At 41.6% G+C, this 60,948-nt stretch overlaps 2 protein-coding genes across 5 annotated transcripts; both read left to right on the forward strand.

Moving 5' to 3' along the window:
- Nucleotides 1-33,566: 33,566 nt before the first annotated feature.
- GABPB1 (GA binding protein transcription factor subunit beta 1) lies at nt 33,567-45,462 on the forward strand. Of its 3 annotated transcripts, none has more exons than XM_053465149.1 (10): nt 33,567-34,401; nt 37,549-37,656; nt 37,837-38,004; nt 38,732-38,926; nt 39,384-39,495; nt 39,878-39,994; nt 42,527-42,712; nt 42,861-42,976; nt 44,315-44,371; nt 44,920-45,462. In XM_053465149.1, the coding sequence occupies exons 2-10, from the start codon at nt 37,549-37,551 to the stop codon at nt 45,070-45,072; spliced, it is 1,212 nt and encodes a 403-aa protein (XP_053321124.1). In that variant the 5' UTR covers nt 33,567-34,401; the 3' UTR covers nt 45,073-45,462. The 3 variants fall into 3 exon arrangements, with proteins under 3 accessions (XP_053321124.1, XP_053321123.1, XP_053321126.1); XM_053465148.1 differs by having other exon boundaries at nt 33,567-34,036; XM_053465151.1 differs by lacking the exon at nt 44,315-44,371 and having other exon boundaries at nt 33,570-34,036.
- Nucleotides 45,463-51,733: 6,271 nt separating this feature from the next.
- HDC (histidine decarboxylase) lies at nt 51,734-59,455 on the forward strand. Of its 2 annotated transcripts, XM_053465138.1 has the most exons (12): nt 51,734-51,925; nt 53,331-53,503; nt 53,776-53,889; nt 54,281-54,403; nt 54,674-54,808; nt 55,631-55,774; nt 56,001-56,067; nt 56,146-56,308; nt 56,563-56,653; nt 57,316-57,414; nt 57,769-57,870; nt 58,604-59,455. In XM_053465138.1, exons 1-12 carry the CDS (start codon nt 51,898-51,900, stop codon nt 59,306-59,308), a joined length of 1,944 nt encoding a protein of 647 aa, XP_053321113.1. In that variant the 5' UTR covers nt 51,734-51,897; the 3' UTR covers nt 59,309-59,455. The 2 variants fall into 2 exon arrangements, with proteins under 2 accessions (XP_053321113.1, XP_053321114.1); XM_053465139.1 differs by lacking the exon at nt 57,316-57,414.
- The last annotated feature ends 1,493 nt before the right edge of the window (nt 59,456-60,948 follow it).

Here is a 60,948-nt window from a genome sequence, read left to right on the forward strand (position 1 = left end):
AAAAAATTCTTAAAATAAATAAATAAATAAATAAATAAAACACAGAAGCGTTGGTGGAAAAAAAGTTCAACAAAGTATTTCTATAGCTAATCTATGGCCAAATGTCTGCTTGGAATGTGTCCTGAAGCCACTAGTGACATATCCTAGATTGGGTGGTGTTCATGGCTTCTTTGTTTAAAGACTCCATATACAAACCCAACATACTAAATGTAAAAAAAAAAAAAAAAAGTTCCAAAAACAGCAATATACACCTTATAAGCCCAATTAAAATGCTCGAAATGCATATACAATCTGGACACCTGAATTGTTGTTGGGGGTATGTTCTGTCAATTTAACTGATTTAGTGAGGGTTTAGATATGAAAATTATGGGGTTTTAGTATTTAGTATAACATTACTCATTCTAAATGTTTAACTATGATGTGTGTGAAGATGTAAGTGACGTCTAAACACGAGACGCACTGATGCAAATTTGTAACCTTTTAAATTCATACATTGTCCTTTTTTGTGCACCTGTGCATTGATGTTTTTTAATAAAGCATGAAATGCCTGACAAAGGGCCCTGAGGAAGCCAGCCCTGCAGCTCTTTAGCGTACACACTGGTTGGGCCCGATCCATTGGTCTGGATAAACTCCATTCATTTTTGTTATTACATATGGTTACAGCTACTTTTAGTCAATAGTATAAAATAAAAACACAACAGAAACTGATGGTCATTTAATTTATTTATTATTAATTACAAAATTAATTAATAGTTCAATTAATTAGGCCGGAAAGCAATGATCATGGTGACAGCTACCTCGAGACTCACGAAGAGTCACCTTTCAGCACGCAGGAGAGGAAAAACCACCCCTAAGGGGGGAAACCTCTGGGGAACCATGGCTTGAAAGATTGTCCTTCCCTCTGGACACTAAGAGGTTAACTGTGTATTTATACCTGTAGAGAAGAAAAGGCAAAACGTAATTGACAACACGGAAGCACAAAGCTTCTGCAGATGATTATGTCTCCACCGCAAGCTCTTTCCCTGTAATAGACTGCCTTAACATCATCAGTTCAATATAAATGGACATAGCATTAAAGAGGGAGATGGCTTTACACATGGACATAGCATTAAACATGGACAGAGCATTTCACAAGAAGATAGCATTAAACATGGATGTAGACCTACTCACGGACATAGCATTAAGCATGGATATAGCATTTGTCACGGAGCCGGCTAGTCCAGATCCTGGCTGTCTGCTGGAGATAATCCCCTCAACCAGTGATGAGATGATACTGCTAGGGGTAACCACAGAAGTCTTTAAAAACCCAGGGCCCATAGTCAATAGGGAGGAGGCTGGCAGTTAGGCCTCTCCGGTGGTCCCAGTGATGGAGGGTTCCGTCACAGCATTACACATAGAGATGACATTAAACATGGACATAGCATTAAACATGGACATAGCATTACAAGTAGATATAACATGGACATATCATTACATAAGGATATAGCTGTCCAGACTCGGGTGATCAGGTCGGGTAGGAGCCCATGCGCAGGGGATACTTGGGGTTCAGTCTGTAACCCACGGTGCATGATTATGCGAACAAAGACACCACAAACAGAAATCCAGGTAATGCAGTATATTTTATGTATAACGGGACCAGCAAATAAGGGTAATACAGGCTAAGCACAAAACCGGACGTATGGCAAAATAAAATACCGGTAATAAGTCTTTTGGCAGGGAGCCCGCTTGGAAGGACACAAAAGGCACACCGCTCACTTGGAAGGACACAAAGCAGGGAACCAGGAACAGTACAGGTGCAGAGCCACAGCAGGAAGATCCATAGACTTCAATACAAAGGCACTGACTGAAAGGCAGGGCAGGTTCATAAAGGCAGGGTAATCCCAGGTAACAAGGCCCAGCTGGATGCATTGGCTAGGGCTCAACCCAGGTAACAAGGCACACCTGAGTTCTGAGTGCTCCAGAGGGCGGCCACTAGTGGTAGCAGATTTAAACAACACAGGTATAAAAAAAAAGCCATGATTCAGGCAACGAAAAAGTGGTTCCTCCCCAAGGAGCGGTCACTGAACGCGAACAGTCTGAACAAAATCTGTACACCTTTAATAAACTGAGCAGAAGGGTGTACTTAACGTGATTTCTTCTTCTTTTTCGGTAAAGCTTGTTCACAGATCTCCAGGTCTTCATTTCTGATTACATTGCTATTAGAGGTAATAACACAATCAAAGGAAAGGTTATCTGTGGTGCAATCATAGGTCAAATTAGGACTGGATGCTGAAGAAGTTGATGAGAAGGTATGATTCAGTGTTTTCTCTTTCCATGTACCAGGGGTCACATAGCTGTCCTGTACCCAGGGCACTACTGGGGACAGGGGAATAGTACCAGAACTGCACTGGTTCAAAACAGGAGAAGCAGACTTGGTATGGGAAGCACTGATGGAAGGCCCCTTCCTCCTCAGAGATGGAATAGGGTCATGTATCTTTGCCATCAGTCCAGAGGAGATATTAGGGGCTATGGTAGTCTCTGGTGTATCACACTTTGCTGAGGTAAGAGTGATAGGACTTGCAATCATGGCTGAACAGAAAGCAATAGGAAGTGCATCCATATGGGAGAAACCCACACTGCCACAGACTGTAGAATCACAGAAGCTGCATTCCATCACAGAACAGTCATCAGCTGGACATCCACTACAGTTTGAGAAGCATTAGGAATCACCAGGGGTGGTATATACTCCATGGGTTCACTGTCCTGGGGAATAAAGCTACTTCCCCTTTTAGGAGAGCTCTGTGCTTGTGACGTAGACTGTTCAATCTGTACAGAGGGTTTGGGAGGTTTCAGAGGACATTGGGTGATCCAGTGTCCCTTTTTGCCACAGTAAAAGCAAGCCTGATCATCACGCCTTTTTTGCAATTTGGTTGTGGTAAGGGGTTCACGTTTCCTAGAAGATTCCTTTTTCATACTGGTAACAGGATTGTTGGATTTCTCAGGTGACGGAACAGGTGTAGGTGAATGGTTTTCATGAGAGTGATTGGAGTCCCAGATTTGCACAGTTCAAGTAAACATTCTCCTATCACTTTGATGACTGAAAGTAACCCCGCGGGCTCCTTATAATGGCCTTTGTATTCTGTCCGGACTCCGGTGATCGGGTCGGGTAGGAGCCCATGCGCAGGGGATACTTGGGGTTCAGTCTGTAACCCACGGTGCATGATTATGCAAACAAAGACACCACAAGCAGAAATCCAGGTAATGCAGTGTATTTTATGTATAACAGGACCAGCAAATAAGGGCAATACAGTCTAAGCAAGAAACCAGACGTATGGCAAAATAAAATACCGGTAATGAGTCTTTTGGCAGGGAGCCCGCTTGGAAGGGCACGAAAGGCACACAGCCCGCTTCGAAGGGTCTGAAAGGCACACTGCCCGCTTGGAAGGGTCTGAAAGGCACACCGCCCGCTTGGAAGGGTCCGAAAGGCACACCGCCCGCTTGGAAGGGTCCGAAAGGCACACCGCCCGCTTGGAAGGGTCCGAAAGGCACACCGCCCGCTTGGAAGGGTCCAAAAGGCACACCGCCCGCTTGGAAGGGTCCAAAAGGCACACCGCCCGCTTGGAAGGACACAAAGCAGGGAGTCTACTTGGAAGGATACAAAGCAGGGAGTCCACTTGATCAGGATACAAAGCAGGGAGTCCACTTGATCAGGATACAAAGCAGGGAGTCCACTTGATCAGGATACAAAGCAGGGAGTCCACTTGATCAGGATACAAAGCAGGGAGTCCACTTGATCAGGATACAAAGCAGGGAGTCCACTTGATCAGGATACAAAGCAGGGAGTCCACTTGATCAGGATACAAAGCAGGGAACCAGGAACAGTACAAGTGCAGAGCCACAGTACTTCAATACAAAGGCCCTGACTGAAAGGCAGGGTAATCCCAGGTAACAAGGCCCAGCTGGATGTATTGGCTAGGGCTCAACCCAGGTAAAAAGGCACACCTGAGTTCTGAGTGCTCCAGAGGGTGGCCACTAGTGGTAGCAGATTTAACCACCACAGGTATAAAAAAAAAACAAGCCATGGTTCAGGCAGCGGAAAAGTGGTTCCTGACAATAGCATTAAACATGGACATAGCATTGCACATAGAGATAACATTAAACATGGAGATAGCATTAAACATTGACACAGCCTTACACATGGATAAAGCATTAAACATGGACATAGCATTTGTGACAGTGTAAACCCCAGGGAGATGCTTAGTGTGGCATTTGGGTACAGGTGCTATCCAGATCGTAAATATGGGTCCCTGGGGTGGAGCAATTGGAGAGCAGAGTGGGCCAATGCTCCGCCTCCGTTTCCCCATGCTGTGGAAATTCCATGCCGGGTTTTCCAGGAGGCAAGAAATCTGCAGGATCCGGTCCGGGATTCCTATGGGGCCGGCATCAGGCACAGGTGCTGGACATTAAAAACCCCTGGAGCTTGATACTCAGAGAGACTGTTGGGGGAAGAGGAAGTTCCCTGTGCTCCCAGGGCAAGGAGAGGCCCTGAAGAAGACAATCCCTGAGCCGAGTGAGGCAATACCTGCCTGGACGTTTTGTGTGTTGTCTGGGGGAGGTTTTCCAGAGCCTGGCGTAGCTGGGTCTGGCTGGGAGGTTGAGGTAGTGGGTGATTAGGCTGGTCAGTCTGGACCAGTATAGTTCAGTTAGAGAGGGCTCCAATTGGGAGCTAGGTTTTCTTTTGCAGGTTTCACAGATATGCAATACTTTTATCCAGCAAAAAGAAACTTCACGTCCGGATCATCAATAATTCGTCACAAACACATCAAGGCCATCCTCCATAAGCATATGTATTTCAGCCAGCAATACACGAGGGTACATACCATGCAACAGTCAAACAGTGTTTTTGGGGGTTTAAGCGGTTAAAATAAAGCGAAATTCTTTTTTTTTCTTTTTTTTTTTGGTTCCTGCTTTCTGCCCACAGACCATAGCAGTGCTTTGCCTGCATTCTCCACCATATGTGACAAACCCTATAGCATGAGGGCCATACATGTCACTTTTAGGGGCCCTAAGCACCTAAGTCCTCTAGGGCAATCAGAGCCAGGAACAGCAGCTTTGAACAAAACAGCGCTTTATTTTTTTTATTATTTTTATTTTTCGGTTCCTGCTTTCAGCCCACAGACCATAGCAGTGCTTTGCCCGCATCCTCCACCATATGTGACAAACCCTATAGCATGAGGGCCATACATGTCACTTTTAGGGGTCCTAAGCACCTAAGTCCTCTAGGGCAATCAGAGCCAGGAACAGCAGCTTTGAACAAAACAGCGCTTTATTTTTTTTTATTATTTTTATTTTTCGGTTCCTGCTTTCAGCCCACAGACCATAGCAGTGCTTTGCCCGCATCCTCCACCATATGTGACAAACCCTATAGCATGAGGGCCATACATGTCACTTTTAGGGGTCCTAAGCACCTAAGTCCTCTAGGGCAATCAGAGCCAGGAACAGCAGCTTTGAACAAAACAGCGCTTTATTTTCTTTTTCTTTTGTTTTTTTTTCCGCTTTATTTTAACCGCTTAAACCCCAAAAACCACTCTTTGACTGTTGCATGGTATGTGCCCTTGTGTATTGCTGGCTGAAATACATACGCTTATGGAGGATGGCCTTGATGTGTTTGTGACGACTTATTGATGATCCGGACGTGAAGTTTCTTTTTGCTGGATAAAAGTATTACGTATCTGTGAAACCTGCAAAAGAAAACCTAGTTCCAATTGGAGCCCTCTCTAACTGAACTATGCTGGTCCAGACCGACCAGCCTAATCACCCACTACCTCAAGCTCCCAGCCAGACCCAGCTACGCCAGGCTCTGGAAAACCTCTCCCAGACAACACACAAAATGTCCAGGCAGGTATTGCCTCACTTTGCTCAGGGATTGTCCTCTTCAGGGCCTCTCCTTGCCCTGGGACCATAGGGAACTTCCTCTTCCCCCAACAGTCTCTCTGAGTATCAGGCTCCAGGGGTTTTTAATGTCCAGCACCTGTGCCTGACGCCGGCCCCATAGGAATCCCGGACCAGATCCTGCAGATTTCTTGCCTCCTGGAAAACCCAGCATGGAATTTCCACAGCATAGGAAAACGGAGCATTGGCCCACCCTGCTCTCCAATTGCTCCACCCCAGGGACCCATATTTACGATCTGGATAGCACCTGTACCCAAATGCCACACTAAGCATCTCCCTGGGGTTTACACTGTCACACATTTCACATAGAGATAACATTAAACATGGCATATAGGGGGGTATAAGGCATATCAGGAGACAAAGTGGCATATCAGTGGCATATAGGGGGCTATAAGGCATATCAGGGGGGCACAGTGGCATATAAGGGGCTATAAGGCATATCAGAGAGGACACAGTGGCATATAGGGGCTATAAGGCATATCAGGGGGTCACAGTGGCATATAGGGGGTATAAGGCATATCGGGGTAAAAGGCATATCAGGGGACAGAGTAGCATATAGGAGGTGTAAGGGATATCAGGGAGGCAGAGTGGCATATAGGAGGGTATAAGGCATTTCTGGCAAGTGGCAAGCTGGGGGTGAGATGTGCATATCTGGGGGCAGGTTGGCAAATAAAAGAAAATATAAACAAGAGGCATTTTTCTCAGACATAGTTTTTATTAAATATGAAAATATAGTTTACATGAATGAATATTTACTAGTAAAACTTTTTTTGGTATTTTGGTAAAACTTTGTTTGAGAAAAAATGTGTTTTGGGTTCCTGTACCTTTAGAATATAGCTTTCATTATTATATCAGTAAAATAAGAAGGCAAATAGAGAAATGCCATTGTGATAAAGAGAAAAAAAAGTGTTAATGACACATCTTAAAGTAAATTATACGTTTTTATTTTAAATACATGAAAAATTTGCATATTGATTTTTTTTATCTGATTAATCAATTAATCGAAAAAATAATCAGCCAACTAATCGATTATGAAAATAATCATTAGTTGCAGCCCTAATGGTGATAGCATTACACATAGAGATAACATTAAACATGGACATAGCATTACACATAGAGATAACATTAAACATGGACATAGCATTAAACATGGACATAACACTACTCATTGAGATAGCATTAAACATGGAGATAACATGCAACACATCGGAAGGATTTCATTTTGGAATGTATCGACCAGTTTTACCGTCATCTTTGTGGGACAGCCATGGGTGCCAGGTTCGTGCCGAGTTACGCCAACCTTTTCGTAGCTGAATGGGAAGCAGAACAGATATGGTACAACAATCCATTTGAAGCAGACCTGGTGCTGTGGAAGAGATATATTGATGATAGTCCAGAGGAGATATTAGGGGCTATGGTAGTCTCTGGTGTATCACACTTTGCTGAGGTAAGAGTGATAGGACTTGCAATCATGGCTGAACAGAAAGCAATAGGAAGTTCATCCATATGGGAGAAACCCACACTGCCACAGACTGTAGAATCACAGAAGCTGCATTCCATCACAGAACAGTCATCAGCTGGACATCCACTACAGTTTGAGAAGCATTAGGAATCACCAGGGGTGGTATATACTCCATGGGTTCACTGTCCTGGGGAATAAAGCTACTTCCCCTTTTAGGAGAGCTCTGTGCTTGTGACGTAGACTGTTCAGTCTGTACAGAGGGTTTGGGAGGTTTCAGAGGACATTGGGTGATCCAGTGTCCCTTTTTGCCACAGTAAAAGCAAGCCTGATCATCACGCCTTTGTTGCAATTTGGTTGTGGTAAGGGGTTCACGTTTCCTAGAAGATTCCTTTTTCATACTGGTAACAGGATTGTTGGATTTCTCAGGTGACGGAACAGGTGTAGGTGAATGGTCTTCATGAGAGTGATTGGAGTCCCAGATTTGCACAGTTCAAGTAAACATTCTCCTATCACTTTGATGACTGAAAGTAACCCCGCGGGCTCCTTGTAATGGCCTTTGTATTCTGTCCGGACTCCGAAGATCGGGTCGGGTAGGAGCCCATGCGCAGGGGATACTTGGGGTTCAGTCTGTAACCCACGGTGCATGATTATGCAAACAAAGACACCACAAGCAGAAATCCAGGTAATGCAGTGTATTTTATGTATAACAGGACCAGCAAATAAGGGCAATACAGTCTAAGCAAGAAACCAGACGTATGGCAAAATAAAATACCGGTAATGAGTCTTTTGGCAGGGAGCCCGCTTGGAAGGGCACGAAAGGCACACAGCCCGCTTGGAAGGGTCTGAAAGGCACACCGCCCGCTTGGAAGGGTCCGAAAGGCACACCGCCCGCTTGGAAGGGTCCGAAAGGCACACCGCCCGTTTGGAAGGGTCCGAAAGGCACACCGCCCGCTTGGAAGGGTCCGAAAGGCACACCGCCCGCTTGGAAGGGTCCGAAAGGCACACCGCCCGCTTGGAAGGGTCCGAAAGGCACACCGCCCGCTTGAAAGGGTCTGAAAGGCACACCGCCCGCTTGGAAGGGTCCAAAAGGCACACCGCCCGCTTGGAAGGGTCCGAAAGGCACACCGCCCGCTTGGAAGGGTCCAAAAGGCACACCGCCCGCTTGGAAGGGTCCAAAAGGCACACCGCCCGCTTGGAAGGGTCCAAAAGGCAGGGAGTCCACTTGGAAGGACACAAAGCAGGGAATCCACTTGATCAGGATACAAAGCAAGGAATCCACTTGATCAGGATACAAAGCAGGGAGTCCACTTGATCAGGATACAAAGCAGGGAGTCCACTTGATCAGGATACAAAGCAGGGAGTCCACTTGATCAGGATACAAAGCAGGGAGTCCACTTGATCAGGATACAAAGCAGGGAGTCCACTTGATCAGGATACAAAAGCAGGGAACCAGGAACAGTACAAGTGCAGAGCCACAGTAGGAAGATCCATAGACTTCAATAAAAAGGCCCTGACTGAAAGGCAGGGTAATCCCAGGTAACAAGGCCCAGCTGGATGTATTGGCTAGGGCTCAACCCAGGTAAAAAGGCACACCTGAGTTCTGAGTGCTCCAGAGGGTGGCCACTAGTGGTAGCAGATTTAACCACCACAGGTATAAAAAAAAAACAAGCCATGGTTCAGGCAGCGGAAAAGTGGTTCCTGACAATAGCATTAAACATGGACATAGCATTGCACATAGAGATAACATTAAACATGGAGATAGCATTAAACATTGACACAGCCTTACACATGGATAAAGCATTAAACATGGACATAGCATTTGTGACAGTGTAAACCCCAGGGAGATGCTTAGTGTGGCATTTGGGTACAGGTGCTATCCAGATCGTAAATATGGGTCCCTGGGGTGGAGCAATTGGAGAGCAGAGTGGGCCAATGCTCCGCCTCCGTTTCCCCATGCTGTGGAAATTCCATGCATTGTTTTCCAGGAGGCAAGAAATCTGCAGGATCCGGTCCGGGATTCCTATGGGGCCGGCATCAGGCACAGGTGCTGGACATTAAAAACCCCTGGAGCTTGATACTCAGAGAGACTGTTGGGGGAAGAGGAAGTTCCCTGTGCTCCCAGGGCAAGGAGAGGCCCTGAAGAAGACAATCCCTGAGCCAAGTGAGGCAATACAATCCAACCAGGTGCGCTCGTGTTAACCGATGGAATAAAATGATATAGAGAAAAAAAATAATAGTGTAGACGTATAGTCAGTCAATTAAACGGATAAAAATACTGTATGCACTCACAAGTGTACGTGATGCTTCAAAGTGAAAAAATCCTCTATGGACCCGTCTGTCCACTTGAATATGCGGACAAAACACAATATCAAACAAACATGGGATGGTATCTTTCAGGAAGGGAGTCCCATAAGGTGGTGGATGCACTTACTCTTATGTAGAGAGTGTCCAGCGTTGGATTCTCCAGAGGGTAGTTCCTGATTAATTCCTCCTTTGCGTATGTCTGCAGTCTCGTGTTGGTCCCAGAGAATATGGTGTTGGTATCAGGATTTACCGTAAGTAGGTGGCCAACCAAGTAGTTAATTAACGAAAAAATTTATTTGAGGGCAAAGCCTTATACAGATAAGTACCAAATGGACTACAAGTACATGATTTAAAAATAAATAAATAAATATCGCCACAATAAATAGATAAATATTAAAAATCAGTCCGTTGAGTCCAAAGATAAAAAATAAATAAAAGTTAAAAACCAGTAATCAGGAATGGTGAAAATACTGGAATAAAAAAGTCCTCTCTCTACGCGTTTCGCCTTCTGGGGCTTCCTCAGGAGTGATGTTTCTGTATCTTTCGTCGTCTTTTTATTCATGGTTGGCGCCATCTTTTTTGTGTTCCTCCTCCTCCGGTGGCGACCCCTCCTCCGTGCGTCATGACGTCCGACGGTATTCTTCTCCCACGTGTGTATCGTTGCGTATGTCGTCGCTGGAACCTGCATCTTTTCTTTCCATAGCAACGGAGTTGCGTTCCGGTACCGATTCTCCGATCTTCCAACACTCGTTTAGGATATGGTTTTGATATAAATAAAGAGAATTGACAATGTATAAAAAATGCTTCGTTTGTAGTTTACTCTGTGGGGAACGGATAGCGGTCGCCCTGGATAGAATACAGAGGGGGTGAACTTTACTTACGGATATAGGCACATATCTCTTAATAAAAGTACATAGATGTACATGTGTAGCTATGTGCCTATATCCGTAAGTAAAGTTCACCCCCTCTGTATTCTATCCAGGGCGACCGCTATCCGTTCCCCACAGAGTAAACTACAAACGAAGCATTTTTTATACATTGTCAATTCTCTTTATTTATATCAAAACCATATCCTAAACGAGTGTTGGAAGATCGGAGAATCGGTACCGGAACGCAACTCCGTTGCTATGGAAAGAAAAGATGCAGGTTCCAGCGACGACATACGCAACGATACACACGTGGGAGAAGAATACCGTCGGACGTCATGACGCACGGAGGAGGGGTCGCCACCGGAGGAGGAGGAACACAAAAAAGATGGCGCCAACCATGAATAAAAAGACGACGAAAGATACAGAAACATCACTCCTGAGGAAGCCCCAGAAGGCGAAACGCGTAGAGAGAGGACTTTTTTATTCCAGTATTTTCACCATTCCTGATTACTGGTTTTTAACTTTTATTTATTTTTTATCTTTGGACTCAACGGACTGATTTTTAATATTTATCTATTTATTGTGGCGATATTTATTTATTTATTTTTAAATCATGTACTTGTAGTCCATTTGGTACTTATCTGTATAAGGCTTTGCCCTCAAATAAATTTTTTCGTTAATTAACTACTTGGTTGGCCACCTACTTACGGTAAATCCTGATACCAACACCATATTCTCTGGGACCAACACGAGACTGCAGACATACGCAAAGGAGGAATTAATCAGGAACTACCCTCTGGAGAATCCAACGCTGGACACTCTCTACATAAGAGTAAGTGCATCCACCACCTTATGGGACTCCCTTCCTGAAAGATACCATCCCATGTTTGTTTGATATTGTGTTTTGTCCGCATATTCAAGTGGACAGACGGGTCCATAGAGGATTTTTTCACTTTGAAGCATCACGTACACTTGTGAGTGCCTACAGTATTTTTATCCGTTTAATTGACTGACTATACGTCTACACTATTATTTTTTCTCTATATCATTTTATTCCATCGGTTAACACGAGCGCACCTGGTTGGATTGTTTTGCGAATTTTCTGCACCTGGAGAGTGTGTTACAAGGTCGCAGCTGTGTAATCGGTCCAGACACTAAGGGCAGTATCCCCCTTGATTTATCTATTTATTCATTCTTAAGCACTTAATATACGGTCCGAGACTGGTTTTTCACAACCTTTCACCAAGTGAGGCAATACCTGCCTGGACGTTTTGTGTGTTGTCTGGGGGAGGTTTTCCAGAGCCTGGCGTAGCTGGGTCTGGCTGGGAGGTTGAGGTAGTGGGTGATTAGGCTGGTCAGTCTGGACCAGTATAGTTCAGTTAGAGAGGGCTCCAATTGGGAGCTAGGTTTTCTTTTGCAGGTTTCACAGATATGCAATACTTTTATCCAGCAAAAAGAAACTTCACGTCCGGATCATCAATAATTCGTCACAAACACATCAAGGTCATCCTCCATAAGCATATGTATTTCAGCCAGCAATACACAAGGGTACATACCATGCAACAGTCAAACAGTGTTTTTGGGGGGTTTAAGCGGTTAAAATAAAGCGAAATTCTTTTTTTTTTTTTGGTTCCTGCTTTCGTTCCACAGACCATAGCAGTGCTTTGCCTGAATTCTCCACCATATGTGACAAACCCTATAGCATGAGGGCCATACATGTCACTTTTAGGGGTCCTAAGCACCTAAGTCCTCTAGGGCAATCAGAGCCAGGAACAGCAGCTTTGAACAAAACAGCGCTTTATTTTTTTTTATTATTTTTATTTTTCGGTTCCTGCTTTCAGCCCACAGACCATAGCAGTGCTTTGCCCGCATCCTCCACCATATGTGACAAACCCTATAGCATGAGGGCCATACATGTCACTTTTAGGGGTCCTAAGCACCTAAGTCCTCTAGGGCAATCAGAGCCAGGAACAGCAGCTTTGAACAAAACAGCGCTTTATTTTCTTTTTTTTCGTTTTTTTTTCCGCTTTATTTTAACCGCTTAAACCCCAAAAACCACTCTTTGACTCTTGCATGGTATGTGCCCTTGTGTATTGCTGGCTGAAATACATACGCTTATGGAGGATGGCCTTGATGTGTTTGTGACGACTTATTGATGACCCGGACGTGAAGTTTCTTTTTGCTGGATAAAAGTATTACGTATCTGTGAAACCTGCAAAAGAAAACCTAGTTCCAATTGGAGCCCTCTCTAACTGAACTATGCTGGTCCAGACCGACCAGCCTAATCACCCACTACCTCAAGCTCCCAGCCAGACCCAGCTACGCCAGGCTCTGGAAAACCTCCCCCAGACAACACACAAAATGTCCAGGCAGGTATTGCCTCACTTTGCTCAGGGATTGTCCTCTTCAGGGCCTCTCCTTTCCCTGGGACCATAGGGAACTTCCTCTTCCCCCAACAGTCTCTCTGAGTATCAGGCTCCAGGGGTTTTTAATGTCCAGCACCTGTGCCTGACGCCGGCCCCATAGGAATCCCGGACCAGATCCTGCAGATTTCTTGCCTCCTGGAAAACCCAGCATGGAATTTCCACAGCATAGGAAAACGGAGCATTGGCCCACCCTGCTCTCCAATTGCTCCACCCCAGGGACCCATATTTACGATCTGGATAGCACCTGTACCCAAATGCCACACTAAGCATCTCCCTGGGGTTTACACTGTCACACATTTCACATAGAGATAACATTAAACATGGCATATAGGGGGGGTATAAGGCATATCAGGAGACAAAGTGGCATATCAGTGGCATATAGGGGGCTATAAGGCATATCAGGGGGGCACAGTGGCATATAAGGGGCTATAAGGCATATCAGAGAGGACACAGTGGCATATAGGGGCTATAAGGCATATCAGGGGGTCACAGTGGCATATAGGGGGTATAAGGCATATCGGGGTAAAAGGCATATCAGGGGACAGAGTAGCATATAGGAGGTGTAAGGGATATCAGGGAGGCAGAGTGGCATATAGGAGGGTATAAGGCATTTCTGGCAAGTGGCAAGCTGGGGGTGAGATGTGCATATCTGGGGGCAGGTTGGCAAATAAAAGAAAATATAAACAAGAGGCATTTTTCTCAGACATAGTTTTTATTAAATATGAAAATATAGTTTACATGAATGAATATTTACTAGTAAAACTTTTTTTGGTATTTTGGTAAAACTTTGTTTGAGAAAAAATGTGTTTTGGGTTCCTGTACCTTTAGAATATAGCTTTCATTATTATATCAGTAAAATAAGAAGGCAAATAGAGAAATGCCATTGTGATAAAGAGAAAAAAAAGTGTTAATGACACATCTTAAAGTAAATTATACGTTTTTATTTTAAATACATGAAAAATTTGCATATTGATTTTTTTTATCCGATTAATCAATTAATCGAAAAAATAATCAGCCAACTAATCGATTATGAAAATAATCATTAGTTGCAGCCCTAATGGTGATATCATTACACATAGAGATAACATTAAACATGGACATAGCATTACACATAGAGATAACATTAAACATGGACATAGCATTAAACATGGACATAACACTACTCATTGAGATAGCATTAAACATGGAGATAACATGCAACACATCGGAAGGATTTCATTTTGGAATGTATCGACCAGTTTTACCGTCATCTTTGTGGGACAGCCATGGGTGCCAGGTTCGTGCCGAGTTACGCCAACCTTTTCGTAGCTGAATGGGAAGCAGAACAGATATGGTACAACAATCCATTTGAAGCAGACCTGGTGCTGTGGAAGAGATATATTGATGATAGTCCAGAGGAGATATTAGGGGCTATGGTAGTCTCTGGTGTATCACACTTTGCTGAGGTAAGAGTGATAGGACTTGCAATCATGGCTGAACAGAAAGCAATAGGAAGTTCATCCATATGGGAGAAACCCACACTGCCACAGACTGTAGAATCACAGAAGCTGCATTCCATCACAGAACAGTCATCAGCTGGACATCCACTACAGTTTGAGAAGCATTAGGAATCACCAGGGGTGGTATATACTCCATGGGTTCACTGTCCTGGGGAATAAAGCTACTTCCCCTTTTAGGAGAGCTCTGTGCTTGTGACGTAGACTGTTCAGTCTGTACAGAGGGTTTGGGAGGTTTCAGAGGACATCGGGTGATCCAGTGTCCCTTTTTGGGACACTGGATGGGGGTATAGGGTGTGTGTGTGTGTTAAATGGGGGCATAGGGCATTTCTGGAGTGGCGTTAAGGGGGCATTTAATAGAGCACTCTGCCTCCTGAAATGCCTTATACCTCCTTATATGCCACTCTGCCTCATAATATGCCTTTTAACCCCCTAAATGCCAGAGTGACATATAGGGGTATAAGGCATTTCTGGAGGCAGAGTGCTCTGTACAATGCCTTTTAACTCCCTAAATGCCACTCTGCCTCCTGAAATGCCTTATACCTCCCTATATGCCACTCTGCCCCATAATATGCATTTTAACCCCCTAAATGCCAGAATGGGATATAGGGGTATAAGGCATTTCTGGAGGCAGAGTGGCACATAGGGGGTCAAAAGGCATACCATGGGGCACAGTGGCATATAGAGGGTTTAAAGGCATATCATGGGCCACAGTGCCATATTGGAGTGGCAAGCCTGGGGGCAGATGTGCGTAACTGGGGGACAGGTTGGAAAATACAAGAAATAAAAACAAAAAAAATATTTTTCTCAATCATAGCTTTTATTAAAAAAAATAGTTTACATGAATTAACATTTACTGGTAAAACTTTTTTCCTTTGGGGTCGTCTTATATTCAGGCTTTTTCTTTTTTTCCTAAGTTAATATTCAGATTTTGGGGGGTCGTCTTATAATCAGGGTCGTCTTATAATCGAGCAAATACGGTAATACTAAGGCTCACCACATTAAAAAGATATTGCGGAAACACTGGCATGTCCTGAAGAGCGATGACATTTTAGGTCCCCTCTTACTGGAAAAACCTCAAATCATATACAAAAAAAAACAAATAATTTGAAAAACATTTTCCTCCCAACAAAGAAAACACAAATTAATTTTAATACCTTTCTGGGCAAGAAACCCATTGGTTTTTTCCCATGCGGTAGGTGCAAGATGTGCACCTACCTACCAAGGAAAACAAACAGTTTTATCAGTAATAGGACAGGGACTACATATGAAATTAAGAAATTCATCACCTGCACCACCAAATCTGTAATTTATTTATTACAATGTCCATGTGGTGCACAGTATAGGGGAAGAACAATCAGACCACTTAAAGGAAGAATTTAGGAACATCTTGGGAACATTATGAATTCAAGCATTAAACACGGTGTCCCGCGATACTGTAATTCATGTCCTGTTTTCTCAATTAATCAATTTTGAATCATGGGAATAGACATTGTACCCCCAAATTGGAGAGGAGGGAATAGTGCAGAAAACATTTCAAGAAAGGAAACTAAGTGGATCTTTAAATTAGGAACATATAAAAAGGAGGCTTGAACATAAACTTGGATATTCAAGCTTTCACCTAAGGGATCCTTCCACCTATTTGAAATAAATAGACACAGACTACTTATTCATTCATGGGTTCTTCAATATTACTTTTTACTATACACAATTCCAATATTTCGTATTTTGTATTATTGTTTGGCACTTTTCCACCCTTATTGCTCTCTTTTCCGTGGATTCATATAGACATTTATGTATAAACAAAACCCATAGTATGTTTAGTTATAGTTCATATATCCACATTTAATGTTTTCTCATTCATGCAATCACATCCTTAAACGTTTACATCGTATAGCGTTTATACTACCTTCATGTTAATCCGTCTTCAAATGTCATTGCTTAACATCTGCACTTCAAAGCACAGCAGGACACTAGGAGCCGATGCAACACCAAGAAAAGAGACAGCCGTACAGAGGAGAAGCCGTTTCTATGGGGACGCGTATAAACAGAATGACGGCAGTACGCACATCCAGCCTCCAATACGTCCTCACGTATTGTGGAATGACGTAACAGCGCCACCTAGTGTTCATGTGCGTACAACACGTCCTCATGTTCTGGGAAGCAACGTTACACCGCCATCTAGCGTATATGGAAGAAAATACAACGAATTAACACACATAAAAAGAGTGGAAGAAGCGATCAAATACTTTTTTCCTGAGGAAGTCATTAAAGCCGAAACACGTTGAGGAAAGACTTTTTATTTCACTTAATCGTTTGACTTTTACAGATTTATATTTTATATATCTTAAAGTACTTTTTTTAAAATTTAAATAATTTTATTTTAAAGGCATATTCCCATAATAATATTTTTAAATATAAGCAGCAGTTGTTTATTCTCTGGGGGTGGTTTTCCCGCTCCCTGGCTGGAAGAAGTTGCCACACTGTATCACAGCGTTCGGGGGATTGGACCTGAAATTCCATGACATTTGGAAAAGAGATCCTGGACACCGTGGGCTTCCTTTTACCCCCCTCCCTGAGCGCACCTTGCACATAATTTTATGTGCATTGGATCCCGTGAGTGCAACCATTTACTACCTTTTTCACAAGCTGCTATGAGAGGGGAATGAGAAACAGACACAAATCTTCAGCACTATTGTGAGTGACCTTTTGTTGGTCTTTCTTTTATACTATTGGTGTGTCATGCAGACATGTTACTAAAACAGACTTACTAAGTGGATTTGCTAATTACTAAATTACCGCTCTAGTCATGGGTACACATGACATGTAGACAATCAATACATTTAATATACACATTTTTCAAATGACACGTTAATATCTTCGCTAGAAGATATTACATGAGATGAAAAAATAGGGAAAGCATTTTTTTTTAAATCAACCTTAGGTACTGTTGTAGTCTTTTTAGCAACGGACCATCAATTGAAAATTGTGACTGCCAGTAATATGCACATGCATATGGTGCCCTACTACTTAAATAGTTGAGGTGTGCGCTTCCCTATCATGCCATTAAAGTTGTTTCTGCTGGGCTACCCTATACCATAAGTGACCGTACTGTTGATTTTCTGTTAAAAATGATGCCTCTCTTAAATTAACATTTTTAGTAGAGCGTCAGTTTTTTTTTACTTTTATACTTTACCGAAAGGGTGGTGCATGCATTTAACAGCCTCCCATCAGAAGTGGTAGAGGCTAATACAGTGAGGGCATTTAAACATGCATTGGGTAGACATAAAGCTAAGGCATGGCCAAGGAGTGATTAATGTGTAAGTCCTTGCATCAGGAAAAAATAAGCAGACTAGATGGGCTGAATGGTTCTTATTTGCTGTTAGATTCTATGTTTCTTTGTTACACCTTGTCCAAGCTGCAGGTATTATGTTTGCTTTGTATGACTTATATGTAAATTATATTTTAAAATGTGCAGTTTATTTTCCCCATTTATTTTGATGTATCCAACTCAATTGTCACATGTATCTGAATAACTACAAAAAACGGCCAGTACCAACACATTTGCTTTCAAAGAAGATCTCAGGAGCCAGCTGCTTTGAGGACATGACTTTTCACATGCTGTATATGTATTGGGCGATCGCGGGCAACACTGCGGCAAATAACAAAATATTGACACTCCAGCTAGATAACCATCTAGAAAAACAAAATGGTTAAAACATTTTGCAAGTGCGCATTTTTCGGTGCACAAGTTTATAGCAAGATGCATAAAACATTTCATAAAAGTCAAAATACACCTACATTTCCATTCCGACATGTCATGTTTGGGACAGTCTATTTTAGTAGTATTAATTTTAATTCCAACTATGTACCACATGAGAGATACAAAAATAAAATACCTGTATTAACACCAATATAGGCTATGCAATGTTATACTTCAAGTGTAATATACAATAAAAAAGGAACTATTATTTATTAACTCTAGTTACCTGGGGAAAGAAATATATTTTTGCGAGCAGTTGATAGGAAAGCTACAGGTTGCAGGTGCAACTTATAACCGTTACAAAAATAAAAATGCCCCGGTCCCCAAACCTTAATAGAACTTAAGATACTGGAAACGGCATGTGATGTAATTCTCTGCACTAAGGGAAATGTAAGTTTAAATTGGTCCAAAGAAAAAGGTCTATTCTATTGCACAAGAGATTATTTGATATGTTGCATTCTTTTACATAATATCTTAGAATTGAAATTTCACTTATACAATTAAAAGGGTTCCAGAATATACCATCACAGAGGAACAAATTGCATGTTAGCTTTAATGTTTTGCTGTACTAAATACTCCAATATCGTTAGAATTTGTGAGGCTTATAGTTTACAATGTCTTAGTTATATTTTTCGATAAGGTCTGTTAAAGTGTTCATACATCAGAATCCCAAAACAAACGTTAGTTCATGTAAATGATTGGGCGTACATCGTCACAGGATTGTACAAAAGATACTGCCATTGGTGTGACAGCGTCCTTCCACTCTTGCTGCAATTCTGGTTGTCACTGTTGCCACCCTTTGGCTGCTTTGGGTGCTGGATACCCCTCTTGTACATCCTTCAATGTATGGCCTGACAGGAGGATTTTCTAATTTCTAAGTTACATCAGATCTGCCAAAAAAAAGGTTCACTTTATAAACACTTGCTCATGATCAATTAATCAAGGACATTTGATTAGCATCACATTTGCTACTTAGCATCTAGCATTTAGTTTTTCACACATTGCTTCTCCATTTTGGCTTTATTTTTGAATAAATCATGACACAATGTAATATTATTGTGTTGTTGTTCATTTGAGGTTGCGTTTACCTCTAAGTAAGAGATTACTGTCATTATGCCCTGATATCTAAAACCATAGAATTAAAGAGGACATATTTTTGTTTTCACATGACTGTAGCTAAATAGGTGTTGGTCTAATCCCTCACTTGTACTGCAGGGAATTGTTTAAGTATTTAAATATAATCATCCCCCTCCTTTTGTTTGAACTACCAGTATTCTTCCTTCAGAATTTAAGCTTACAAGAGGGGCCCTCATAAGCCTAGGAACTTTTTGAACCTGCCATACGGTGTGGTTGCAAGCTCACAGATGTATGTGTTTTTTATGTGCCACCCCATATTTAAATTATACAGTCTTACTTTCACTTAAAGGTCAGTAGCTTGTTATTCTGTACAATACAGTCTTCATTGCTGGAAACTTGTTGCAAGATGTTTTTCCCAATTTTCCTTGAAAAACAATATTTTCCTGTACAAGTCCTTTGGCTTGGTCAAGAAGTGCAATGCCATAATCATTTATTGACTGAATCCTGTTTCTGGTAACCTAGTAGACATTTGGAAATTAACGCTGGTTCAGTGAGCCTAAAGCTTTTGGTTTCTGAAGAAAAGCAACAATAATGCATTATAATATTTAAGGGAAGATGTTTCCCCCAAAGTTCCTTTTTAGGATTTCGATTTCTTCAAATACTTTAGTAGGTGTAGTTAATTCTTTTTGCCCATGATGTCAATTTTGTCAGATTTTTTTTTTTTTAACATGGACAGAGCATTAAACATGGACATAGCCTTCCACATGGACAGAGCATTAAACATGGACATAGCATTAAAAATGGATATAGCATTACACATGGACGTGGCGTTAAACATGGAGATAATAATACACATGGACAAAGCATTACACATAAAGATAACATTAAACATGGACATCGCATTACACAATGACATATCATTAAACATGGACATAGCATTAAGCATGGATATAGCATTAAACATGGACATAGCATTTGTCACGGAGCTGGCTAGTCTGACCGACTACCTCCGCTGTCTATTGCTCCCTTAGCCTGGGACAACACACTTTCCCCGGTTCCCCAGTCACTAGCCGAGACTCAGTGTAGGGTAAAACCAAACGAAGACTGATTTATTTTGGACACACAGGGCTGGATATATCCATCAAAACAGACATTTACATAAAATAAGATATTGGGACACAACCCCCCCCCCCCTTAATCTGCCTCCCAGAGGCAACAGGGGCAGTAACGAGATTAACAATACAATGGGGGGGGGAACTGATTTATACAACATTAAACTGAAACAATGGCAGTCACTACCTGGTTGCAGATCCTGGCTGTCTGCTGGTGATAATCCCCTCAGCCAGTGATGAGATGATACTGCTGGGGGTAGCCACAAAAGTCTTTACAAACCCAGGGCGCATAGTCAATAGAGAGGAGGCTGGCAGTTAGGCCTCTCCAGTGGTCCCAGTGATGGAGGGTTCCGTCACAGCATTAAACATAGAGATAACATTAAACATGGACATAGCATTAATCATGGACATAGCATTAAACATAGAGATGACATTAAACATGGACATAGCATTAATCATGGACATAGCATTAAACATAGAGATGACATTAAACATGGACATAGTATTAAACGTGGACATATCATTATGATATGTCAGAGGGTTTTCTCTAAAAAAAAAAAAAAAAAAGTTGAATTTTTCTCCCATTATATCCTATGGGCATTCACGCAAAACTGTCATTCACCTGTCATTCCATAGAAAACAGCTATAATCCCACATACCGTATTTGCTTGATTATAAGACGAGGTTTTTTTCAGAGCAAATGCTCTGAAAAATACCCCTCGTCTTATAATCGAGTTCGTCTTGTAATCAGACCTCGATTAGGTTGCCAGGCTGCTTACCGGTGCTTTGGTCGCGAGCAGCGTCTCTTCTTCTAGCAGCAGGAGAACAGGAAGCTAGTAGAGTGTCACATAACTCTGCCTCCCCCCTCCTTCCTCTGGGGGCGGGGCCAGAGAAGTTGCTCGCACAGCCGGGCCCCTGCAGAAGTCTGCGAGTGAGAGATCTGCAGTTCAGGTAAGGGGGTGGGGGAGGGTTTTTGAGCAAGTATGTGTGAATAATGGAATAAATGAGTATTTAAATGTTTGTGAATGAGTGTGTGTGTGTGATAGCATGGATGTGTAAGGTGGGTGGTGGTGGTAGCATGGCATAGGGAGCCTGTACTCACACTCCTATCATCCCCAGGTTCCAGTATGTACTGGCTGCCTTGGCTTGATAGGAGTGTGATTGCTGTTAGCAGATATATATATATATATATATATATACACCTCCAGAAATGCCTTTTAACCCCCTATATGCCACTCTGCCCCATGATATGCCTTTTAACCCCCTATATGCCACTTTGGCATATAGAGGGTTAAAAGGCACATCATGGGGCAGAGTGGCAAATAGGGGGTATAAGGCATTTCTGGGGGCAGATGTGCATAACTGGGGGGGGCAGGTTGGCAAATAAAAGGAAATAAAAAAATATATATTTTTCTCAATCATAGCTTTTATTAGATATGAAAAAATTGTTTACATGCATTAATATTTACTAGTAAAACTTTTTTTTCTATAGGGTAGTCTTATATTCAGGCTTTTTGTTTTTTTTCCTAAATTAATATTTAGATTTTGGGGGGTTGTCTTATAATCGGGCAAATACGGTAATATGAGTTTTAGATCCCGTGTGTGTACTAGGGGAGTATATGTGCCAACGTTCTATATGATATTTAAGGTGGTTTTCTCTATAAAACAAGTTAAATTTTTCTCCCATTATATCCTATGGGCATTTACTCAAAACTGTCATTCACTATAGCTGTTTTTTATGGAATGACAGGTGAATGTCATTAGATCCTGTGTGTGTACTAGGGGAGTATGTGTGCCAAAGATCTATATGATATGTCAGAGGGTTTTCTCTAAAAAACAAGTTTAATTTTTCTCCCATTATATCCTATGGGCATTCACTCAAAACTGTCATTCACCTGTTATTCCATAGAAAACAGCTATAATCCCACCTAATCTGTGTTTTAGATCCTGTTTCTGTGCTAGGGGAGAATGTGTGCCAAAGATCTAAATGATATGTGTTTTAATTTAAACTTTTATTTCAAAATCAATTATTCTTTTCCCTTCCATTAAAGTCTATGGGCATTCCTCCCCATTAAAGTCTATGGGCATTCCATGTTGTCATTCGTTTTAGTATGTCCCGCCAAATCTGCTGTCAACTTCTATGTTTCGGGTTAACCTTATGCCTATCCCATGCATGTGGAAAAACCTGCACCAAAAGCCATGCACTTTACAGCAGGGTGACAAGTTCTATTTAGCTTTGGAAAACGTGCACTATGGTTCTGCATTGAAATCGTTATTTTATATGTGCCTTCAGTGAAAAGCGACATTTGATCACCATACCATGGGGGTAAGGTGACACCAAGTAGGAAGTTCCTTGATAATGCCACACAAAAAAACTACGGAAAAGAGATTCTAAAGTGGTCTATGTAATTCAGAACAGATTTGCCTTGTGCTGCTTCTTAAGAGGGGGAATGAGAAAGAAGATGAAGTACTGCTTGGGTGAGGATGACTTGATTTCAATGAGTCTGATGTCCGTGGTGTGGAGATCTTGAAGGTGTGGAGAACAGATTTCTTTAAGGATGCAGGTTGTGGGTTTAGGAGAATAGATTGCTACTACTGATATAGACCCACTTGTTGACTACCACAGGTGAAATTACAAATTTTAAGTCACTTTATACTGTTTTTGAATTAGTAACAAATCTATAAGCAATCTATGTATAGATTGCCGCAGAATGTTTTATCTTACCAATGCTCCTATAAGTAAATGTGACATTTTCTATGACAGTAGATGGTTTATAGGTAGGGTGCTAGTGCTGACATACTAAAACATACTGATCAATTATCAATGAGTTATAGGAAGATGACCCTAATTTAACGGCATCATCTAGATGTGGTACAATTAAACTTGGGGAAATGATATACTTTATTAAGGAATTTAGTTAATAAATAGCTGTTATATATCTATTAAATGTAAGTACTTTAATATGCATTATTTTACCTGTATGGGGAACAAAGCCATTTACCCTTAGGAGAAGCAGTAGAATCAGAACTGGATCACACTGCACCCTCAATGGTCTGGTTTTCAAGGAACTGGGGGTGAGGAAACCTGAATGCCTCCATGCATTTGCAAGGAGGACCCCATGAATATTTAACAGGACCACTCTGCTATAATATTCATTAAAGTGCATATGATGGCTACAGCGTCCCTTTAATATATAAAGCAGTAAAACAGCAAAGCCATACATTGTTTTGTAGCCACAAGAAGTGACAGAAGTGAATCCCGCCAGCCAGCCGATGTAGGCATTCTTTAGCTATTAGAGTTAGAAAATAACCCAGGAATTGGAGGCAGGAAACAGACTTCCTGCGCATGCTCAGCAGTACTCCTATTGAACTCAATGGAAGCTGAACTCCTCTTTAAATTACCGTAATTAGTGAGGGTGGCAGCAGCCAAACATGGGATCGCATAGAATGTGTGTGATTGGCTCTTGCTACTCACCATTGATTCCAGATGGAGTGCTGCTGGGCACGTGCAAGAAGTATACGCAAGTGGAAGCAGCTAACGGGGTTAAATGAGACATAAGTCTAACTTTCTAGCACCAATAAGCGACTGTTGCACGCTGTAAAATCGACTCCATTAAATTGCATTGAACAAGAATACAGGGCTGGAGTGCTTTACAATGTTTGCTTTACCAATGCCTTTGGTATTTCAAATGAAATAAGTGATCCACTTAGAAAAAAAATTTCTTTTTGACTACAAAGTTGGCTATTGCTAGATGCTGGAAAACAGCCTCATATCTATAAAGGAGGTCTCAATCTTAGCGCATCATAGGCAAATGGAACGTCACACATGCGCTAAAGAACATGGCGTCCATGGATGTATGTCTGTGTAATTTGGTCTAATTAACGTTGTTTTGTAAATGCCAGATGTAACGAATGGTGAAACACCATTTTATGAAGATTATTGGGACTGCAATGTTACATTGTCTTGCAAGGGTTAAGTTGCAGCATTTTGTATTTTCACCCTCTTGTGTATTAAGAATGACTAATCATCTAGTCTAAGTGTTACTTCTCTAATCCCTTTGCCTCTGCTGTGTATTTGTTATGTTGGATGTGTGGTGAGATTAGTCTGGTGCTGATGTTGTCTGTCTTATCCCTTGCCATTGTGTTTTGTGTTAATACTGTTAATCCTTTCTTGATTCCTGTGTATGTGAATTACCCCTCCCCTTGGCTATACAAACCATGTCCAGACCAAATAACGTGGGTTCTCTTGCATCCTGACTGGTGGTACGGTTCTTTGGGAGACCCTTTCCCCGAGAGCAGCACATTTGCGCTGAGAACGGAGCAGCTGCCCAACCCGCGGCCAGCCTTCACAGCGGAGAAGGAGGCAACAACTGGCAGACCCCCCCGGTTCCTGTTACACTGGTGGCAGCAATGGGATCTTATTCTTGGGTATACTATATACTAAGGGTTGACATTGCTTTATTGGCATTGTTTCTTAACCAGACCAGAGGTGCCCACGCCTTCCTCCATTTTTTTCTTCTTTCTTTTTTTCAATTAATTCAGATAAAAAACTAGGAACATACAGTGTTTAATATCATATTTATTGGAGAGTATTTTGATCTTGAATGTTATTAATATTTTAGTAGTGTTAAAAATGCTACTTTCTGGGGGCGTGGCTAGCCGCGGACCAAGATGGCTGCTTAGGCTCTTTGCTCTACGGCCCCTCTCCGTGTTTCTGCTTAAATAGCGTGTATTTCTCCAGCCATGGGCAAGACCAACAGAGCCCCCGGCACCCCGAAACCCTCGGGGCATAAAGAGAAGTCCTCACTTACCTCGGTCCGGTCCTTTTTTCACGGCACCCACGATCATGATTCCGGCGACTCCTTCACCAAAATGGCGCCTTCTCCCGCCGGCTCGTGCAGCGACGGTCCAGAGGACTCTGGCGCCGACTCCAGGGACTACTCTACCCTCCGGGATACTCTCCGGCGTCTCCCTACGAAAGAGGACATGGTACCGCTTATTGAAAAAGCCACCCAGGGCATCCGGGACGCCCTGACTGAGCTGAAGGCAGATGTGCAACAACTTGGCGACCGCGTGGCGACGGTGGAGACTGACGCAGCACAGCTCGCTGATTCCGTGGACACTCTCTCCTCACAAGTCTCCGAACACTCCCACATGTTGCGAGCTATGGCTCGCAAACTCGAGGACCTCGATAATCGCGGCCGGCGTGACAACTTGCGGGTACGCGGGATCCCGGAGGACATCGTCCACTCTGACCTCGCCTCGACCCTGCAGGCCATCTTTAATGGCGTTCTGCAACGCCCTACGGACACTCCGATTGAGTTCGACCGGGCTCATAGGGCCCTCAAGCCGCGGGGTGATGCTGGTGCCCCCCCCCGAGATGTCGTTTGCCGCTTACATTACTATTCTGTGAAGGAGAATATCCTCCGTGCCTGTCGGGCAGGGGGTGACCCTACGTGGAACGGCCATGTCATCTCCGTTTACCCGGATCTCTCCCCCTCCACCCTCCAGACGAGACGCATCCTGAAACCGATTACCACGGCTTTGCGAGCGGCCTCAATCCCCTACCAGTGGGGTTTCCCGTTCGCGCTGATTGCCCGGAAGGATGCCGACACGTTTGTTCTTCGCCAGGCCTCGGATGTTCCGTCCTTTCTGGAGAGCTTGGGGCTGCCTTCTATCCCCGTTCCGGATTGGGAGTCGGCCCTTTCTGCTCCTGCCCGCCTGCGGAACCCCGCTCAGGATTGGCTTCCCAAGCCTCGCAGGACCAAGCGACAGAAGCTCCCGACTTCCTGACTTTGCCGCTGCGTTGTTGGCCTACGCCGTTGAAAGCTACTCACCGTGGGGCTGTGACGCCCTTCCCGACACGTCGTTTTTCTGGCTCCTGCACCGTGTTGTCGAGGTGATGTTCTCTCGCTGGCTCCGGTCAGCTTCCCGTGGCCATGGACACTTTTATGGACGCGCTGCTGTCTTGCATGGCCCCGGGCCCATCTATGGACGACACACGGTACAAGGTTCCTGTTTTGTTTTGGATATGTTTTATTTTCTTTCGGGTTGATTACTTTATTTTGGCTCTGTGCCCCCCCCTTCGTCCTTAGGTCCTCGATACACCGGTATCTCCGGCCCCTTCTATTGCATATGGGTGGCCTCGCTGCACCCCATGCCACATCGCACACGCACAGACACGCACACCTCCCAGCTCTGCTCAGTTAGTTTCTCCGTTCGGGGCTGGCCTCTCTGGTCCCCACTCCGGGATACTTGGTTCTACGCCCGGGCTGGCCGACCTCCCGTGTACCGTGGGATTGGTCCTCCTTCCCCGTTAGCCTCCTGGCCCCATGGCCGATTTGTTCTTCCCCTACACACGCACACACGCTATTTTCTTTTATTTTAATATGTTTACACTGACATTTTGACACGGAGGGGGTGCCTACGCATCCAGCCTCTTTGCCGCTTATCTACTACACTACACGATGTTCTTTTCTGTTTTGTTTATCTACCGTCCGTTTTGCTATTTCGCTTCCCCCGCCAGAGCCTGCCTACCTTGCCCTTTGGGCTTGGACACTAGGTCATTGACCACTGGTCTGGTCACTCGGCTCATAATTCGATGTGGTTGCATCGGGCTTATAATTGCCCAGTTCGTTTTTGTTTTTTTGGTTTTATCGCACGTGACATTTTGTGTGTTTCTCGCTATATTGTATTCCATTGGGTGGTGTGGTGCGTCGCTAACTAGGGTTTCTTTTCTCTGTGTCCCTCATGGCTGCCGCTCACTTTAACTGTACGTCCCTGAATGTCAGGGGCCTGAATAAACCCCAGCAACGGTCCAAATTACTTTGCCTCCTCCGCTCTTACAAAACACGTATTGCCTTCCTTCAGGAGACCCACTTTGTGGCCGCGAAGGAGCCCAGGCTCACGTCCAACCACTTCCCCCTAGCCTATTTTTCCAGCTCCCCCTCCAATAAGACCAAGGGGGTGGCTGTTCTGCTGCATAAGAGTCTCCCCTTTCAGCTTCTTGATGTGTGGAGGGACACGGAGGGCAGGGGTTTGATTGTTAAGGGGTTTTTGGGCATGCACAAGATTACGCTTGCCACGGTGTATGCTCCTAACAAGGATCAGATCCCTTTCCTAGTCCGCTTCCTCTCTAAGCTGGCGGATTATCAAGAGGGGGTGACGGTGTTCGGGGGGGACCTCAACATGGTCCTGGATCCGAGACTTGACTGCTCGACGGGTACATACCATCTTCCCTACGCGAAAATAAAGAAAGTTAAACGATTGCTCCTCCTCAATCAATTGGTTGACGTTTGGCGGGCCTGCAACCCCGCTACCCGTGACTACACTTTTTACTCCCCCCCCCACGACCGTTATACCCGCATTGACGCTATATTTTTGTCCCACCATCATTTGTCCTATCTTCATACTGCTTCTATTGGGCCCCAGGTTCTTAGTGATCATGCCCCGGTTCACGTCGCTCTCCGTTTTCCTTTGCATCCTCCCAGGGTGTGGTGCTGGCGCCTTAATGCCAACCTGGTTAATGACCCCACGTTCCTCCCGGAGCTTGAGGAGCACCTCAAGAATTACTTTGATGACAACTCCTCCCGTGGTACCCCGATCCCGACTGTTTGGGAGGCCCATAAGGCGGTAATGAGAGGCCACTTAATCCAACTGGGGGCCAAGCTTAAGCGTTTGGACCACCTGTCCCTCATCTCCCTGACGCGTCAGATAGCGGAGCTGGAACTTCGGCATAAATTTACTCTGTCCCATGAAATCTTTGAACAGCTCCAAGCCCTTCGTACCCGCCTTTCTGCCCTCCTAGACTCTAGGGTCAAGCGGAATTTTCTCCTCACCAGGAGACACTTTTACGAGTTGGGGGACAGGCCTGGGAAGCTCCTTGCTAGGGCCCTCCGGGCTAAGAGAGTAGCCACATTTATCCCCAGGGTCAGGGATGCGTCGGGTACCCTGCACCACCACACAAGGGATATTGCCCGCTGTTTTTCCGCATACTACTCTAAGCTTTACAGTCTTGATGGGGGTAAAGCCCCTGATGACGCTAAGCTTGCCCGCATGTCAGCCTATCTGGATAAGCACCTTAGGCTCAGACTCTCTGCTGCCGACAGGGCTGGCCTTGACTCACCTATCACCCTGGAGGAGGTTGAGAGGGCGGTTAAGTCCTTGCCGAAGGGCAAGAGTCCGGGCCCGGACGGTTTCACCCCACTCTATTATAGCAAATTTTTACGCCCTCTCGGTCCCCACATGGTGTCCCTATTTAATGCCCTAGCCTCTGGGACTCCCCTTGATCCTCAGACCAATACCGCCCACATCACGGTCATCCCAAAGCCGGGCAAGGACCCTGAGATCTGTAGCAACTACCGCCCAATTTCCCTTATCAATGTGGACCTCAAAATCCTCGCCAAAATCCTCTCCTTTAGGCTTAATCCCCTCCTTCCCCGGCTTATTCATAGCGACCAGTCTGGTTTTGTCCCTGGCCGTGAGCCCAGGGATAACACCTTCAAGGTGCTGAACTTGATGGCGCTGGCCCGTTCGCGTCGTACTCCATTTCTGCTGGTGTCAATGGACGCTGAGAAGGCCTTCGACAGGGTCTCGTGGGCCTTCTTGTTTCGGGTCCTTGAGAAGCTTGCCGTTGGCCCCACTTTCATTCAACTTATTCGCTCCCTGTACTGCTCCCCCTCTGCCTATGTTCGGGTTAATGGTATCCTTTCGGAGAAAATTACCTTGGCTAATGGCACCAGGCAGGGTTGCCCCCTCTCTCCCCTGCTCTTTCTCCTCTCTTTAGAACCCCTGGCCAATGCCATCCGGGCCAACCCTTCCATTACTGGCTTATCTGTGGAGGGAGTGGATTATAAATTGTCTATCTACGCCGACGACATGTTATGTTTTGTTACCAATCCTCTTTCCTCTCTCCCGCATCTCACCTCTGAATTACGCCTGTTCCATGACCTCTCCCAATACAAAATAAACCTTCAAAAATCGGAAATTCTGGGTGTCCACGTCGCTCCCTCGGTTAAATCGCAGATTCAGTCTGATTACCCTTTCCGGTGGACCGATTCGTATCTCACTTACCTGGGGGTTCGTATCCCGGAAGACCTGTCCACGCTGGTGGAGGTGAATTTCACCCCCCTCCTATCCTCAGTCACCAAGGATCTTAAGAAATGGTCCTTTACTCACATCTCCTGGTTCGGGAGGGTAGGAGTCCTTAAGATGAATATCCTCCCGCGCCTCCTATATCTCCTCCAGACCCTTCCTGTTTATCTGCCGCAATCGTGCCTTAAGAAATGGACTAGGACTTTCACGGGCTACGTTTGGTCCAATCGCTCCCCTAGGTTGGCCTTCACTTACCTGACTGGTCCTAAGGAACAGGCCGGTCTGGGCCTCCCGGACGTCGAGGGCTATTGGGTCGCTTCCCACCTTCGGAGGGTGGCGGAGTGGACGTCTTGCACCCGCAAACAATGGGTGCACATTGAAAACTCCCTTTTCCCCTTGGAGATCGCTGCCGTCCCATGGCTGCCCCGTCGCCATGGCCGGCCCGCTGTCCCTAATCACCCGACCGTTACCCCGGCGCTCCGTGTCCTTTGGAGGGCCCTCGCTAAGTATCCCCTCGCGACTTGTCCTGGCCCCTTGTCCCCAGTTTCCTCTAATCCCGACTTTCCTCCGGGCCTTTGCCAGGCGGACATACGGTTTCTCCTGCCGGCACGGGAGCGGGTACTTCGTGTTTCGCACCTCTTTACCGGGGACTCGGTCCGCCCCATCTCGGACTTTATACCTGATGCCCCGGTCCCCTTTAGGGCCACTTTCCTCTATCACCAAATTAGGCACTTTCTGTCCTCCCTGTCCCCTCCCTCCGACTTGACTAGACCACTGACGCCGTTTGAGCTGCTCTGTTCGGACCCCTCTAGGCATTCCCACCTACTCTCTACGCTATACAAACTCCTACTGGCTCACCGTACCCCTAGGAAGCCGTACTTTCTCAGCTTGTGGGAAAGGGATCTGAACCTGTCGTTTGAACCCGTGGACTGGGATAGGATGATATTACTCGCCCTTAGAGGGGTCACTAGTAGTAGGTTGCAGGAGTCGGCATATAAGCTCCTCACCAGGTGGTATCGGGTACCCGCTGAGCTCCATCGCTTCCTTCCACAGGTTTCCCCCCTGTGTTGGAGGTGTGGATCTGCTGAGGGGTCCTACATGCACTTATGGTGGTCTTGCCCCCTGGTGCAACCCCTGTGGGCGGCTGTGGCCGCGGTGATACGGGCTGTTGATGACCCTTCCTTCCAGGCCTCCCCGGAGGCAATGCTTCTACACCACGGCTCCTCTAGCCTGGGCTCCTACAAGAGGTCGCTCACGATTCACTTCATTACCGCCGCCAGGGCTACCATCCCCTGTTTTTGGCGTCGGGCTGTGCCCCCGCCTGTCTCGGTGTGGCTGAGGAAGGTTAATTTCATATGCCAGATGGAGGATCTGGTCATGACCTCCAGGGGCTTCGGGTATAGAAATGGTTTGAAGTGGTTGCCGTGGCGGGAGTTCTTGGCCTCCCCCTCCTTTCAGACCGTCCTGGGTAGTTTTGTTGCAGCCCCCCCTGCCCTAGATTGAGATTGCCTGTGGTTTTATATACTTGCGCTTTGTCTTTGCTCCTGACGCTCAGCGCTATTGCGGCACCATTATCTCTGTATGCTCCTGGAGACGGCACCTCACCCACCCACCCATCCATTTATTCGCGTGCGGTACTGTTATGTTATTGTTATTATTTTCTTTTGTTACTTTCTGCTTTTTCGCCGTTTATCTCACCAACTTTCCGCTGCGAGATCGTCTGCTGTCAATCCCTGTGATATTGTATCTCTGATATTTTGCACATTGTATCTCTATACACGGTATTTTGTTCTCTGTCACCTCTGCCGTTTTTTTGCCATCTTGTGTACCTTTGAGAACTGGCATTCCCCAGTGTGACACTTGCCCGATGTGTACGATTTTGTACGATTTTGTCTTGCCGCCTGCTGTACTGTGTTCACAGTGATGTCTTGCTGCCTGATGTACTATGTTTCTTACTTTGTGCACTGTTACCTTTTTTCAATAAACGGTGAATTGAAAAAAAAATGCTACTTTCTCACTTTATACATGGCTGCTGTCCAGCTCCAAGCAGGAAGACCAGGCCTAAGGCACTGGGAGCCTGATGCCACCCATGCATTCTTCCCTAGCAGCAGCTTTCAGGACCTGTCTTTGGGACTGCATGATAACCTAAAGCTAACACGCCACTGCACCGAAAAAGGTGGCACCATGCAGCTATGTGGGGCTTCATACACCAACAAGGCATACAATGGTTGAAATAAATGAACACTAATCCAACTAAATTAATGTTGGTTTTACTTATTAGAGAAGAAACTTTACTGTTTCTTTAAAAGAAGTATGTCCAGAGTTGGGGCGCAATGACATAAAGGGAAAGAAAAATCAAAATAGTGTAATAAAGTAAAACGTACAGCTGCAAGTGTAAAAAGTGTAAGTCCCACTCACACTTTAAATAGAAATGTCAAGCCCATCTTTGTGACACTAACTTTTATCCTGAGGAAGCCAAAGGGACAAAAAAACAACACCCTTTTTCTCAGTTTTATTTTAAAAATATTTTCCTCGTTTACAAAAGCTAATGAAAAACCTGCTAAATAGACTCTACCCAGATACCCAGTGTTTTTATGCAAGTTTTTTTCCAAATCTGGTCGTTCTGCCTCATTCTGCAATTTCGGGTATCTTTGAAGCCGGTCAATTATATTACCCCATCAAACCATATATTTTTTAAAACTAGACACCCCAAGGTATTTGAAATGCTGGTATTTTAACCCTTTCTGTGAACGAATTCTATCACCAGCCTTTGAGCAAGTTTGTGGCAGTAATTTTTTGTGGTTTTTTCACACACGTCAGGTATGAATTTATAGCTCCTGGTGAATGTCAAACAACACCCTGATCTGTGTTGAGCAACATCTCCCAAGTACAGTGATACCCCCATGCATGGGTTTGTTGGAGAGACCTTCTTGAGATTTTGTTTATTTTTTAAAGGTCATCTTGCGAGAGGCAAAATCTCTCACAGTGGTGCTTGTGAGCCCTCTCCAGGGCGGTCACGGTGGGCCCAGGGGTGGATTTTCAGTGTTATTGAGGCATTTCAGCGACACTGTTCAAGCTTAGGAGGCAATTTTTATGTCCTGCTTATCCTTTGTACAGTGCTGCAGAATCTATACCAACAAGCTACAGTTTGTATATACCTAAAATCCACGCAACTCCCAGTCTAATTCCCAAAATACACCAAAAGTTTAAGATTTTATGATTACTTAATTGTATTCAACCAGATATCCATAAAACCTAAACAATTTGGGACAAATACAATAGACTGTTTGACAACTAAATTGTGAGTTGTAGGCGAGGCCAAAACAGAGAACTTGAAGGAAGATAAGATCCATTCAGCCCATCTAATCAGTCCTTGTCTGAAGAGTCAGGATAGCTTTATGCAAGCTTCAATAACCAAACTGCATTAGCCTAGACCACTTCTGCTGGGACGCTGTACCATTTATCTACCACCCTATCAGTAAAGAATTGCATCGGACTCTCTAGGCTTAGACTACGATGTCTTCTTCTAACATTAAACCTCCTTCGGGTACTTTGTTAAACTCATTTATGTATTTAAATATTTCTTTTACTTCTCCCCTCTCCTTTCCTCCAAGGGCCATCATGTTACTTTATGCAATGTTAATAAACCAATGCGAGAAATGTGGTTGGCATTTAACATAACATTTATACAAAAATAAAATAAAGGAAATATTCATATACGTTATGTTATTCTGTTCCTATTTATCTACCATGGAACACACATAAAAGTAGCTTCCAACGCAAATGTATACACAAGGAAACAAAAGCTTAGGCCCAGACTGACAAGAAAAACAGTAAATATAAAAAGTTATACATTCATTTAACAAAAAAAAAGTTCTTTAACTTTATGTCAATAAAAAAAAATATCTAATTCTGAAAATATGGGCAATGTCTTAACAGGTTTATGAATGACGGAATTGTAAAGGTTGATTTGCATAATTCAGTCACACGACTATGTCAGCGTATCGTCCAATGAACTGTAACCTTTCACTTCGGGAATCTACATTGTACTGCATACTATAGCTCAGGGCTAAGCCGACTACTACATACTGCGCATGCTCACTACTAAACCCCATCACCGCCTTACTATCTATATCCATCCGCCGCCCCCCCCTCTCCCGTAACCAAGAAAATTGTTGCAGCCATAACTAAACTAACTATGAAAACTGCACTGTTCTCAGTTGCGATGAGTTGACACTAAGTATCAGTACGGCCCAATAATCAACAATAAAAGGTCGAGGCTAATATTCGCGGACAACAGCCAGTCCACAACGTGTGCGGCAGTAATACGTCCATTTCCAAAAAGTAGTGCACATCCGCGCGAAAACGAGGGACTATTGTGCGGGGATTTTCGGCGCCCATGAGACGGCATTCGAAGTAAATCGTCTCGTTTGTGCAGCGTGGTCCTCAGCTAGGAACAGAACAGCCAAGGCGGGGATTGGCTGTATAAACACGACGGACACGGTAAGCAGCCTCACTGGGTTTCTACCAGGTTACCGAATCTTTTCCAGGTCAGTGTTGGGTGTCGGGCCCTACCGGATGTGGAAGTTGATCTCTTCTGTGGTAAAAAATAATTCAACTTCCCCCGGAACCCAGATCATCCGAACGATTTCCTGTTTATTGCGTTAAAGTCGGCGAGTTTCCGGGGATCCGGGGCTGTGCAAGGCCTCTCCCGGGGTTGTACGGGCACGGGCAGCTCGGAGGGCGGGAATGGCTTGATGGGTGCCCGCCTTACGGAGACATGGAGGCCTAGGCTTCGCTCGCCGGCTCCTACTGGATGGGCCGCTCCCATCGGGCGGGAAAATAAAAACCCGGGATTATATTAATTTGTGCGTGCTATTATTGAGTCTTTTCTCTAATTTTACATCTTAATATTGTTCTAGAACATGGTACAACCTTTTCCAGTGTGCCTCTTTTCTACATATTGGTGATATATATATACATAATGCTATGTGTACGTGTGTTGTTATTGTTTCTGGTTATATTGGCTTAGTTTGCCATCTAATGTAATAACGCTTGTTTTAGCCTGTGTAAGGGCATAAGGAAAGTGTGTGCTCGTGGAGGACATCAATAAAGGAACAAGTCCTAGTGGAGGAGGCATATTGTCCTGAAATAAGTCAATGCATCACGTGATGCGCAAATATATTATAAAGGTACAATATGTAGCCTACAATACAGCTGTTAAAGTCTGATAATATAGGAAGGGACTGACATTTGGGGGGGGGGTGCATCAATAAGTAGTTTAATACATTACAGCACCCTAATGGGTATGTTTGGTCACTACTAGTGGATAGAATAGTTGTCGTAATACTTGCCTGATTAATTGGCACGTATTTCTCTTTTCTGAATATAATGCATAGCAGACTGTGGGTCTTTAGTGTGCCATTGGAATGAATGTACCCTTGTAATGTTTCACACAGAAATGTCACACTGGAATTAGTATGGCTTCAGAGTTAAACCAAGTCAGATGAGTGGAAATCTTGGAATCGGGGAATAAACATAATAGGCGCTCCCATAACTCCCAATTCCTCCCCAGCCTCCAGATCCATTCTTTCTTGGCACCGGGAGCAGATAACTGTATCTCTCCGGTGCCGATGCTCTCTGATCCTCATCCCCAAGCAGCAGCCTTCTGCACAATGCATCTGTGTGATGGAGCAACTCGTACTCCGCCACTCACCAAAATAACTAAAGTGAGGATGGAATATTCTGTGTACAGCATTTAAAAGATGCAAGAATTGTATTGTTCTTGTTAATGTTTAGGTGTAAGCGTTACCTTTTATGGGGACAACATAAAACACAAAATACACAAAAGGGCAGTACAGCCTAAAAAGAATTAAAGGCCTACAGATTCAGGTTCTGGGGTTGCTGCTACAATAATAATAATGAAAAATATACACCAACACAAAGCAAGAATTCAGTGTCAAAAACACCTATCTAAGGCATAAGTATCTTTCTGAAAACTCTCCAACCCATGTGTAATAAATGTATCGTATATATGTGGTTTTACATACAAATAGATTTATGCAGTAGACGGTACACAATAAATTGTAGGGTAGATGCACAGGAGAAGGGATTTATCATTATTCCATGTATAAAGTGCCATCATATCACAAGAGGCCACACAATAGGTAAGCAAGACATAACAAGTCGCAAGCAAACCATCTTACAGTTATGCCAAAGAAGACGACATTAAATACATACCTCCAGTTTGCACTTCTCATCCACACCTGCCTTTTGTGGCTTATTTATCAATGAGGCCGAGTTCATCTCCTGTAAGGCATTTGGTTGAGGGGGGATGCATCTATTATATGCATTAATGTGTACATGATATCTAGAAAAGTCTCTTTAGTCCTCTGTGACCGGGATATATGAGCTACACCCTGCAATACTGTAGTATCAATTGATCGGCTTCCTTTTCATCGCCATTCTGGGTTCAAGGCGTTCATTTTTTAGCTACAATTATGATTCCACTCTGGGACCTGCTCTGCTCCTTTTAATAAATTCTTGGATCTGTGGAAATAACTAACTTCAGGTGATTAAAGACACCAGGGTGGGGACAAACAATAGTGTTTCACTTTTATACAGGAAGGGGTAATAAGTGTTTCCACTTAGCAGATCATTTTATTTCTCATTATTTTAATCTGGAGTTTAATGCCATCATCATCAGTGAGCCAGAAAGCAGACAAACAAGTGGGCTATAACCTATATAACACACATTTTATGTCTGGAAGGACACTTGGGCAATCGGGAATGACCCACTGTGTAAACTTATTATGTTTGAACTAGAGATGGATGGCAACGTGGCAACTATCAGTGATAGTGGTTACTGCGGCAGTGCATACTGCCAATGTATAGGGTGCTGCGCATGCTACCAATGCTGGAGTTTTTGTTAAGATTGGTCTGTGTGGATAGAGTATAAATTTATGCTGATTTGTCCAGCTCTGAAATATAACAATAGTTGAATTATTATCCAGTTTGTTCCCGTTAAACATGGCAGCATGTAGAGCATTCAATATAAACCTTCAGTATCCAGAAACCCTCTCTGATAGAAACAAAACCCGAGTTGACTCGCTGCCGCGTCTCCCAGCGGGGGGTGACGCTTTGTTATCAACTGCAGGACGGGGAAGATAATTTCTAAATACTGCAAATGCTACACTATTAACGGATTCATTATATACTAAGTCAAATATTTGTTATATACTACTACTCATTGTACAGCGCTGTGGAATATGATGGCGCTATATAAAACAATAAATAATCACATTACAAACAAATTGTACATATATATAAAACACAATTACAAATGTGTTATGATTAAACTCACTTTGTACTTTTGATGAGATGTAATTGTAAGTGTGAAGAGCTGAAAGGAGTGTTCTACTAACCATACCCCCCAAGACAAGTAGATTTGAACTGAGAAGAGTCCACACAGATTTAGTTGGAAGCAAGTTTAGCTCTCTCTCTATGCCTCAATGATAGAATCAATTAGGAAACAAAGTTGTAATGCATTTTAGAGTGTTAATATGCAGAAGCATATATACCGTATATATATATATATATATATATATATATATATATATATATATATGAGGCAGCACAAAACTTCCCTGGACACTCTGTTTTTATATTAGGAGATTCTGACTTTATGTGTATGATCCAAAAATAGCTCCTGTGTAGGTTATATCAATTTGCAATATTTTAAACTGATATAATTCTAAATGAACAGAATTATAGGTTCGTTTGATTCAACCAAACACATCTTGTACAAGCCAAGGAGCCTGGGTGTGGGTATACTGTTCAAAAGCATAGGAGATTCTGACAAATCCCCCATGCATCCTCTCTAGGGGAAAACCTAAATTTACAGATTACCTTTATCTGTCATATTCATTAAAGCGCATAAATAAGAATGTCCACTTTAACTGTTCAACCACTGGATTGGCTGGCTGAAAATCATTGTTTTGCTTTCTTTGCTTTAGATGTCCTTGGTAGACTTGGGAAAGAAGCTTTTGGAGGCAGCTCGGGCAGGTCAAGACGATGAAGTCCGGATACTAATGGCAAATGGAGCCCCATTCACTACGGACTGGGTAACTAATCTGATGCACATTTTGAATACATGTATAAAACCACCATGAGTATAGTTAGTTTGCAGTGTTTATGTGTTTGTACACAGAGGCATTTATGAAAAGCAGTAACATTCTTGCTAATTCCAAATTGGATAATATTTCTGAAGAGTTAACCAGTGTCTGCCGCTTGTTATTTTGCAGCTTGGAACTTCCCCGCTCCATTTAGCAGCACAGTATGGTCACTACTCCACGACTGAAGTGTTGCTTCGGGCAGGAGTGAGTAGGGATGCACGGACAAAGGTAGATCGGACTCCATTGCACATGGCTGCTTCAGAGGGACATGGAAACATCGTAGAAGTCTTAATTAAGGTCAGAACTGGTATCCGTTACATCTTTTCTAGTGCTGAATTCAAAAAGACCTGGTTCTCACAAGTGACAGTACAGAATCCTGAGGACCCCTGCACTGACTGTCATAATTGTGCAAGGTTTACCTACCAAACTTCACACTAATTCTATCAGATCTTGTCATGGTTTCAGGACAGAGAGTCTAGGACCAGACAAGCTCAATTTAGCCATTTTGTATTCGCTCTAAGGCTGAGAGGCCATAATGGTTTGTAGCCCTCGCTTTACAGGTGGGGTTCAAATAATCATTCAGCTCTTTATCTTATGCTGTCACCAGCAGCTGACTGATATAAGTTGTATCAAACGTTCATTCAGGGAGAGTTTCTGTCGATGTGGTTCTACTGTTGTAACCTTGTAAAGCAACAAGACGGGTTTTGATGATTATGTTTAACTGCTTTCTATATACAACTTTCTGCAAGAGAACAAACCATATATAATAATGGATTACTCTGGTAAAATACGCACGTTTTTATTTTAAACTGCTGCATGAATGTTTTTGATGAAGTAAGCACAAATTCTATGAGTTTGATGTTTTGCCTCTAATGATAAATCTAAATCATTTGTTTCAAGTGCACTATTTGTTTTTGGTATTAGTCAAACAGAGACAATTTGCCTCGTGAATGCATAAGAATATGTCAAATTCTGCATTTCATCATCACAAACCTTGTTTGCCTGTCATTTTGCAAATCTGTAGCATGGTGCAGACATCAATGCCAAAGACATGCTGAAGATGACTGCTCTGCACTGGGCCACTGAACACAATCACCAGGACGTAGTGGAGCTTCTGATTAAGTACGGGGCTGATGTACATAGCCAGAGTAAATTCTGCAAAACTGCATTTGATATATCGATGGATAATGGAAATGAGGACCTTGCGGAGATCTTACAGGTAGATGTCCAAAAACAAAAGGGGGCACTGATCAAAAACATTTATTATGCTCTTTAATATTTAAATAGAAACAAATGTTTTATATCGTGTTGCATGTTAACAAATTGTGATGAGCTTTTTGTCTGTTTCACTCTTAAGAAAACTAATTTACCTATTACGATTATTATATTGACCAATACAAAACATAAATGCCATGTCAGTAATCACCATAGATACGCGAGTCCCCTGTTGATATATTAACTTCTCTGTAACATTTTACACGACTAGAGCAGACATTGAGAAATCTATTTTATATATATATGTATATATATATACACACTTTGAGACAGGCCATATATTATCGTCTAATATCTGGCTTTTCATACAGTGGAAGTAAAAGAAACACATGCAGCCTATTAAGAATTTTTTTCATGTCTTGTGTCTGCTTACTGAAATTGATTGGTCTTAAACTTTTCAGATTGCAATGCAGAACCAAATTAATACAAATCCAGAAAGTCCAGACACTGTGACCATACATACAGCTACTCCACAGTTCTTTATTGGTCCTGGAGGGGTAGTAAACCTGACAGGTAAGAAACCAATTTCCATGGACAATGAAAGGTATTTATGAAGTGATTTCATAGTATAAAACACATAACGGCATCATTTATAACGGCATTTATTTAGGTCTAGGTTACTTAGCTTGTTTGTTTTCTTTTTAACTTTAATATTGCAGAGACTTGGCTAAAACAAAATAAATGAAACATTGCAGCAGCAATAGTAGGAGCATTTGCCATTTGTTAAGATTTTAAGTGTTTTTCTGCTTGTTTGGTGCAAAAATGAATATTTTCAGTGTAGGTAATATCTTTTTTTTGTGAGCAAGTTTAACATCTTCTTCACAATTAATTTCCAAAATGTAGCTGTTTTCTTTAATACATGAATTCACCTATACATATTTTTTTTTTTTACCAGATGACAATGGTGTTTCATCTACAGTGCAGTTTGGCAACTCTTCGACGTCTGTTTTAGCCACGTTAGCGGCATTAGCTGAAGCTTCTGCCCCTCTGTCCAATTCTTCAGAAACCCCAGGTGTGTATGCTAATTTACAAGACAGATGAGTGTCATTAGGCAAGTTAGTATAAGAACATCAACATTTTAAGCAAAAAAAGTCCTGCAGACGATGGGACTATAGATTTAGATTCATTAAGCTTCTAAGATTTATATAACAGCTATTCGTCCTTTGCAGATATAACGTATTCATCCACAGGGAATCTAGTAGATGTGCAGTAGTGTGTTGTAGCTTGATGCATTTCATTGTCCATTGATAATTAAGAAACGTATTCTACCACTTGTTTGTGTTTACCCCTTGAGCATTTTTAATATGCATTCTTCTAAAAAAAAAAAAATGTAGGTGCCACTGTTGAACAGTGACCAAAATTTATGTTCGGCTGGTTACAGACATACCTCACATACATATTTTTTTATGTTCTAGAGGGCCATATCCATCCCTTAGGATAGAATATGATATAGTATCCCAAAGGGTAGTAATTTAAATAGGTATGGCTTAATGGGTTTGAGGGTAGTGAACAGGGGGGGTATATTTGTAAAGCAATGGGATGTAAGTTCTTTCATTATTTTTTTATTTTCTTCCACTTGTAGAAAGAGGGAGAAACATTATTTCTCAATCTCTTCCCAGCAACCCCCTGTACTGATCACGCTGCAATCACCAATCAAGTCTCCATAGACTTGTATTGGGGATTGCAATGCACAGGATCAGCCAGTAGGGGGACAGACCCCCCCCCCAGGGGATAGCTTGTAGGACAGCCTGCTCTCTCATGCAGTAGCAGGGGGATGTCCCTGCCGCTGCAAGAGAGTCAAGATGCACATGTATGTCATACAGGGCTTTATTGAATGCCTTTTTAGGATGTACCTGTACCACCATAGGGGTTAAAGGGACCATGGAGCCATCATATTTATTAACTTTTTAAATTAGGTGTAATCAAAGTGAAATGACTTAAATGAAGTGTCCATATGTAGATCATGAATATTATTCTTTTGATTTAAAAAAAAAACTCACCTAGACAACATTTACTAACTGACTAAAGAACATAGAAAATGATGCGCATGTTGTGCTAAGCCCCATTGTTTTGATCTACACCACAATCACTTGCAAGACAATGTATAGATCAAAACATAATGGCGTGTTTAATTTCCATATGTTGCCAGATCCTGCTATATACACTATCCTTTATATTTTGTTTCCCGTGTTGCTTATTTATCTTTTATTACTTATTGTCTCTGTATTAGACGTAGGTACGCATATGCTGTATTTTTTTTATTAATTTGCCTTATTTTCTATAAAGCTGGTTCGAGGAGCTTGTGATTCATGAATGAATGCCTGCCATGGAAGTTGCTAATAGTGTTTGATAAAGGATAGTCTTATTAATGATTTTTTATTTTATGCAACCATTACTTTATTTCAGGCTTTAGAATGGGAGACTGGCTTTAATTTTTAGTATAATATCATAATTAATTATAAAGATGAAAGCTTGCAGCAGGGATATTTCTGATCTAAGATTCTAGTCATGACGCAGAGGCAGTTGTTTTAGACTCGCTATGTAGCTAAAGCTTCCAACATACAGCCAAAATTACAAAAATCAAAGAACACATAATAGTGACAAGGACCGAGAAGCTAGTCTTTGTAGCTGCAAATTGCAGCACAAATTGACTTCTGGCTTTTTCTTGTATTTAAAGGAGGCTATTTCATTCTGAAGTGATTTTCACTCTTTGATATAGCAACTAACAATTATTTTTATCCCAGTCTGAATGTTACCTTTTCACTGTGCAGATGTTTGCGTATTTTCATTGTATGTGCCGGGTCCTGTTTTTTATTATTTCTATTGTCAAAAATAAAGAAAGCTTCGACGTTTAATGTTTTCTGATAGAATGCCCTGGTATATCAGAAATGAAACTCGTACACCAAAAAGATTTTAATTAACCCTTTTAAACCGGTTTAAGATGCTGTAGTAGCACATATTTTACATAATTTTAAATGTTTCTTTAAAACGTGCATAACATAGGCACAAGTGCGAAGCTATGACGTGTCTTTTCTTTATTGGCCGGCTAGATGCCTTATCCCATGAGCAATGAGAAAACCAATCTGCTAAGGCCTATAGATCATTAAAGATGTTTCCTAAAAGGGGGATAAAGTCCCATTTCTTGGACTGAGAAAGACAAGCTATAATATATCTATACATCTATATCTCTCTCTCTCTCTCTCTCTATATATATATATATATATATATATATATATATATATATAAATATATAATCTCCAATTACTCTGATTAGCCCGAAAGACTGTGTTCTGAATGTAATGCTATAAGACTATTATTGAGTGGGTTAAGAACATTCTATACTTTAAAGAGTTTGTTGCCATACCTTTTATCAACCATATTAGTCGTTTCCGCACAAAATCATTTTTATTAATGCACCTTTTCAATATTCTGTATAACCAAACCATTCACCGTGTTACGTGCTAGTGACTTTTACGCTGTGTTTTCTGTATTGTGATCCCTACTCCCATCTTCCACACCAGTATTCACTCTATTTTTCTTTTAGTTGTGGCAACTGAAGAGGTGGTGACTGCCGAGTCCGTAGATGGTGCGATACAGCAAGTCGTTAGTTCCGGTGGGCAGCAGGTCATCACAATAGTGACAGATGGCCTACATCTTGGGAATCTCCAGTCTATCCCAACCAGTGGTATAGGTCAACCGATCATAGTCACAATGCCGGATGGTCAGCAAGGTGAGTGCTTATTTCTATAAGCTTATGATGATGTGGCTGTGTTACTTAATATTTATAGTATCAATGACCCGACTGCAAGGCTGGAAGATTTTTTTTTTTTTCTTCGATTTTAATGTTTTTTTTTATTATTTTCTCTCCTTTTAATCAGTACTGACAGTACCAGCAACGGACATTGCTGAAGAAACTGTGATTAGTGAAGAACCTCCGTCCAAAAGACAGTGTATTGAGATTATTGAAAATCGTGTTGAGTCTGGAGAAATTGAGGTAATTTCTATTTAAATGAGCCAAGCTGTGTTAATATACCGTATATTATGAATATTTGCAATCTGCTTAGTACATTGAATGTAAAAGGTATTCAGCAAATGTTTAAATCTTTATAACATGGTCAATAATATATTTGCTTATTTCCAAAAGGAAAACTAATATTTGTGTAACATTTATTATTCGTTTGATCATCACCAACTACCATTAGCCTGTCAGTTTCTTTAACTCCATAGCAAATGTTCTGAGTGATGATCAGATTAGTTTAAACATTAGTCTGTTCACTATGCGCATCAGATTAGGGGTGGATAGCTGTATGTTCAATGTAAGAGCTAGAAAGAGAAGTCCGGGAACATTAAAATGAAGTAGGACAAGAACAATAAGTCATTTATATTGTGCAAGGAGTAAATATGTGGTGCCTTGGGATTTTTTTTTAACACTGCTTTAGAGTGTTAATCTTAACAGAATAAATAAATTCCCGTTGTCACGTGATAATTTGTTCCTCTTTATTGTGCAGTATGTGGAAGGAAGATACCTTATGAATATACAATATCTATGATTCGCATCATCTCAGATTTTTTTCCTTTACATGATGTGAAATCAAGTGCCTTCAGCTCTCACAGGTGTGCGGCTCAAAATTTTCAGCACTTTTGGGTGATCCTTTTCAGTTTTGCACCAACTTTTTTTTTTTTTTTTTACGGAATGATCTGTCACACCTGTCCAAAAAGATAAAACCGCGTGATAACACGTTACTTGGAGAACTTTATTAGGTAAAAGGTTTTTTAAAAAAAAGACACTGGTTTCACTTTTTAGGGCTCGGTATGTCACCTGTACATTAGGTACCTCTCAAATGTTTATGTGTTTGTGTGTGTGTGTGTGTATGTAAAGCTATGTAATAATATATATAATTTGTATGCGCGCCATTTGCTAATGGTTTACTTATGTGTGATTGGACTTTTGTGGATGACGCTTCACTTGGGTGGCTAAAAAGAATTCCAGTTCTATAAATTCAGCCCCACCGTTCGGTGCTTAATTTGTTTTATTCCTGGCTTGTTTGTGTAACATTACCAATAATGCATTGCTTTTGTTCAAGCGTACTGCACAAATGGTGCTTTCTATTACAAAGTTTTACATACATACAAGGATTATATAAGGATTAGCGTGTAGCGCTGCAATAACGTTTAAAACATGTCTGAAAAAACAAGGATGTTTTAGAGCTGGCACCACAACACCGTTACAAGTAGTTATCTATTGGCATTGCTGTTGTATTATCTAGTTTTTTTGGGGGGGTTTTATACAAAAAAAACATCTTTATTTTTTAACTCTTGTTTGATCTACTAGATTCCAGAAACTTCTGGGTCAGAAATCTATATTGTGAATACTCAAGAGTTCTCTCAGGTACCCATATATGTACATTATCAGGGCGTTTTTTTTTTCTTTTTTACTTTTACATTTCTGAGAGAATCTCAAGACACAACCACCTGTCCCAGATGGCGTTTTTAGTGAATGATGTGTTTTTGTGAGTTTATTTTGATGTTTTCAGACCAAGTGATCACATTACATTTTTTTTTAATTTGCATGCTGTTCTTTGCCCGTTTCATAGGCATGCCAGTTTTTTTCTTTTGAGACTCCATGTACTCCATAAACTAGGTGGCATGCTGTTTGTGCTGTGTCTGAATGAAGTAGTGTTTTGTTGTGGGTATATCTGTCATCAGGCCTGTACAAAAGTCAATTTGTGATAATTGACCAGGCCAGTTAATCATTCTACACTTAAAAGAGTATCATCTGCATTTAGATGGCTTGGGTAGTGGTGGTTGGCAATCCCGATACAAACAAAGTAACTTGAATTAATTGCTACCTACCCATTCTGCTGTTGATCACAGTGGAATAGAACTACATAACTTAGCTCATTATTTTTAATTCTATGACTTTACATTTCTTCGTAGGAAAGAGAATCCCTTCAGAAGCAGCTTGATGAAGCCAACAGAGAAGCACAGAAATATCGACAACAGCTTTTTAAAAAAGAACAAGAAGCAGAGGCCTATAGGCAGAAGCTAGAAGCTATGACCCGACTGCAGACTAACAAAGAAGTTGTTTAAGTACTTAACTGGAGTAGACTTATAATTTTCATATTCTCATTGATGAAGAGGCAGACCTGTTCTATGCACTGTATGGCTACACGTGCAGCGTTTTGAACCTGTTATGGTTCAGCCACAAAGCAGAATCTTCACCAAGAAAGCCCCAACTTCATTGTGACCTGCATTATACATAAAGTGCTGGTATTACAAAGGTCAATCTTTGTGAAGAATATTTAAAATGAAATACTGTATATAGTTTTTTTTCAGTTAGCAGATTCGTTGATGCTGGTTTGTTTGGGAAAGATGCAGATATACAACTATCAATAAATATATAGATATAACAAAAAACATTTTAAAGCTAAATACAGCATTGAAAAGTAAAGTTCTCCACACTTAATTTGACAAAAAAAACTTCTGCTATTCTTCCTTTAAACAGATCAACGATGCCTTTGAGGTTAACATTTCCTAGTGGAAATTTTTGTACAGCTTTTCATTTTGTTTCTGGTATTTTTTTGTTTCTTTTCTAATGCGCAAAATCTTTTATATTGGTTTAACTTCTGAAACATCCAGGTAGATTGACTTGTATATGAAGCTAATATTTTTTAAAAAGATACTTTTGTATATACGCTGCATGCTTTTGTATATCCCTTCTGCACATATCAGGCTAGGTTACCTATTGGCAACAGATGATGTAATTGTCTACAAGATAGATCATCTAGCATTTAAGACATCAAGGTTTTGCTATTAACGTTGCATTCTTCCATACCCAGCTATAAACTAGGTGCTCCTATATAATTCCAAGGACGGAAAGGAGTCTTGGCCACAGATGATTTGCATTATGTTTTTCTTTTACCTCTTTCAATTTTCATTATGGCTTGAAGCACATCTCTTCTATGCATATGTTTAAATCTAGATCTAATTTTTCATGGCTCCACATACTTGAGTTTGTCGTCCAAGAAATTTGAGTATAAATGATGACAGTTATTATTACTGCTATTACATAAAATCTGTAAAATAATAAGTGTTCAACTTTTCCAATATGCAATCTTTTCCTTACATGAGATCCAATTATTTTTTTATACTTTTTTCCCATTAGATTTATGGAAACAACAATGTGATTCATTAGAATATCACAAAATGTAAACTCTGTTTTGTAAAAGCAATGATTTTTAATTGCAGCTGCTTAGAATGTGAAAGATAAGAGCAATTTTAATTCTCACAGGGAAAAACAACCCTTTATCACAGAGCATGAAGTGTTATCGTTGTGGGGTGCTCTTTCAGGTTTTGCACACCCAACCCTCATAATGTCATTAGTTTCTGTTGTTTGAAGTTACCTCCCATCATTTAAACTCTTTCAGGGGCAGGACCAGACCAAAAAATAATAAATGAGAAATATAATACCCCTCAGGAATTTGAGATGTGCCACTATTTTGCTTAAATCAAGCTGTCTTTTATTTTGTATATATATATATCAAATGTTACCCATATACGCTGTTACTGTTAGATCTGTTGTCATTATGTCTGGAATTAAGAGCTTTTGTATATGGGAGTTGATGGCATTGGAAGCTTTGTCCCTGTGTATCCAATTTTTTTTCACTTTATTAAATAACTTTACAATTGTTATTATTGTCTGCCTCACTGTTCAAAATAGCTGCCAGATAATGTGAGATTGGCTAATGAATGTTAAAAAAATATTTACGAGATTTTTGTAAGACACAACTGGAGGTCTCAAGCATTGCTTGTCGTGCAGTGGTCTCTCGAAGATGGTACTAAAGCATTTGCTGGTAACGATTTACACAATGTAAGTATAACCAGAGATTGGGAACATCTCAAATGTCTAGTGTTTTTTTTTTATTTTTCTTTTTTTATTTTATTTTTTTTCTATCCCTGTGATTTACAAGCAAATGTTCAGGGAGGCATGCATCATGTTTTGCAAACGGCAATTTGATCACTTAATGATCTGTGTCATCGGCTGCATGGAGCATCACACAAGATCCTTGAGGCAGAATGGGTTTTTGGCAACTAAGCCAAATGAACGACCCAGTTCAAGTTTGTGATGTCCTCCAACCGTTACACCAAAACTCCAACAGTTCAAAGGCCAAAACTGTTCCGGTCTTCCAATGAGCACTGTGTCCAACCCAAGCTTGCAAGAGACATCAGTGATGTCATGCCTGCTTGGTTACATGAAAGCCCACAATGCTGAGTTGCAGCTTTCTGTCTAGAGAAAAAGAAAAAATGTTGATGATGACATGATACTAAAGGGGGGGCACTGTGTGACATAAGTATACAAGGTAGTAGGGGAACAATACACAAGAGCGGGCTGGCTGGGGTGTCACATAAGTGGTGGCTAGGGGTATAAATACAAATTGTGGGGCTGGCTGGTGGGCACAAATATGCGTAGGGGCTGGTGGCATCAATACACAAGGGGGGACAGCTGGGGCCATCTCATCTCATAAGTTAATACTGAATGGAGGGGCAGGCTGGGGTATAAATACACAGTGTTAGCTGTGTAGAAATTGGGTGTCGGTGTGGCAGAGCCCATCCTGGTGTGTGTGTGTGTGTGTGTGTGTGTGTGTGTTTGGTCATCTGGTTTTACTTATGCAGAGATAAAACACTCTCCTGGGTTTGTGTTAACACAATGTCAAGGAGGAAAGACATCAGCAATGATCATAGATAAGCAATTGTAGCTGCACATCAAGGTGAGAGATTATTCAAAATTGGGAAGCATACAAGACAATTGCCACTCTTGCCAGGAGTAGACGTCCCAGCAAGTTCAACCCAAGGTTAGACCATGCGATACCTCCGTAAGCATGTTCAATGTTAAGTTCATGACAGTACAGTTAGAACAAGTATGGTTTGTTTGGAAGGGTTGCCAGGAGAAAGCCTCTTCTGTCTAAAAAGAACATGGCTTAGGTTTGCAAGTATCAACTTGAAAATATGGCTGTATAAAGAAGAGTTTCTTTTTCCTCATAGTTTCGACAATTATGTATCTCAACAGCATAATGTAGGGTTACCAGATGTCTCTGTTAACCCTTTAACCTAGTTACTGTGGCGTTTAGCAGAAGTTGTTAAGAGACACGCACTGGAGACACAGTGCTGACCTAGCGTATCCAACCCTACCTTCCACTTATTTTAATGTTAACACATAGCGTATTATTGTGTATATGTTTGATCTGATTATGTTCACAGCCGTTCATATCCACCTGGATTTTTCCCATGGGTATTGTCACAGATTCATACGCAAAACCTGATTATCCATTTACACAGTATTAAATAAACAAAGTACGCAAGCGATTTGGTTATTAAATGTTATTCTGCCTGGTTCAGACTGAATTCATGCTCCCATTTACATGTTGATAAGCATTGTGAGCTAATATGACTAGTGGCTTAGTGCAAATGACAACAAACTTGGCCAGCAAAATACATGCTATTTTAATGGTCTAGTCATAGGTTTTATTCTATTGTTTATTTCATGTCAAAAGACTATAGTTCCTCTGGTTTTCAAATTTTGGCTTTTACAGTAATCATTAAAGGATTTGTTCAAGGAAGAGTTGGCAGGAGACTTTCGGTTTCAACGCGTCGACTTCATGGATTGTAAAGGACTAACCAGGAATTTATTGTATTTAGCTCTACCCTAGGCCTGACCCAGGGCTCCCAGCTGCCCTATCCACAGCTGCTATCCCTATCATTGAGGAGTGTGATGCCATATCCTAGTAAAATATCTATTAAGAACAAGTGGCGTCTGGAAACAAAATGTCATAGAGGCTGTGCTGTCCTCCATAATGTAAGTAGGCCATATTTTAACACAGCAAGCAGGCCTGGACTGGCCATCGGGCACACCGGTGGGGCGGGCCGCGGCAGAGCCGGATTGACTTAGGGGCTGATGGAGCTGCAGCTCCAGGCCCCTACCTTAAAATAGGCTCAGTAAGGACCGGACTGACTGGGCCTATGCGGCCTCACTAACGCAGGGCACAAGGGGCCCCCACCAGGGCCGGCCTTACGGGTGTGCGGCCGCAGACCCCTAAGGCCGGCCCTGGTGGGGGCTTCCCGGCCCCTTAGAGTGGCGGACCCGGTCGCAGTTGCGGCGGGCTTAAGGGGCCCTGAGTTAATGAGGCCGCATAGGCCCAGTCCTGACTGGGGCTATTTTAAGGTAGGGGCCTGGAGCTGCAGCTCCATCAGCCCCTAAGTCAATCCGACCCTGCCGCGGACCCGGTCGCAGTTGCTGCTTGCTCCGGCAACAAGGTAAGTAGGGTGAGGTAGGGGGGTGCAGTGAGAAGGGGCAGAGGGGGGTTAGATAGTGACAAATGGGGAGAGGGGATAGATAGTGAGAGGGGGTACATACTGAAAAGGGGGAATATAGTGAGAAGGGGCAGATAAGATGGGGAGAGGGGGTAGTGTGAATGCCTATTAGAATGAATCAATAAATGTGTGGATGAATTGTGTGAATGCGTATGACAATTAATGAATTCATGTGTGGATGAATTGCTTGAATGATTTGTGAGACTGCATTAATGAATGTGTTAATGATTTGTGTGAATGAGTGAGTAAATGCAAAGATGGTACATGAAGGGTGGGCTTTAACAATAAATAAATAAATACAAATGGGCTGCTTAGGCTTAAATGCCTATTTTTTGTCCCAGTCCGGGCCTGACAGCAAGTTTGATTAAAGATGAAACTTGTAAAATAGGTCAACTCCCAGTTCACATTTTTTAAGGGTGCGGAATTGGCCTTTGTGCACAGTAAGCTCACCTTGGTCCTTTCTTTGTCAAACAATGATGAGTTTCATTGAAATGAGTGGAACATTTCTGCAAGTACACAACTTGCTCAAGCATGTGGCAACACAGAGAGACAAGGTCCCCACAAGTTTCCTTTGCGAGTTCAGCCCCCGTTGGTAAGTTTGCACCCTGGCTCCCATGAGTTATACCCAGGTTTAGATGCTGCTGGTCTTTGAGACTTTGTGAATTCCCATGTTGTTCCACCCCACAGGTTGATGGGTCCAACAGCCTGTGTGTTTTTCCATACTTTTTTACTCTGGCCAATCAGCATTTACAAGGGGAAAGGACAAGTGTTGGATTGAGCTGAGATTGAAGTTCATCTATCTACCATACTACAAATACTGGGGTTCGGCGGAGAAGCTGTACTGCTATAGTTCATTTTATTGAGTTACTGGGGCTGCAGCAGAAGGTTTCTTCCCACGTGTTATGTAATAGTTGATTTATTTATTTATTTAGGAGCTAATTCTTTAAATATTTTTCCTATTTAATATTAAGTTGCGCTACCAGCAAAACCTTTTTTTTTTTGCAAAGCACAAAATATGAAATCCGTAAATATCTGTGCCAAAATTGGGCATTGGACAGTGCATGCCGTGCATACTGTTCCTGAATTGACTTTAAGTTGCACATTTACACTACCAGCAAAACCTCTTAATTTTTGACAACACAAAATAAATTTGTGCTATTTATGAATAGCTCAGTTAGACTGGCCAAAACAGGGGGTTATGCGCATCCAAGTGGTCCTTCATCAGTATTCCTGTCTACCAGTCACCAGAGTAGCCAGTCTTGTATTGTTACATTTAGATTTTTTTTCCATTTTACAATCGATTTGGAAACGTCTGTGAGAGTGATTCCAGTTTTCGTATGTTGAGCACAGGCAGCAGACATCTACAATAAAGTAGTCAGTTGACCCCTGGTATACCAGTCCCAAGTAGGCTAAAGCCCTCTTGCCTGGAGTCAGAAATACAAACATGCAGCATCACTAGTACTAGTGAACACTATAGTACTGGTAGTAGTGGTAGTAAGTGTTAAAATAATCTCCACCCCACCTACCAAAGTGAGGCCCAATTTAAGTCACTACCAAGGAGTCACAAAGTGGTCATGTTCTTGTGTCTTGGTGATATCAAAAGGGGGGATTCAGTCCTGTACTGCTGGACATGTCTATATGTCAGTGCTTTATCACCTTCATTACTTTGAGAGATCAATTCATCGAAATGGTCCAATTTCATTCCCATAGCATACTGGTGCAGTGATGCTGTTACTGGTGGTCCCGCAGTGCAAACTCGAGTCTGGATCTCTTCCTAAATCTTGAGATGATGCTGCTGTAAAACCCCTCCAAATTTAATTTCCAAACCAAAAGGGCGCTCCGAACATTGTCCCCACTGAACTGAACTGGACTGGCTGAAAAACTAAATTCGTTGTTCAAAAATGAACGTGACAAGAATGAAAATGTCATCCAAATTGATTTTGCTTGCTATGCACAAGTCTAGAACATAGTTTCCAAATAAATACATTATGGCCAAATCATCCCTTGGACTTTAATTTCCAAGATACTTGTTTTTAGTATGTGCAAAGGAAAACCGTTGTAGGACAGTGGCCCATTGTGCCATAAATGCATATGGTCCGTACATCTTCTCTTGGCACCAACAGCCAAAACCCATGGTTCCTTGACTGATGGTTGCCTGGTTATGGATTCAGCAATTGTATTAGCCTTGTATCTTTCACTGGAAAGAGCAACTGGCAATGTATGTTCCCAGCAGTGAATGGGTCATAATTGGCACTCAGAAGATCTAGTCAAATGAATATGAATTACAAGGACTGTGTAGATACAGCTGAGGACATCAAAGATAGCAGCAAAGCAAATAGGGCTTGAGAGTTTCTTTTATTTTGAATCAACATGATGGGGTAGGATCGGAAATGGAATAAGATAAACTATTTACGTAGAAAGAAAATGTAAATTACCTAAATCTGAAAGATAACAGGGGTATAAAAGCTGAGAGGTGAGAAGGAAGGTCAGATACAGGTAGGCTGGAGTCCCACATCAATCATTACTGGAGACTGGATACAGACAGCAATGGAATCAGAAGAGTACAGGAGGAGAGGTAAGTTATGCGCCACTCACCAAATTATTTTATTCACCAATAGCTGTTTCAACAAATAGATTTTAAATCACTTTTCTAGTAATGCATTTTATACATACAAGTTGCATTTGCTTTTGGGACCTTAAAGGTCTCGTATGCAGAAGGAATCAAGATATCAACCAAAAATATAAAAACATTTGCAATTTGATTTTTTACATAAATATCATCGTATCTAATTCATTTGATTGGCATTTTGTTATCGGGGGCTTCTGCTGATGTTCGTACCATCTTATGTCTACTGGTTAATTTGACCAAAAAAGATATATGATATCATAAGTTGTGTTTCTGGATGATGATATTGGATAATTCATTATTGGACAAGACACGTATTTGATCTATAGCCAGGAAATCCTAAACATGCATTCTTTTTCCTGACATTTTCATGGTTTCCTTTTTTCTGTAAATTGTGTAGATTAGCCTGTGAGCGATGTTACTGTGCTTTGATGCTTAATATATTGCCATGAACCTATCGTTACATAATATGAATGGGTGCACTTAAGGAAGTAACTTATTATTTTGTTATATGTCAGGGATTTCAATAAAGAACAGGAAGAAGACAGATTAATCTGTATTTTTTCCTCAACAGATGGACAGTACAGAAACAAGATACCTTACACAATAAGACAGAATAGAACACCATAGCCTGATCAGAGCTTATTATATTCACTGCCGGTTTTAGTACAGGGGTGTTTTTATTAGGAAAGAGTAGTGGTGTATTCTTCCTAGGTCCAAAGTGATAACTAGGTGCAGATCGCTGGATCCCTCTGTTGTCCCCATTTTCTTGGAACTTAGAATGTTTCAAATTATGTACCAAAGTGCTCTAAGACCACAAGAGATACAATAATGTCTTACATAAAATAGCAAGGAAAACAGACAATGTGTTTATAAATTAAATGATGTTAATATTTGTGCAAAAATATAATGTAACTTAAAATGTGGAAGCCGTAGAGTATTTTTTATCAGGGATGCTATTTGGTTAAGGACCAGCCCTGACTGTATTCAAGCCAATGACTGTTTCAAAGACATTTTAAATCTACAAGACCGCCACATTTTTGGTTAAGAGCAGAAATGTCAATTTTTCCCCTTCATAAGAGAATACATTGCCAGATATAGTATTTTCCGCTAATCCAAGGAGAACTCCCAAGATCTGACCCTGATCTTTGTATCGATGGTCATCGGAGTCCTCTACATCTGTAAAACACTGCATTAGCACTTTACAATTGTCACACAATCTGAGAGCTTGTAAGTGGCCCTCCATACACCCAAGCAAATCACTTTGATATTTTATTCAACCACCTTCATATATATATATATATCTTTAGTTTTTGTTATGTAAATGTATTCACTGAATCTTGCCTCTATCCAGGGAAAGAATTAGTGGATTATATCTGCCAGTATCTCACCACAGTGAGAGAGAGACGGGTGAACCCAGATGTTCAGCCTGGCTACATGAGAGCTCTTCTACCCGACTGTGCTCCAATGGAGTCTGAAAGCTGGGACAGTATTTTCAGAGACATTGAGGACATCATCATGCCGGGGGTAACGTCAACATTTCTTCACTGGTCTTTCTCACCAAAATGGGACATGTTTAACTATGATATGGACCAAAGATTAGTCCAAATAAGCATTGGTTTAAATGCTATGTATGACTGATCTATAAAATTGTAGCATGTGTATGACACATATATGGCTACTATGCACAATAACCATGTTTTTTTTAATGTAATAGTTGCTGATGTATCAATATCGAGTGCATACATCCTATTCCACACCTTGTTTTAAAAAGACCTTTTGTGAATTTTTGGCTGTAGGTGGTCCATTGGCAGAGTCCTCATATGCATGCCTACTTCCCAGCTCTTACCTCCTGGCCTTCTCTGCTTGGAGACATGCTCGCTGATGCTATTAACTGCTTGGGATTTACATGGGTATGTTTTATATTAATACTTGGGACACATTCAGACTTGGAAACACTTAGTTTTTTTTATACAGGACAATAGCCTTCTGACAATGATGATAGATAGATCAATCCTGCCCATGTAGTGGCATATACCTCCAACAGGTTGCCAGAGTATTCTGACATAAGTGTGGCTTCATCTGCCGCTTCTCATAAGGGTTTTACTGTGACTCAGTAATGTGGTACCAAGAAGGACTGTTTTATGTGGTGTAAAACGATGGCGCTGCATGTTATTAGTGCCTCTAAACCATGTAACATGGCAGTGCACACAGGTTAAAGGAAACAGGAAGTGACAGAACAGTAATCGTGAGCAACCAGGGGAATCAAAACTGATTTCTTTCGTTTTTTCTTGCTTTTGTAAGGCCTCCAGTCCTGCTTGCACGGAGCTGGAGATGAATGTGATGGATTGGTTGGCTAAAATGCTGGGTCTTCCTCGTCATTTTCTTCATCATTGTCCAAACAGCAAAGGGGGAGGGGTACTACAGGTAAGTTCCATTACCGGTCTCATTTATATTTATATGTAGCATAGCATACAGTGGAATAGTGAGTTGATCAGTGGCACCCTAGTGGTTGTGGCCATTAGAATTTACTGTATTAAAACTTTATAAAGTATATGAAGCACCAACTATTTACATCTAATGAGGTTTGCAAAGCATTGATAGTAGGCAGTAGGGTGCTCAATGTTTAATTCATTATTTAACACTAATACTAATTAAGGTTAATTGCATTACACTTTATTTTATGTTGCACTGCAGAGCACAGTCAGCGAATCGACCTTGATAGCTTTGCTAGCAGCCAGGAAGAATAAGATTCTGGAGATGAAAACCTCAGAACCCGACACTGATGATTCCCAGCTGAATTCCCGTCTGATCGCCTATGCGTCTGATCAGGTACATGGAATAAAGGTTATTTAATGCACGTTCAACATGCACTTGCCATTTGTTGTTATTGTTGTAATTTGAATTCACCATTTTATAGTTAATGGCATAATATGCTGTTGTTGGTGATGACATAGGACAGGGATTCCTGCCAGAGATCCATGGATTGCCCCAGCTGGGGTAAGCTGGCTAATAAGCTTTGATATAAAGAGTCCCTGATGCAGATCCATATCAGTTATATGATTAGTGATTCCATGTTTAATTTACATGTTGCAGGGTTACATTGTTTTACATGTGACCTCAAAAAAAGGGACCCTGCTTTTATTAAACCTCTAAATGTTCTCAGTGATAAAATATATGAGAACAAAAAGTCTTGGATTCTGGAACAGAAATAATTGATCTTGGAAAAATGATTATACAGAAACAGGACAAATCAATGTGTTGGAAACATTAGGAGTATATTTGGCCCACGACATTCAACTGAAGGGTATAGTCATTCTTTTACAAAAGCTTTCATTTCCACCCCAACAATGACCTCATAACTTCTTAGTTGTGGCTGTATTGTATAGGACCCTTGCAATATGGATGTACATAGCATTGTGCATATTATTCACATATTAGACTGAATCTCTGCTATATTTAAGGGTTGAAATTTTCAGTAGCCTATTCAAGGAGTACAATGCATGATAATATATAACCACATTAACAACCGGAATACCAAATGTATTCTAGCACCTTGACGAATTATCTCACTAACCCAGGGGTTTTTATAATAGACATATAAAAGCAAATATTGTTAATTGACAGTGTGTTGCCTTTTTATATGTTTTGCAGGCTCATTCCTCCGTAGAGAAGGCCGGTTTGATTTCATTAGTGAAAGTTCGTTTTTTGCCAGTGGATGAGAACTTTTCACTACGAGGTGAAACCTTGAAAGCTGCGGTGGACGAAGACAGAAAACGAGGCCTTGTCCCTGTCTTTGTGAGTGATGGACACACATACACACATATGAGACCTGTTCTTTGTGAAGTTTCCTAATAGATCAGCCTTTTAGCTTTCAAGACAAAACTGTATTCTGACTTTGTACAGGAACATAGCTGATGATGTCAGTCAGTGAGCCCACTGATTATTTTTTTTAACTTTTCTAAAAAAATGCATTCATCCAGATCATCTAAAGCATTTTTATGGACGTGTTTCCTTCTTGTAGGTTTGTGCGACTTTGGGTACCACTGGCGTGTGCGCTTTTGACAGTCTGGCAGAGCTAGGTCCCGTTTGTAAGTTTTTTACGTGCTACAAACCAGGTATTGTAAATGGATCTGTTCCAGTCACTGAAGTTTAACCTTATTGTTCAGGTGCCAGAGAGAGATTGTGGCTTCACATCGATGCTGCATATGCAGGTACTGCCTTCTTGTGCCCAGAGTTCAGGATGTTGCTTAGCGGAGTGGAATATGCCGATTCTTTCACATTTAATCCATCCAAGTGGATGATGGTCCATTTCGACTGCACTGCATTCTGGTGAGTCCATTCAAACTACCGTATGTGCGAGAAAACACATGGTGTGCCTCTTCTATAGAGATATGCATCGAGTTGGGGGCAGTGGGCACAATAGCCGAGATTCTATAAATCCAATATAATAAGGCTCTGTATATATGGAATGCAGAACATTTCTGCAAATGCCAGATATTATTCATAAACCTAACGTATTATTAATTAATATAAGACTTCTAATGACTTCAAGCAAATACATTTCTGCACTGTTACCTTTGTAGGGTAAAAGACAAATACAAACTACAGCAAACATTCAGTGTAAATCCCATCTACCTCAGGCATGCGAATACTGGAGCAGCAACTGACTTCATGGTAAGTGATACAAGCAGAACACATTTTATTTCTCTTATGCCATATTTTTTGTATACTGAGTACAAAATGTTAAAGCTGCAATTTAGTTACATTATTTATTTTACTTTACTCAGAGGGTGGTAAAGGGTGCCAGGTTATCACTAAAATGAACTACATTGTCCATCCAAGGATCCAGTTTCTGAAACTGCAATGGTCCTGTTAAAAAAGATTGCTGTGTGTGTGTCCTATATAATGAATTTTCAGAAGTTGCCCAAAATATAACAATTACCGTGCCGACCACATAAAGAACATAACAGAGACCTATGTTCCCCCTACACACATTATGTTACAGATTCCTCTCTCTCTATGTATGTTATGTTTCTAAATACTTACTTGTCATTGCAGACAGAGCACATATATAATGTGATATTTCAGTTTTGAACGTATAATGGCCAGTGATATGATGACACACAATGTGCACAAGCTTGGTAATAAAGAATTATGGAAGTCTTTATGGCCACGTTTCGGTTCATGCTTCGGGTGTTACCATAACACAGATAGGCTGGAACTCTATTAATATATGGAGCGAGGTTGTACACAGGATTGCCCTGCTTTACAATGCAATACATCTTATTATTAATTATTATTATCATTATTATTATGCATTATTTTACATATTGCAGCACTGGCAGATTCCCCTTAGTCGTCGCTTTCGCTCTCTGAAGCTTTGGTTTGTCATTCGGTCCTTTGGAATTAAAAATCTTCAGGCACACATTAGACACGTAAGTGTGACATAGAAGATCATGCTGGAGTTGTGATGTGGTTGTGATTGCTGCTTTTGTTTTTTTGTTTTTTACGTGACATCTATGTTTATTTAGTTTGTTGCAATTCAATCATCTTTCTGCAACTATACAGTTTCTTAATTATTATTATTATTATTATTATTATCAGCATTTACCCCTTTTGTAGAAAATATTTGTCTTTCTATTGCTGATAAACAGAAAATCACTACATATTGTGCATCAGGTGACTCTGGCATGCTAATATATACATAAAACCAACTGCATATTTACCAACTGTTTCGGGACTGTAATAAATTGCTAGGTACAGTAACAGGTTCTCATTCATTATTTTAGGGCACTGAAATGGCCAAGTATTTTGAATCTTTGGTTAAAAGTGATCAGTTGTTTGAAGTTCCTGCCAAGAGACACATGGGACTGGTTGTGTTTCGAATAAAGGTAATCTTGTTTAGGCCAATATTCCAATTTTTTATAATGTGTTCTGTTCAACTTAAGCAAAGCTTTCAGTCTTCAAGACGTTGTGTTTAAAATTATGAGATGTCAGTGTTGTTAAGGTGTGACCACTTAATATTGTGTGACTCTGGACTCTGCTTACATATTATTAAAGTACTTTTAACCTACTGGGAGACTGGGTATGTCCTCATATGTTGTTATGGAAACCATTGAGCTAAATAAATATGTTCAGATCAGGAAATGTAATAGGCTGTCTATTGCACCAGTTGGTAACTGGTGCCGCTATGAGGCTCTTTCATATGTTAGCAAATATGTCTCTGCATGAGCAGAGCGCTCTAGAACACCAGGAACCCTCTGGCCTAGGCCATAACTTCGGTGGGGCAAGAGAGGCAATTGGTATTGCAGAGGGGCACACCAGAGCTGCCTGGTGGTAATGCTCCTTCAACCACTTCTACTTACAAAGTCGAATGTGATGTCAATGAAGGGTGGTACCTCCAATGCTGCCCCAGACACCAAGACATACTCAGGCCCCTCTGATTTGGATTAAAAATACAATTTCACAGTTATGGGGGTATTTCTTCTGATTTAATTTATCATGTACATAGTGCCCCTTGCATGGCAGCCATTTATATTTATAGGATTTCCATGTCAGCCAACATGGTTCTCATTCATTCAAGTCATTCATTCATGCACATTTGTTATCTGTCTATAACCACAGGGTCCAAACTTTCTAACTGAAGAAGTCTTAACTGAATTGACAAAGTCTGGAAATATGTTTCTTGTCCCAGCAACTCTCCGTGACAAGCTCATCATTCGTTTTACTGTCACCTCGCAATTTACAACTAAGGAAGACATTCTGAGGGACTGGAAACTCATCCAAGAGACTGCTATTCATGTCATCAGACGTCATCAGAATAATCCCACCATCAAAAACGGTATTTCTAATAATACCACCACTGTACCAAACCTATACATTAACGATAAAGAGGATGAGGAGATTACTGTTCAGCCAAAGCATGAAGCCTATAGCCCCAAAGACTGGGTTGAACAGATTTCTGAAGATGATCTGGATCCATTTGATGATTGTTTCCCAAATAATGTACCGGTAGCTAGCAAGCACAGGCCAACGTCCTTTATGTATAAGTATTGGTCCATCCAAGAAAAGAAAAAGACCACTCGTTCCCTCAGCTGCAACAGTGTGCCAGTTCACACTCCAAGGGAAGTAATGGGCGAAAAGCTGGTGTCGCAAGATGTACTTCAAAAGGATGGTAGTATACTTTCCACACTGCCTGGCAAAGTCATGATTCTTGAAAAAAATGCCTTTAGGAAATTAATCAAGTTTTACAGTGTACCAAGCTTTCCAGAATTCAGCATTCAGTGTGGTCTAAAGCTGCCCTGCTGTCCACTGCAAGCACTAGTGTAACGTAAAATGCATATCAATGTATCTGTTTCAATACGCTGTAGAGCTATATTCCTGCTACAGGGAAATATTTCTGCTTTATTAAGTGTAGAGCTAGCAACTTTCAACCCATGGGGTAATCCGACATCATATACACAATGAAAGCACACCAAAGCTGCTGATGTGAAAGGCCACCATTTACTGAATTGCTTCTATACTGTTACATTAAATACCCAGAGTCTCAATTTTGATCACTTGATCACTTTGATTTAACCGCTTTTACTGATTATCAGATAGATGGAGGCTGTATACTGTAGGCAGTGACCTGTAACTACATACAATACAAGGGCACAATATCTTTGTTTTCCTCTCTGGCACCAACTCATCGTTGGGTGTTAATCTGTTCTTTACTGGCTTGATCTCATCAGAAAGTGGATTTGGCTCCAAAAAGGGTTACAATTATTATTGCAGAATATTTTGTTCCACCGAAGCTGTGCCTTAAGTCATCAAACACTGCCTAATTATTTTCTTGAAGACATACAAGAGGCAGTATTATGAACTGTCTGCATTGAGGTGGGACTTGGAGAAGGGCAGGGGAAAGTTTTCATGCAAAAACCCTAAGAAACATATATACACTTACATGGTGAGTTTTAATTCCTAAAACTATTTTCAGGTCAGATTAGATAACATGTTTCTTATGCATATTATTACAGATGCACTCTAAAGCCAAATCCCAAACTAACAGTAAAGTTAAGTTTAATTTGGATCACTGTTGAATGAAGCGGAGACATTTCAGGGTAATGGGAAGGTGGTTTTACAGCGTGTTGAAGAAGCGCTTACTGCAGATCTTATATGACCAATGAGTAGACCTTTCATATGCAATCTGATTTGTTAGTGTTTTAATATATGACATAATTAAATTATACATGCACATGAATATTTGTGTCTACAATATTTCAATAATATATTTATGGCTGATTTATTAAAGCAATTACCAAAAACAGCAATGAACATTTACTTTCTGAAATACTATTTTTAGAGATTTTATTCATTTCTAATGAGGGCAGTAAATGATGTTCTTTGGAATCTAGTGATTAATTGTTTTTGTAGTAGGATCACAATTTAGAAATATGTATTTTGAAAATGTAAGATGCAACAAAATAAAGCAATGCAATGAAAAGAAAACAATACAAAAATGTAACACATTGAATAAACAGAAAAGATGGCCAATTATTGTCAGTGGCCAACTGTCTGTCTCCTTCAGAGCTTTTGAGCTGCACCCTAGCCACGGCTATACTTATGGAAAGGAACCAATTAGTCAGTTATACATCCTCCATACTGCAGGGCAGCATTTTATCTGGGCTGGTCAGCAATATGTTAAAATTATATGCGTCCTGGAAAACATGGCTGATGTGGCCACCCAACCTGGTCATCGTAGACTGGAATTCACTATTTAAGATGTAATGAAAACTAATGAATCTTATGCAACAATGATGAATAGAAAGGAGTGAAGCCTATATCCCTGTTAGTCACACAGAGGGAATTAAATGCACTAATCAAACAATAGCTATCCTATGCAGCACAAAAGTAATGTATCCCATCATTGCTATCTCCCCATTGACCTAACATGGCTTACAGTATAGTACCTTCCCATCTGACAGTTT

The sequence above is a fragment of the Spea bombifrons genome, chromosome 4 (genome assembly GCF_027358695.1).
Source record: "Spea bombifrons isolate aSpeBom1 chromosome 4, aSpeBom1.2.pri, whole genome shotgun sequence".
In the NCBI taxonomy this organism is placed as follows: Eukaryota; Metazoa; Chordata; class Amphibia; order Anura; family Pelobatidae; genus Spea; species Spea bombifrons.

Coding starts and splice junctions, on each gene's coding strand:
- GABPB1 (XM_053465149.1), top strand. CDS start 37,549: ATGTCCTTGGTAGACTTGGGAAAGAAGCTTTTGGAGGCAGCTCGGGCA. Junction 42,713..42,860: donor AATGCCGGATGGTCAGCAAG/GTGAGTGCTTAT, acceptor CCTTTTAATCAG/TACTGACAGTACCAGCAACG. Junction 44,372..44,919: donor ATACTCAAGAGTTCTCTCAG/GTACCCATATAT, acceptor ATTTCTTCGTAG/GAAAGAGAATCCCTTCAGAA.
- HDC (XM_053465138.1), top strand. CDS start 51,898: ATGGAATCAGAAGAGTACAGGAGGAGAG. Junction 53,890..54,280: donor ACTGCTTGGGATTTACATGG/GTATGTTTTATA, acceptor TGCTTTTGTAAG/GCCTCCAGTCCTGCTTGCAC. Junction 56,068..56,145: donor GGCAGAGCTAGGTCCCGTTT/GTAAGTTTTTTA, acceptor CTTATTGTTCAG/GTGCCAGAGAGAGATTGTGG.